At 37.4% G+C, this 72,089-nt stretch overlaps 3 protein-coding genes across 3 annotated transcripts; 2 read left to right on the top strand and 1 right to left on the bottom strand.

The window, feature by feature from the left end:
* The first annotated feature begins 5,365 nt into the window (after positions 1-5,365).
* LOC142168181 (uncharacterized) lies at positions 5,366-8,108 on the top strand. The gene is made up of 4 exons (XM_075228840.1): positions 5,366-5,661; positions 5,761-6,104; positions 6,704-7,629; positions 7,728-8,108. Exons 1-4 carry the CDS (start codon positions 5,366-5,368, stop codon positions 8,106-8,108), a joined length of 1,947 nt encoding a protein of 648 aa, XP_075084941.1.
* A 16,852-nt stretch (positions 8,109-24,960) lies between these two features.
* On the bottom strand, positions 24,961-29,161 carry LOC107819421 (ABC transporter I family member 6, chloroplastic-like). The gene is made up of 6 exons (XM_016645529.2): positions 28,783-29,161; positions 27,914-27,964; positions 27,312-27,533; positions 27,060-27,182; positions 26,055-26,231; positions 24,961-25,452 (listed from the first exon to the last, which is right to left on the bottom strand). Exons 1-6 carry the CDS (start codon positions 29,083-29,085, stop codon positions 25,366-25,368), a joined length of 963 nt encoding a protein of 320 aa, XP_016501015.1. The 5' UTR covers positions 29,086-29,161; the 3' UTR covers positions 24,961-25,365.
* A 16,682-nt stretch (positions 29,162-45,843) lies between these two features.
* On the top strand, positions 45,844-47,926 carry LOC107819425 (putative inactive receptor kinase At5g58300). Its single transcript, XM_016645531.2, has 2 exons — positions 45,844-47,104; positions 47,330-47,926. Exons 1-2 carry the CDS (start codon positions 45,844-45,846, stop codon positions 47,896-47,898), a joined length of 1,830 nt encoding a protein of 609 aa, XP_016501017.1. The 3' UTR covers positions 47,899-47,926.
* The last annotated feature ends 24,163 nt before the right edge of the window (positions 47,927-72,089 follow it).

The following is a 72,089-nucleotide window of genomic DNA, read 5'->3' as shown; positions in this document are numbered from 1 at the left end:
GCCCAATTAGGATGTGTATTCTACACCGAGTCGGATTGGTTGGCTCCACACTGCTATTGTTGAGGGATGTGTCGTTCGGTTGGTGTTGGACTAATTCATGTTCTGAATGATCTATGAGTTACTCTTCTATGCTACGAGAAGTTGTGATTCATTGGTTATGTGCACAGATGGTGTGGTTCTATTTGGGCTTTATAGCGAAATTTGAGCGTGATGAGTATTTGGGTATTGCATGATCGATTGTGTAATGGTTATGTTCTTTCAGGTTTCGTGTGGCATTTTTGTCATTTGTCTCTCCGTCGTTATTGATTTTTTAGCAAGGTGACTCAAGGTAGATAATATGGACTCGTGTTTGGATGGGGTCGCGCATTGCAGCGGAGTTATGTTAAGGTATGAACCTTGTGTTAGAATCGTGTGATGGTTCTACGGTGTGTGATGGATTTTTAGCATTTCTTATGGTGGTACTTGTTAATCTGGTGGGGCAGTTCTCTCATTTGAGTTATTTTCCACGATTGAGTACATTTTAATTGTTGCGTATTGGTGCACGGATGGCACGGGTTGTGGCTCTGAATTATATTGGTGCGGCATGTCTGTAAAATAGTTGTGTTTAGTAATATAAGGTCCTTGGACCTAGAATGGGTACTATCAGGTTTTTATTTCGATATATTCGGGAGTATAATATTGAAAGTCAGCTCAGAAGGAGATTATGGTTCTGGTTGGGGTGAGAGAGCTCCGTGACTTATTGATCTGGTAAGTGGTCATGAAATTTCGCGTGTTTCTTTTATTATCAATAGTGTACGAAGGTTTTGGGATGAGGTTTGGTTCGATATGGGTTTAATACTAGTATTTGGCTGGTTTTGGAGTAGTCACTGTGATCAGGAATGGTGCTACGAGCATGCGAGTTGTGTAATATGTTAGGTGATTATGTCTGTGGTTATGGTTATGGCTTAATACAGCTTGTTCAAACTCATACAGTGTGTAAATGTAAGATTCGTGTATTGAAAGAAATTCTAAAGGTTGGAAATTAAATTCCAAGGTTTATGGGCTAAAGTTATATCAATGATTTCAGTTGTATTGTGTTGTCAAGCTTATATGGAATAGGGTGACATGGGTTCACCCCCGGGTACGTGCGTGGTAAGATGAAATAGTGATTTGAAGGCTTGGAAACTACTCTTGGCATGTTCGAGGACGAACGTATGTTTAAGTGGGGGAGAATGTAACAACCCAGCCAGTCGTTTTGAGTATTACAACCCTGTTTCCCCATTTACTGCTCAAATTGTACTTTATAGTTGTTGTGTGAATTGCCGGGGTAAATGGTTCGGGTCCGGTGAGGTTTTGGAATGAATTGGAACACTTAGTTCCAAGGTTTAAAGCTTAAGTTAAATAGTGACCGGATGTCGACTTATATGTAAACGACCTCGGAATAGAGTTTTGATGATTCCAAAAGCTTCGCATGGTGATTTTGGACTTAGGAGCGTGTCCGGAAAATTATTTGGAGGTCCGTAGTGGAATTAGGCTTGAAATGGCGAAAGTTGAATTTTTGGAAGTTTGACCGTGGGGTTGACTTTTTGATATCGGGGTCGAAATCTAATTCTAGAAATTGGAATAGGTCTGTAATGTGAAATGTGACTTGTGTGCAAAATTTGAAGACATTCCGGATTGATTTGATGTGTTTCGGCACAAGATATAGAATTTGAAGGTTCAAAGTTCATTGATTTTGATTTGAGGTGCGATTCATCCTTTTGAAGTTGTTTGATGTGATTTGAGGCCTCGAGTAGGTCCGTATTATGTTATGGGACTTGTTGGTAAATTTGGTTGAGGTCCCGGGGGCCTCGGGTGAGTTTCGGAAGATTAACGGATCAAATTCGGACTTAAGGAAATGTTGGAACTACTGCCTACTGGTGTGAACGCACCTGCGAAGATTTTGATCGCATGTGCGAAGCCGCACGTGCGCACAACCAGTCGCAGAAGAGGCCAAGAGTGGAACTGGGCAGTGCTCACAGGTGTGAAGAAATTGCCCGCATCTGCGAGGCCGCATGTGCGAAGGGGTATGCGCATCTACGAGCCCGCAGATGCGAGAAGGGCACTGTAGATGCTAGATTTTTGAAAGCCGGCTGTTTTCGTAGTCGCACATTTTTCGTCCGCAAAAGCGGATGCGTAGGTGCGAGCCCAGGCACCGCAGGTACGGAAATGCCTGGGCAGTGTTAAAAACGAGGGTTCAGAGATTTTTTCCCATTTTTCCGATTTTGGAGCTCAGTTTGGGCGATTTTGGAGAGTAATGTTTCCACACAACTTGGGGTAAGTGTTCTTGACTCTCTTATGATTATATTTCATGAATTAATCTTCATTTTTGGTGTAAGATTATCGAATCTTCAAGAGAAATAGAAGGAAATTTCTATAATGTCACAAAACGAATTTTTCGAGTTTTGAATACCGATTCGGAGTCGAATTTGAGTGAAATTAGTATGGTTGAACTTGTAATTTGATGGTATGTCGTATTTTGTGAGTTTCGTCGGATTCCGAGATGTGGGCCCCACAGGTGATTTTTGGGGCGTAATTTCAGATTTTGTGGAAAATATTAGTATTTTGATATGGAATTAATTCCTATAATTTTTGTGGGCTAAATCAAATTAATTGTGACTACATTCGAGCCGTTTGGAAGTTGATACGCGCAGAATGGAATTTCTGGAGCATTGCTTAGCTTGCTCGACATTGGATTTGGCTTGTTCGAGGTAAGTAACTCGTCTAATTTTGGAGCTGAGGGTATGAACCCTGAATATATGTATTATGTGAATTGTTGGGAGGTGACGCACATGCTAGGTGACGGGCATGTGGGAGTGCACCATAGAAACTGTGACATAATTGTTATTGAAATTGGGTAGTTGAAAGTTGGCTTATCTAGCGGGTTGGGTTAGGTGCCATCACGACTAGTTGAATTTTGGGTCGTGATAATAAAATCCACATGATCAAGGTTAGAATAAGAAAACAAAGAAGAAAGGTCAAGTGAATATTCCTCTGGTATGTCCAAGACTATTTGTTTCTCATTCTCTTCTACCAAATGTTGCAAATGTGAAAAGGTGGATGGGGGTTTGAACTCTTCTTTCGTTTCTTCACACTCAACCACAGCCTTATTTTCAATCATCTCAATTGAATCAGAGTCATCTTGAATAGTGAAAAGCTCTCTCTGTGGATACTCATCCTCTTGGGTAGGCTCATTCTCACAGGGTATCTCCTCCATATATTCACCATCACAACGCAATGAGCTTTCTAAGTGTAATTATTATTTGACTTTCTTGCATTTTTAGGTTGTTCATGGCTTCATCATCTTGTGTAAATCTCTCTATCGACTTATTTATGAACTTATACATAAGCCCTTCCAAGCTACCATTCTCCCCTTGAGGTGGTTGTCTCACTTCGCTTCCATTCCAGTTATAATAAGGGTATTCATCCTAACCAGAGTCAAGATTGTACCCATATGAATCCTCATACCTGTACGAACTAGAAACAGAGTGAGACTGTTCAAAATACGAACCATAGGAGGAATACATACCTGTTTGACAATCAACCCATAGATGATTTCCACCACATTTAAAACACATAGCAGACCGCTGATAATATTCATCTGCTAACTCTTCAACCGTTTTCTTAGGCTGGTTGTACTCCATCTTCACAATATTTAGAGTTCAATATCTATAGTATCTTCTCCAACTTATTAGGAACTACAAAAAAATTATTGAAAAGAAGTTAACTAATAAAGAAAATAAAATTGAAAAGGAAAAAGAAAAGAAAAAAACTAAAACATAATTCTTGAATTAGCACTACAAACTATTTCAAACACTATTGATTTTCAATCCCCAGCAACAGCGCAAAAATTTGACGAGCGCAAAACATACTTAAATATGCTCGCTAGTCGAATATAGTAAAATATAATATTGTATCCACAGGTATTGGAGTTAAACAATATTATTGTAGTTTGTAGTTAGATTGCTATCCAAGATGATCAAAAGTTGAGAATTATGTGAATTAAAACTAAAATTAACTAAGAATCTAGAGTTAATTGACTAATGACAATCAAACAAAAGTAGCAAGGATGTTATCAATGGGAGAAAATAAGGGTTGATTGGATAGGTGCAAGATAATTATCTGCGATTTAACTCTAGTTAATTCACTCCTAATGTTCAAGTGAGTCTCTCGAATTCACTCAACTTGCTATAATTATAGAATTAATGGTTGCAAACATTTATTCAAGCCTATTTGACTTAGTCTCTACTTGAGAAAGAGAGACTTAGTCTAAGAAAACTTGGCTAACAAGAAATTGGGATGAACTAAAGAAATTGATAGTCCCAATTAAAGGGTTGAATCTAGAGATAGTAAAACCCGACTTGAGCATCTATCAACTGTTTTGTGCATTACCCATTTGGACTTGAGAGAGAGCCAAATTGGGTAAAACCACTATATTACCGAGAGGTATTGAGTGGGTAATTGTGTGTTGATTGCTATGATACACCCCGACCAACGAAACCCGCTCTAAAGCCCATAACCCGTTAGGCAAACACCTAGGTGGAAGTCACAGCCCTAGAGCTTTTACATACTTGAAAAAAATAAACACCAAAAATATTATTATCTATCTTTACATTTGCAAACCGTAGCATAATTTAGAAGTAGAATCAAAACACAGTTTGTGGAAGTGCATCTTAGACACTTTACGCGCTTATTCCGAATATATACCTAATCTTATATACGCTCCCCGTGGATTCGATCCCGACTCCCAGTTAGGTAATTATTATTGCAATCGACCGCTTCACAACCCCAAACTGAGGTATTATTTGGGCGAGATCAAATTTTGCCGTCGTTGCAGGGGAGCTAAAAAACAGATTTAGGTATAATTATTAAGCCTGAGGATAGTCCTGTATCGGCTATTCCATAGTCAGAGTCCGCAGCCACTGAGGAAAATAGGAGGTTGCGCGTCCGCATGTTAGAAATGTGGGACGCTTGGTCTAATGGAAAAGAACCGCCCAGTATAATCCCAGGATTTCCTGAACTGCTTCCCAAGATGAGTGGAATCTCTAATGTCCCCATCCCCGTAACAAACTCATTCATCCCGTTTGGGTACCCCACTATATCGGCCAATTTCACCGGTATGCCTTCTGAGGTTCGCCCCCAGGCACCATTTTCAGGGGTACCTTCTACATTATTCACCGCACCACCAGTCTCTACTATGGCACAACCAACAGTTCTCAGGCCATGCTTCGAGCCTTCAGCTTTCACTTTTCAAGTCCCGCAATTTCAGCTAGACAATGCTCGTGTTACCCCAAACTCTTACCCTCAACACCCGCAGTTTGAGTCTCTTATGGAATAGGAAAGAGCTATGAGAAACCCCGAGAAAGAAGAGATGGTTCGGAAGATGAAAAGCCTTGTAAAAGGTCTGAAGAACATGCAAGGCCTGAGTGTCCAAAAGAGTGTCTCCTACTCCGATCTGTGTATGTTTCCTCATGTTCATTGGCCCGTTGGTTTTAAAATGCCAAAATTTGAAAAGTACGACGGGCACGGAGACCTGATCGCTCATTTGAAAAGATATTGCAATCAGCTGAGAGGGGCAGGTGGAAAAGAAGAACTTTTGATGGCCTATTTCGGGGAGAGCTTGACGGGAATTGCGTCAGAATGGTACATAGATCAGGACATCTCCCATTAGCATATATGAGATAACTTGGCCCGAGATTTCGTCAGGCAATTTCAATACAATATTGATATAGCTCCAAATAGGAATTCTCTAACCAATTTCAAGAAGAAAATCACGGAAAGCTTCCGTGAATATGCTATCAAGTGGCGTGAGCAAGCATCCAGAGTGAAACCGCCTATGGATGAGGCAGAAATGGTCAATGTTTTCTTACAGGCCCAAGAGGCCGATTACTTTCAGAACATGATGTATGCAATGGGAAAAACTTTTGCAGAGGCCATAAAAATCGGAGAAATGGTAGAAAATGGCTTGAAAACTGGCCGAATCATAAGTCAATCTACTTTTAGAGCCACCTCCCAAGCCATCCAGAACGGCTCGAGAGTTTTAGCAAATCAAAAGAAGAGGGAAGAAGGAGCCATGATGACTTCAGGTTTGAGAGGCCCCCATCGATCCCGCGATCATTCTTACCTGCCTTCCAGAACCCCACAACACTACTACCCCTATCAAGATGCAGCATATTCTGTGGCACCGCCTCCCTATGCGGTGATGAATGCCCAACCTTATACACGGCCATAACAACACTACAACCAAAACCGATCTCCACCTCCCAGAAATAATCATCCTTACCAAGCTCCATATAACCCCCGTCCCCCACAAAACAATTACCAACATAATACATGCCCTCGTGAGCATCCTAGGAGAAACAACTTCACCCCTATTGGTGAGTCCTACTCTAGCCTATTTCCAAAATTAGTCCAGATGGGTCTATTACAACTTGTACCTCCAAACCGGCAAAATCCGGAATCTCCATCATACCGGCCCGGTACTAGGTGTGCCTATCATTCAGTGCAGAGGGTCATGATACAGAGGAATGTTGGACTCTTAAGAGAGCCGTTAAGAATTTGATAGAACAAAAATGAGTGGTGCTGAGGGACGAGGAAGTCCCCAATGTGACTAATAATCCATTACCGACTCACAACAATGGGTCAGTCATTGGAATGATTTGTGATGATAAAGAGTTTTATCCAGCTTTGAAAGCTATCATCACCATTGTCGATTCAGAGGCAAGACCTAAAGCGGCGGTGAAACAAGCCAAAAATGAGAAGAAAATCACTTTAACTCCTCAAGTTGCAGAAACAAATACTGGGGTAGCACCTGCTAAGGACGCAATTCTCTATGTTCCTAGGGCCCCAAGGAAAGAACAACTCATGTTGAACACTCCCAAAAGATTTGAGCGGAGGAAAGTCACGCTAAATGTGCCAAAGTTGTATGTGCCAAAAGGGATTTATGTGGCGCGGGGGCCGGTAATTTCACCAAGGCTGAATGAGCCTGTGGTTATTAGTCGCGCACCACAGAGCCCTGTGAGAGACCCCACTGCAGTCCCTTGGAATTATAGCAAAACAATGGTTACTTACAAGTGGAAAGAGATTATGGGAGAGGTGAACGAAATGAACCAACCTAGGAAGTACCACAACCCAGAAGAGCAAAAGATGTTAAAACTGAGCAAGGATAAACGGTTTCCGCCTAAGAAACTTGTGAGTTCTGAGGAAGCAGAAGAGTTTTTCCGAAAAATGAAAACTTCGGAATATGCAATAATTGACCAGCTCAGGAAGACTCCTTCCCATGTTTCACTTTTATCTCTTTTTATTAGCTCAAATGAACATCAGAAAGTACTCCTGAAAACATTGAACGAGGCATATGTCTCGGTTGAAACTTCAGTTGAACAACTGGAAAGAATGACTGGACAATTCTTTGAAGTTAATAGGATTTCCTTCAGCCGTGATGATTTGCCCCAAGAGGGAGCCGCCCACAAAAAAGCCCTTCACTTGACTGTCAAATGCAAAGGTTATTATATGAAGAGAGTCATGCTAGATAGTGGGTCTGGGGTTGACATTTGCCCTCTCTCAACACTCCAGAGGATGAAAATTGGAACAGAAAGAATCCGACCAAACAATGTATGTGTGTGCGCTTTTGATGGTGTCAAACGAGACACAATAGGGGAAATTGATTTGATTTTGACCATTGGCCCTGTAGATTTCGAAGAACTTTCCAGGTTCTGGACATGGATACTTCATATAATTTTCTCCTAGGAAGACCATGGACTCACGCTGCAGGAGCTGTGCCCTACACTCTTCATCAAATGGTCAAATTTGAACATGAAAACCAAGAAATTGTTGTCTACGGGGAGGATGAACAGTCCATTTACAGGGACCCTTCAGTCCCATGTCTCGAAGCTAGAGAAGGAAGTGAGCACATTGTCTACCAAGCCTTCAAAATTGTGATCATTGATCAATGCGAAGAAAGGGCCCCGTTTCCTCAACCTTGTTTATCTAATGCCTCGGTCATGGTCACCACTGAAATGATTAAACATGGGTACAAGCCTGGAAAGGGGCTCGGGGTATATCTACAAGGCATCATAGAGCCCGTTACGTGAACCGCCAATGAGAAATTCTTCGGCATAGGTTTTCGAGCTACAGAGGCCAATAGAAAATGGGCTGATGAGCGCAACAAAAATGGGTGGGTCCTGCCTCAGCCCGTTCCGCATCTCGCCAAGTCATTTATTGATCCCAAATATGATGAAGAATAAGAAGAAGAGGCCTTCACGGCTGAAAAGATTGAGGATATTTGTGAAGCCATGAAACGAATGTTGTATAAGTCCCACATGGTCCAGCCGGGGAAGGAACGAGCACTGTTGAGGTGTTATACATGGGGCCAAATGCCAAGCTTCAGAATTGGAAAGCTACCCTATTCCCTATCAGGCGGGAATCCTGGTAGTCCAGTCTTGCCATCTTTTCTACATTACGAGTTATTTCAGGGTGTAACTCGAATATTTTTATTTTATTGTCTTTTGATTTCGATGTAAACCCTCTTATCTTTAATTTAATGAAATAAAATCAATATTTCATCATCAATGGATGTTTCCTTTTTCTTTATTCTAATTTTGCTATTTTTCTTATCTTTTCCTTTTTAGTTCTAATAATGCGGACTTAAATAACATGACATGCTTGCGGACTTCTTGCCCAGATCCTAAAATGCTATCTAACTGTGAAATAATGAATCAAGATCCAAAATATGATGAAGATGAGGCTTTTAGGGAAATAAATCGAGAATTGGAACAATTTGAGAATAAGCCTAAGCCAAACTTAAATGAAACCGAGCCAGTTAATTTGGGCAGTCCAAAAGAGGTCCGAGAAACCATGATAAGCATTCACGCCGATGAAAGAACTAGGGATGCATTGATCCAACTTTTGTTTGAATTCAAGGATGTGTTTGCATGGTCCTATGATGATATGCCAGGTTTGAGCGTTGATTTGGTAGTACATAAATTGCCAACTTATCCCGGTTACCCACTCATACAACAAAAGTAAAGAAAGTTTAAAACGGAAATCGGTGATAAGATCAAAGAAGAAGTCACCAAACAATTAAAAGCTGGTGTGATTCGGGTGGTCCGATACACCACGTGGTTAGCTAATGTGGTCTCAGTGCCGAAGAAAGATGGGAAAACCCGAGTGTGTGTTGATTATCGGGATTTGAACAAAGCAAGTCCCAATGACAACTTTCCACTGCCAAACATTCATATTCTTGTTGACAACTGTTCCAAACATGAGACACAGTCTTTCGTGGATTGTTATGCTGGGTATCACCAGGTTCTGATGGATGAGGACGACGCAGAAAAGATGGCTTTCACCACGCCGTGGGGCACTTATTATTACAGAGTCATGCCATTCGGTTTGAAAAATGCTGGGGCAACTTACATGAGAGCCATGACTGCCATCTTCCATGACATAATGCACCGGGAAATTGAGGTGTATGTGGATGATGTGATCATTAAATCCAGAACACAAGAAGGCCATGTGCGAGATCTGAGAAAGTTCTTTGAGCGTCTGCGCAGGTATGATTTGAAATTAAATCCAGCCAAATGTGCATTCGGAGTTCCATCTGGGAAACTTCTGGGGTTTATAGTCAGCCAGAGGGGTATTGAGTTAGATCCGACAAAGATAAAGTCTATTCGGGATTTTCCACCTCCGAGAACCAAGAAAGAGGTCATGAGTCTACAAGGGAGATTGAATTGCATCAGCAGGTTCATTGCTCAGCTTACTACCACGTGTGAGCCCATATTTAAGTTGCTGAAAAAGATGCAGCGATCAAATGGACAGATGAATGTCAAGAGGCTTTTGATAAGATCAAAGAATATCTGTCAAATCCGCCAGTGTTGGTTCCACCCGAGCCAGGAAGACCTTTGTTCTTGTATCTGACAGTCTTGGAAAATTCCTTTGGTTGTGTCCTGGGGCAACATGATGTGACCGCGAAGAGAGAGAAGGCCATATACTACTTGAGCAAGAAGTTTACCATTTATGAAGCCAAGTATACTTTGTTGGAAAAAACTTGTTGCGCCCTAACTTGGGTAGCCCAGAAGCTCAGACATTATCTTTTGGCCTACACCACATATCTCATAACTAGAATGGATCCTCTGAAGTACATATTCCAGAAACCAATGCCTACGGGAAGGTTAGAAAAATGGCAAATCCTGCTCACTGAGTTCGACATTGTCTATGTCACCCGTACAGCGATGAAAGCTCAAGCCTTGGTGGATCATCTAGCTGAGAACCCGGTTGATGATGAATACCAACCCCTAAGTACTTACTTTACAGACGAGGAAGTAAATTCAGTTGAAGTAATTCCAGAAGACACCAATGCTTGGAAAATGTTCTTTGATGGAGCTGTAAATGCAAAAGGTGTCAGGATTGGGGAAATTTTGGTTTCGCCCACCGGTCAGCACTATCCGGCCACAGCCCAGCTTCGGTTCTTCAGTACCAACAACACCGCTGAGTATGAAGCCTGCATTATAGGCATGAATATGGCAGTTGATCTGGATGTGGAAGAATTGTTAATCATGGGAGATTCAGATTTGATCATTCGGCAAGCCCAAGGTGAATGGGAAACTCGAGATATCAAGCTTATCCCATATAGGCAACATGTGGAAGATCTTAGCAAACGATTTAAGTTCGTCGAGTTCAGGTATATTCCTCGATTCCACAACGAGTTAGTTGATGCATTAGCTACTTTGGCCTCAATGTTGCCGTATCCGGGCAATGTCCATATTGACCCGATGGAAATCCAAATTCAAGAGAGGCATGGTTATTATAATACAATTAAAATAGAACCATATGTTCAGCCATGTTATCATGATATCAAAAAGTTTATGAAAATAAAGAAATATCCCGAACAGGCTAGTGGAGACCAAAAGAGAACCATTGAAGGCTTGCCAGCAGTTTCTTCTTGAGCGGAGAAATCTTGTACAAAAGAACTCCAGATCTGAATCTCTTGAGGTGTGTAGATGCCCTAGAAGCTGAAAAGATCATGAACAAAGTGCATTCGGGAGTATGTGGACCTCACATGAACGGATATGTCCTTGCAAAGAAAATCCTTCGGGCAGGTTATTACTCGATAACCATGGAAAAGGATTACTTCAGTTTTGTCCGGAAGTGTCATCAGTGTCAGATACACGGTGATCGTATTCATGCACCACCTTCAGAGTTATATCCTATGTCAGCACCTTGGCCATTCGTTGCCTGGGGTATGGATGTCATTGGGCCAATCGAGCCAAAAGCTTCAAATGGGCACAGATTCATCTTGGTTGCCATTGATTATTTCACAAAGTGGGTTGAAGCAGTCACTTTCAAAGCCGTCACCAAGAAAGCGGTGGTGGACTTCGTGCATTCCAACATTATTTGTCGTTTTGGTATTCCTAAAACTATCATTACAGACAATGCTGCAAATCTCAACAGCCACTTGATGAGGGAGGTATGCGAACAATTTAAGATTACGCATCGTAATTCTACCCCTTATCGGCCCAAAGCTAATGGCGTTGTTGAAGCTGCAAACAAGAATATCAAGAAGATCCTCAAAAAAATGATTCAAAGTTCTAGACAGTGGCATGAAAAGCTGCTTTTCGCATTATTGGGATATCGCACAACCGTGCGCACATCAGTTGGGGCTACGCCTTACTTATTGGTTTATGGCGCTGAAGCCGTAATACCTGCAGAAGTTGAAATTTCCTCTCTTCGAATCATTGTTGATGCCGAGATCGAGGATGATGAATGGATCAAGGCCCGATTGGAAAAATTAACTATGACTGATGAAAAGCGAATGGTCGCAGTTTGCCACGGGCAGTTGTACCAACAAAGAATGGCCAGTGCCTACAACAAGAAAGTGCGACCCAGGAAATTCGAAGTGGGGCAACTCGTTCTGAGACGTATTCTCCCGCATCATGAGGAAGCAAAAGGAAAATTTGCTCCAAATTGGAAAGGTCCGTACATTATAGGAAAACTGTTGCCGAAAGGAGCGTTGTACTTGGGAGACATTGAAGGAAATGACCCCGAAACAGCTGTCAATGCAGATGCGGTCAAGAGGTATTATGTTTGACCCTTTTTTGTTTCTTTGATCACCCTCTTTGGAACCTGGAAGTTACTACGGAAAAGGAGAAAAAAAAAGTTCCTTGAACTACGTTTGACTTGATTCCGAAAGGATACGCAGGTAGCCTCTCTCTAGGGTTCAGTCACACCAAAACAAAAACCCAAATTCCCTCAAAAGTGAAACTGGGGTAGATGTTATAATGGTTTGGCGATGGTTTTGTCTGAAAGGTTCCAAAGTTGTAATTTAATCCAAATCCTTTTTACCCAAATCTTTTTCAAGTCCTTCCGATCAATTGGCAAAGAGATTCAAAATGGGAAGATACAGTTACTCGGATCTGATACAACAAAATGAGAGAAATAAAATGAGAGAGTCTAATTGGTGAAAACCTCACGGGCACCATAAGGCGATGGTAAGTAGAGAAATTCGAAAATGAGAGAGTCTTGTTAGTGAAAACTCACAAAGAGCACTATAAGGCGATGGTGAGAAGAGAAATGAGATAGGCCAGTTGGTGAAAACCCACAAAGGGCGCCGCTGATCGAAAAGAGGATCCTCACAGTCACTGGCATCGACACAGTCCTGGGCAAAGTTTCTCAGTCTCAAAGCAAGAGTTGTGATGAATTTTTGAGAGTTGAACGATTTACACAGATCAGGCATCTAGTCCAAGAGGCATGTCATGCTCATTGAAGTCTGTATACACTCCAGATAAGTCCTTCTTTCGTTTCCCCGAAAGGGATACCTCTTGTCTAAATTCATTTGTCCATTCCATTGTTTGCTTTTCTTTGAATCCTTTTCGGTTTAACTCTGTTCTGAAACTAAGACAAAGAAGGGAAGGCAGGACTGATTTACAGGGTTCTTACTTGATACAAGCCAATATGCAAAAGAAAAGGCACCCAATCTCGGCAAGGGCATCAAGTTGACTCCAACTAGCCATGTTGGCCGATGTTTCGAAATCAAAAACTGTTGAAAGAGGAAATTCAAAGTCAAATGCCCACAAGGGCAAAATAAAAGTTGAAAAGGCTAAGTCCCACGTGACTAACCATCATGGCAAAATCTGGAAAAGCCAGAGGTTCTCCGAGGTTAGAAATGCAATAGATATTCAGGAAACAACCAGTTGCAACTGAAAGGACCAAGACCAAGTGACTGAAACAATCAAGGCCACAAAACCAACCACCGTTTCAAACTAACAAATTGTTCTTTGTTTGAAAAAAAAATAGGGAAACAGGTGCAATCCAAAAGCAAACTTGCAAGAAGTAGGTGCAACCAAAATGAAATTACGCAAATGCTAGAAACAGTTTTGCAGCAACTACTGCGAAAGGAAAGTCTTCTCCAAACTCTTTCCCGCATTTTACTCATTATCTTAAAATAATATATGAAATTAAAAAGAACAAAAGAAAAAACAAATCATGGTAGTATAGGGTCTCCAATCCCTAGCTGCGTTTTCCAACATATGGTCTCCACTCCCTAGCTGATGATTTTTAGACATAGGGTCTCCACTCCCTAGTCGCATTTCCAACATAGGGTCTCCACTCCCTAGTTGATTTTATTTTAGACATAGGGTCTCCCACTCCCTAGATGCTTTTCCACCATAGGGTCTCCACTCCCTAGTTGATGATTTTTAGACATAGGGTCTCCACTCCCTATTCGCTTTTCTAACATAGGGTCTCCACTCCCTAGTTGATATTTTTAGACATAGGGTCTCCACTCCCTAGTCTGCTATTCCAATATAGGGTCTCCACTCCCTAGTTGATGATTTTCCAGCATAGGGTCTCCACTCCCTAATTGATGATTTTTAGACATAGGGTCTCCATTCCCTATTCGCTTTTCCAACATAGGGTCTCCACTCCCTAGTTGATGTTTTTAGACATAGGGTCTCCACTTCCTAGTCTGCTATTCCAATATAGGGTCTCCACTTCCTAGTTGATATTTTTCACACATAGGGTCTCCACTCCCTAGTTGATGATTTATAGACATAGGGTCTCCACTCCCTATTCGCTTTTCCAACATAGGGTCTCCACTCCCTAGTTGATTTTATTTTTAGACATAGGGTCTCCACTCCCTAGTCGCCTTTTCCAACATAGGGTCTCCACTCCCTAGTTGATTTTATTTTAGACATAGGGTCTCCACTCCCTAGTCGCTTTTCCAACATAGGGTATCCACTCCCTAGTTGATTTTAATTTTAGACATAGGGTCTCCACTCCCTAGTTGATGTTTTTCCAACATAGGGTCTCCACTCCCTAGTTGATGATTTTTAGACATAGGGTCTCCACTCCCTAGTCTGCTTTTCCAACATAGGGTCTCCACTCCCTAGTTGATGTTTTTAGACATAGGACCTTCACTCCCTATTCGTTTTTCCAATATAGAGTCCCCACTCCATAGTTGAAGTTATTTTGGACATAGGGTCTCCACTCCATAGTCGCTTTTCTAACATAGGGTCTCCACTCCCTAGTTGATGATTTTTAGACATAGGGTCTCCACTCCCTAGTCGCTTTTCCAACATAGGGTCTCCACTCCCTAGTTGATTTTATTTTTAGACATAGGGTCTCCACTCCCTAGTCGCCTTTTCCAACATAGGGTCTCCACTCCCTAGTTGATTTTATTTTAGACATAGGGTCTCCACTCTCTAGTCTTTTTTCCAACATAGGGTATCCACTCCCTAGTTGATTGATATTTTAAAAATAGGGTCTCCACTCCCTAGTTGATGATTTTTAGACATAGAGTCTTCACTCCCTAGTCGCTTTTCAAATATAGGGTCTCCACTCCCTAGTTGATGATTTTTAGACATAGGGTCTCCACTCCCTAGTCGCTTTTCCAACATAGGGTCTCCACTCCCTAGTTGATTTTATTTTTAGACATAGGGTCTCCACTCCCTAGTCGCCTTTTCCAACATAGGGTCTCCACTCCCTAGTTGATTTTATTTTAGACATAGGGTCTCCACTCTCTAGTGGCTTTTCCAACATAGGGTATCCACTCCCAAGTTGATTGATATTTTAGACAGAGGGTCTCCACTCCCTAGTCTCTTTTCCAACATAGGGTCTCCACTCCCTAGTTGATGCTTTTCCAACATTGGGTCTCCACTCCCTAGTTGATGATTTTTAGACATAGGGTCTCCACTCCCTAGTCGCTTTTCCAACATAGGGTCTCCACTCCCTAGTTGATTTTATTTTTCCAGCATAGGGTCTCCACTCCCTAGTTGCCTTTTCCAACATAGGGTCTCCACTCCCTAGTTAATTTTATTTTAGACATAGGGTCTCCACTCCCTAGTCGCTTTTCCAACATAGGGTATCCACTCCCTAGTTGATTGATATTTTTGACATAGGGTCTCCACTCCCTAGTCTCTTTTCCAACATAGGGTCTCCACTCCCTAGTTGATGATTTTCCAACATAGGGTATCCACTACCTAGTTGATGATATTTTAGACATAGGGTCTCCACTCCCTAGTTGATGATTTTCCAACATAGGGTATCCACTACCTAGTTGATGATATTTTAGACATAGGGTCTCCACTCCCTAGTCTCTTTTCAAACATAGGGTCTCCACTCCCTAGTTGATGATTTTCCAACATAGGGTCTCCACTCCCTAGTTGATATTTTTAGACATAGGATCTCTACTCCCTAGTTGATGTTATTGGAGATATAGGGTCTCCACTCCCTAGTCGTCTTTTCCAACATAGGGTCTTCACTCCCTAGTTGATTTTATTTTCGACATAGGGTCTCCACTACCTAGTCGCTTTTTCCAACATAGGGTCTCCACTCCCTAGTTGATTTGATCTTAAATGCAGGGTACACCATTCCCCGATATCTTTGCCAATATAGGGTATCCATTCCCTGGCCATATTTTCCCAACATAAGGTACACCAATCCTTAGTTGAGACATCCTTTTGACAATAAAAGAACACAATCCAAAAAAAATTACATTTTCAGGGTACACCACTCCCGACCTTTTATTGCTTTCAATAAAGAAGTAGTTTAGAATTTTGTTACAATAACTCACGAAATTTTTCTAGTGCAAACTGGGGCAGAAAAATTTCGTTCGATTGTTTATTTTGGTGTCTGAGTAGGTTTTACCTCGAGGCACAGGGTTCGAGATGACCAAAAGAAGAAGTCTCAATTCAGAATAAAAGAAAAAAAATAAGTGAATCCAAAATGCAAAAGCAATTGAAAAGATGTGGAATGCTAAGACATGACTGAAGCCACGAGCATTGGAGTCCCGTTTTGATTAGAAGAAGCTATAGAACAATGAACTAGAACCTACAGCTAGCGAGCATCAAGGTTTAGATCAGAGTCTGCATGAAGAACCAGTCAAGACTCAAGATCAAGTTTCTGAAGACTCATAGATAGGAATCTTGTAACTCATAATTGATAGGCTTGTTTAGTTTCTTTTTTATTTTGATATAATAGCAGGACCGCGGACCGGAGCCTCGACGGAACCTCACTCAACTCCTCAACTCATCATTCCACCATTCTCCATGAACTACACGCGACCTGATTCCCCTATAACCCAGGATATGTAGGTTGTCCAAAATCAGGACTCGGTTACACCCTATCATTTATTTCTTTTCCTTTTGAATAATGGTTTGATAAAAATTAGTCACGTGGCTCACCTAGTCTTTGCCTGAAAACTCTTCATGTTTCCAAGCAAGGAGGGGCAGCTGTGAGCACCTAATTTTTGACTATATTTGAATTTTTATCACCTTCTACTATGTAAATATTTTCAGAATTTAATATATATTTTTTAGCTTTGTTACACAGGTTATACATACATACATATATATATATATATATATATATAGAAACTTTTTTAATAATTTAAAAGGTCAATTATTACTATATATATATATATATATATATATATATATAGAAACTTTTTTAATAATTTAAAAGGTCAATTATAACTATTAGTATTACTTTTATTATTATTTTTATCTTTATTTTTAAATAAAATAAATTAAAAACCGAAAATAAATAAAAGTTAATTATTATTTTTTGTTTTTTAAAATAAATTTCGGATGGGAATTAAAAAATAGGAAAAGTAGAAATATAAAATTAAAAAGTAAAAGTAAAAGTAGGTAGAAACTGTTTAATTAAAAAAGTAAAAGAAAGTGGAAAATTAAAAAAATAAAAGTAAAAGAATGAGAAAATTTAAAAAATAAAAAGTAAAATAAAGTTGGAATTAAAAAATAAAAGTAAGGGTATCTGATTTTTTTTTTTAAAAGTAAAATTAAGTGGAAAATAAAAAAAGAAAAGTAAAATAAGTGGAAAATAAAAAAAAAGTAGAAAAGTGGATTTTAAATATATTAATAGTAAATAAAGTGAGAAATTAAAAAATAAATGTAAAGGAAAGTGGGGAATTATTTTTTTAAAAGAATAAGAAAAATGGGAAGTGGAAATTCTTTTTAATTAAAAATAAAAAAATAATAAAAAATAAAAATCCTGAAAATTCCGAAATTGTTTTCTATAAATAGAAGAGAATGTGATGAAAAAGAGGAGAGAGAAAAAATAGGGAGGAAGGAATTGAGAGAAATTTATTTTCTTCTTCTAGGATAAGGAAATTTCTACTCGTGTCATTCTTTCTTCGTCTTTTTTTCGAAAAATCCAGCAAAATCACCTCCCCCCCCCCCCAAAAAAAAAACATAGCCTTATAACCCAGCAAAAACAAGCCACTAAATCACCGGTCTTGCAAGTCGCAATTTGTTGTTCGAGGTTTCGTGGCCGGTGAAAGCTCCAGTCAACACTCGTCGAATTGTTTAGCGCTCTTGTAATTTCATCTCTATTAATTTATATCAAAGGTCTATTATTTTCCTTTCTTCACTGATTATAATTGTCCATTTACCTTCTTGTCTATTGGTGTGATTATTGGGTAGCATGAAGTAGTAGTTCACTCTATTGATATTTGGATCATTTGAATCTGATTGTTTCCTTGTTCATATGTTTATTGGACCATGATGTTAATTTAAGAGTTGCAAAGTTTTGTTTTGAGTTGATTTAACCGGATAAAGGGTCTATTGAATCACTGTAATTTGGCTTGTTTACTAATTTTGTTCGTGAGATTGAGGTGTCATTAGTTTTGTTTAAGAAATGTACAGAATATGGGATAATGGGTTGGATAATTTTCTTGGGCCACGATTTGTTTCTAAAAAAATTAGTTTTGGGGCTGTTGGAGAAGAAAAAATTTTGGGCCAAAAGATTTAGTCTCATCAGGCCCAAAGTAATAAATAACATAGTTGGCACATCTTTCTCTAAACTAGCCCATTTTTCTATAAATAATAAATTCAATTCTTCCACAAATAATTACATACCTCATGACCTTACAATAATCTCAAAATTAGTAATCGAATAATATTCGAACATCGTAGCTTGCTTTAGGCGCGATTAATAATAAATCATCGTGACTGTGGGTACGGTTCCCGTGGCATGGTCATGATACGTAATCTCCAATTCGAGTGTGTGTTTCACGTGACTCGACCACAACTTCAAACAATAATAAATAAAATTAAACGCATTATAGATTGCGGGTGCATTTCACGTGACGCGATTTGCGATGTGTATAAACGAGTGTACGACAATGTAACTCGTCTAATATTAATTCCATAAAAGTTTAAAATGCAGTAATGTAATAAAAGCGGTAAAAGGAATAAAAATGCACATATAGGTTTAAAATATGTATTAAATTAAATAACTAGGCCAATTATTAATAGTTGAGCGACCGTGCTAAAACCACGGAACTCGGGAGTGCCTCACACCTTCTCTCGGGTTAACAGAATTCCTTACCCGGTCTTCTGTGTTCGCAGACCATAAATAAGTGTCAATTTTTCTCGATTTGGGATTCTAAAATAAATCGGTGACTTGGGACACCATAAATTATTCCAAGTGGAGACTCTAAAAAATAAATAAATAATCTCAATTCGATTAATGTCACTTAAATTGAAAAAATTCCCCTATCCCTGCGGGAAAAAAGGAGGTGTGACAGGGCTAAGGCGATTTTTGTGAGGGATTTCTAGGGGTTTTTTGAGATTCGAGGCATTCAGAGGTCGATTCACGAGGCAAGGGCTTATTGGAGTAGGGAATTGCACGGCTTGAGGCAAGTAACACTTCTAAACTTGATCTTGAGGGTATGAAACCCCGGATTTTATATATGTGATTGGTGTTGAGGTGACGCACATGCTAGGTGACGCACATGCTAGGTGACGGGTGTGTGGGCGTGCACCGTAGAAATTGTGACTTGGTTGATTCTGTGAAACTGTATAGTTGAATAATCTTGTTGTTATTTGTATATTCTCCATGTATTAGAGAAATTGAGTTGCAAGACATGTTAGAAGTCATGCTTAGGCTAAATGTTGGTATTGTTGAGCCCACAGAGGTCGTATTACATGTTGAATTATTTGCTTAATCTGCAATTATGTACTCAGTCGTAGCTATTGTTTGCATATCATATCTCAGTCTCTGTTGCCATTTATTGATACATCATACTATCTTTGTTTGGGCTGTTTGTCATAACTCTTGTGAGCCCGAAAGATTGGAGAGATTGACGATTGAGAGGATATCTATGGGATCGGGTTGCACGTCTTATAGCGTTTAGGCTGGAATTGCCCCTCCGGAGTCTGCACACCCACAGTGAGCGCAGGTACCTACTGAGTGCGAGTGCCGAGCGATTGGAAGGATTGAGTGACTGTGAGTATGGCGTGAATGGGAGGACAGAGTAATTGATACTCTGAGAGTATGCATATAATTTCATCATTGTTTTGTACTTCAGTTGGCATACATAACTGACATGTAGACATCGAGATGTATCATTTCTTATTTATATATATATATATATATATATATGTCCTTAGAAAACGAGATGCATCATTTCTTATTTCAATTGAACTTGACATATTTTACCTGTTTGGGCCTTAATTGTTAAACTCGGAAGCATGCCTACATTTCTGTACCGAAATTTTGTAATTGAATTGTACCTGTGGAGCCTCACTGCTTTCAGCCCAATAGTTAGACTTGTTACTTACTGGAGTTGGTTGTACTCAGGCTACACCCTGCACTTTATGTGCAGATCCAGGTGTCTCCGGGCACGGTGGTTGTTGATTCTCAGAGTTGTTCAGTCTTTCAGAGATTTTCGAGGTATCTGCTCTGGCGTCCGCAGACCTTGACTCTCTTCCCCTATCCCTCAGTTATTATTTATTCAGTTTCTTAGACAGTGATTTAGACTCTGTATTTGTATAGATGCTCATGCACTCAGTGATACCCCAGTGTTGGGAAACTTATGTATTGAGTTGCGATGGTCTTATCAGTTTTATGAGACTTTTATTTACTAAAACCTATTTTAGCATATCTTAAATTTGAAAGTGTTGGAAATGTTTAAGTAGTCGGCTTGCCTAGTACCATGATAGGCGCCATCACGATAGGTTGAGTTTTGGGTCGTGACAGACAAGCCATGGGGTGAGTGGATGAGCAAGCATGTGCAGTACAATTTATGAATGGTAAAAATGCCAAGGCAGAAATCTATAGAATGAGTTTGGTTGGATATGCATACTATGTCTGGCAAGAAAGGAACGAACTGATATTTCAGGATATAAGGAGAAAAGATTCTACTCCAGTGAGACAGATTGTTCAAGACATACATGTTGGTAGTAGGAAAATAGCAAGCCAATTGAGAAGAATGAATTACTATCCTTAGTTTCTGCTAGTTATGAATGTAGTAGTTATGACTATTATAGATTTTGAAGTTTTGTAGTAGGGTAGATTATAGAGTGGCGCATTTCTGCCTACCTTGAGGGATTTTTAGAACTGGTTATAAATACTTCTTTTTCTTATATATAAAATCCCTAATTACCAACAAAAAAATTTTGACAATAATGACAAAAAAGGTGCACTCTCTGTGATGGTCAAATGAGCTTATTATTAGATATCGACATAACCAAAATTTGAATTTTCTAATAACTGGTAGACCAGAAAAAGATTTGTTACTTATTGAATTAAGAGGTCAAAAGACCTCTACAGCATTGCCAGTCTTCACAAATACATGAATTAGCACATCAGAAGATGCATAGACTAATCTATGACATATCAATCGAGCGACCAAAAAAAAAAAAAAAAAAAAAACCAAGAAGAATACTGAAGTAGAACAAAATACAATGAGCATATGATGTAACCCCATGGCCTCCAAATTACCATTATTCCCACGTCAGGGAACAAACAATTAAATAACATCTCTAAAATATTATTTGCAAGGTAGAGGGCAGGGGCGGGCCAAAATTTTAATTTTACGGATTCGAGATTCTAATTCCTTTAAGTTACTGAATTATAAGTTAATAATTTACAAATATTCAATGAATAAGGCCAGGGGTGGATTTAGGGGGACGGAAGGGTGTTCACCCGAACCCCCTTCGCCGAAATATTACACTGTATATGTAAGGCAAAATCTATTTTTTTACCTCTATATATTATTTTTGAATCCCCTTAACACAGCCCAAAAGCATAGATTAATGGTCAAGGGGTTCAAAACATTTATAAGATCATTAGTTCTATTCTCACTAGCTACCACCTTTTAAATTTTTTCCTTTTTTGAATTTTCTTGGCGGTAATCCTGCCAATGAAAGAGGAGTTGAGAGATATATGACTATTGGTTCATTAAAGTTGGACAGGATTAATTTTTAACATATAGTTTAATATTACCCGATTTAGTTATGAGAAAAGGTATACATTCTATTGTCGTCTGAAGATTCTATATGGAATCAACTAGGGAAAAGGGTCAAATTTACCTCTCTATTTTCGAATATTGTCTATATTTAATCTTTATTATATTACTCGGCCAAATTTATCCCTATCATTATATTATCCGGTCAAATTTAACTCTATTATCAGCAAACTTTTAAAAATTACCCCTCAATCCGTTAGGTAACCGAGAATCTCCCAATTCTCTTTTATTTAAGTCACTTATTCTTCTTCTTAATCTACTATTTTCAAAAATTACTGTTGATGTAAATAATAAGGGTACTAAATTATACCTAAATGTTCCTCAAAGTAAACCGTATCAAATGCACAATCTCAAGTTATGACCAAGGGTATTGGGCCTTGCATAAGTATTGCAGGTATGAGATCTTGCATTTTGTTAAGAGTATAAGTGATTTTGTAATACTTAATTGATTTCAATATTATTCTTTGCAGGTATGGTTCTAGTCTTCTAGATCTACTATAATAAGATACAATTTCAATATTTTGTCATGCTACACTACAAGTTACACTGCTTGGTGTAGTGTAAAGACTAATGTGATTGACTTGATCTTGGTGAATTGAGACATTATAAACAATACAACTACCGAAAAGTTGTTCCATGACACTGTATTTTTCTTATTCACTCGGACCTTACCACTAACTAAATAAAGAAGATATACTTTTTCCCGTGGTAGAGCACTTAATCTATCCGAAGAAGAAATAACACTCTGATATTATCTTTGTTGTATGTAAAATATTTAATAACAGTCGTAAAATAGTTGGTATTTACCTGTTTTCCTAATTGAAAAAAAAAAATTAAAAGAAAGAGAGAGAGAGAAATATTAAAATAAAAGAGCGGTTAAAAAAAATAATAAATTAAAGAATCTAAATTTGGTAGCTTGTCTAAATTCTAAAAGTATTTTCAACACCCCGGTTTTAATGAATTTATTGCACCAAACATACGGAGACTTTGCAAATATTAGTGATAGAAGTTGAAGTTCCTTGGAGACTTTGCATTGTCGAATTCAAATTTGCTTTAGTCAAATGCCTATGCACTGTGCACTCTTAATTTAGTCGACCAAACTCTATACGAACCAGACAATTACAAAATATATTTGTATATACATGTATATACATGATAAGCAGCCGCATATAATACACAACAAACATATCCACTGAATTCTGCTGTGTGTATATGGCTAAAAATTTATTAAAATTTTAAACCAATTTCATACCCTTTATCACAAGAAGAGAAGTGGATGCAATGGTAATTAAAAATATTCATGAACAATTTGTAGAGTTTAGTAACCTTAGTATTCACGTCAATAGTAATTTTTGAAAATAGTACATCAAGAAGAAGAATAAGTGACTTAAACAATGGGGTTTGGGAGATTCTAGGTTATCTAACGGACTGAGGGGTAATTTTTAAAAGTTTGCTGATGGTATGGATAAATTTGACCGAAGAGTATAACGGTAGGAGTAAATTTGACCGAATAGTATAAAGGAGGTTAAATATAGACAATATTCGAAAGTAGATGGATTGATTTGGACCTTTTTCCAATCAAGTAGTGTCCAACGTCGGGTCTCTTTTGACTATCTCGATAAATGAGAAGTTGCAACAATTCCATCCTTCAGTAATATTGTCCATTTTAATCTTAAGCTTGTACGATTATTTCAAATCTTTGATGTGTATCCTTGCTTAGATTGGTAACAACAATGTATATACAAGGTTAAATGTCTTTGGCTATGAGACTTTGGTATTTCCTGCCCAAGAAAGCATAAATTACTGCTACTGCCTCTTCTTTCAGGTTCAAGATTAGAGAAGGCTTGCAACTCGACCACGATAGTTCTTAGTATGAGAGTTGTTGTATCATTGAATAGAGCACATTCAAATACTTGATCAGATTTATCCCTTTATTAACTAAGCTTTTGTGAACTTAACAGCTGTAATAGTGAAATGGATTCCTTGATAAGGCCGAATTGCCACTTCATCCAAATAACCCCCGATCTTATAGAACTTTAGGGAGGGACACGGGTTAATGAGCCAAGGAAAGAAATGTTAATAGCTTTGCTAATTCTGATGTCACAACAAAGCATTTCAGAATTAACACATAAAGTCATAAACTATCAACATGATAGAATGGACTAAAATCTACTTTTTTTAAAAACGTTACTCATAATTGAGTGGATTTCTAGACCCGTTTGACCATAGATTTTGCAAAATTTATTTTGGATTTTTTTGCAAATACATGTTTGTTCATAAATTTTATTCATATTTTGACAAATTCCCAAAACCCAAAACCCAAATTCCAAAACCAGTTCAAGAGCTGGTTTTGGCCCAAAATATTATTATTACATTTTTTAAAAATTACCCCAAACTTTTGTATTTTATAAAAGAGCCCACCATTTATTATTTTGTAACAATGCTGCTTCGTCTTCTCAGTTATCTGATAATCTATTATGTAGTTCATTATAAAAATGATAATTTTGCACCAAATTTATTTATGTTCAGGACTATGATTTGTAATAATATAATGAATGTTATTGATAAAGGTATTATTGGGTATTTGTGATAGTTTTTAGAACTTGTGGGTATAAATCATGTTTCATGTTTTTTTTTTTTTTTTAAAAGTAAAATATATTTTGAAAACTAATGTCCAACACATTTTTATTTTCAAACCAAACTTCACCCAAATCAGATTTTTCAAAACAAATTTAAAAATCTATGGTCAAACGCTAAGAATTTGGTCCTTCAATCTTGATTGTTCTAAAATCCAACGAAGCATTTAACCTTCTAATAATATAAGATTGTTTGCTTTGTTCTGCTATCCAACTAAACACGTGTACCTCTTAGTAATAAAATAGTGTGCTTTTGGTTCCTCCATCAACAAATAAATCAACGAGCTATAATTATTAAACTACATCATTATTACATTCGTTTTGTATCGAAAAAGGTTAACCCGGTACGTTTGCTTTACGTTAAAAATTAATAAATTTAAGAATGTGGTAATAGAGACCACAAAAATATATGCGTTCTGATTATTGCTCAAATGAGCTTCTATGCATATCAATAGAACCAAATAAGAACTTTTTTAATAACTGAAGGGCCAAGAAAGCAATTGTCCCTAATTGAATTAAGAGGTAAAGAGTCCACAGCATTGATGCTTTTCTAAAAATACATAAATTAGAACATCAGGCTCATTTTAAAGAACATTTTTTTATTCCGTTTAAAGAACATGCATAGACTAATCTATGACATATCAATCGCCCCCCCATAAAAGAAAAACAAAAAGAACAACAAAGATACTGGGGTAGAAACAAAATACAAGAAGTATATAGACTCAATCCCGTCTAACTTCCCCTTCCTGACAACACCAGGGGACTTACTCTTACATCTCGAGACAAATGGGTATGGACATCTTCCGAGTCATTTGATGAGCAAAGTGGAAGATCACGCGCTGTCGCTGTCTCAAATAAGTTAATTGCCAAATCTGTCTCAAAATTTGCTATGGTTGCTGAAAAGCTGGAAAATTCATCATTGTCAATGGCCTTCCTTCATGGCAGCCCCTACGCGCCGGAAATTGCTTTGTAGCCTTCTTTCTCCAGAACTTTAGCTATTGATATGTCTCCGGTTTTCACAATTCTCCCATTCTCCTGGAAAGGGAAATGACAATTTACCTAGTGATAACTAAACTAATGAAAAGGAAGAGTAAAAAACACGTGTATAATATAACAACTTATCATTGAAGGGACTCAATATACTTGGGCACATTTACTATTTAGTAGTGACAAGGCCGAAACATAAAGCTGACAAAAGGCAAACCTCGATCAAGCAAGAAATAGAGACCCTAGACAATCCAAATATATTATTTTACCACGAGTACCATCAGAACCATACCAACACTAATTTACTGGAAAACATCTTTTGCATCTAAGCTATAATACATAACAGATTAGTACTTATCATACATGCTGCAAGGTCCTCGGTGTGGTTTTGATGCAACCTAAATGACTGAGATTAGAGAATGCAGATCACACGAAAAAAATCAAATTCTATTTGACAAAATATTATAGATCTGTTAAACAGTTTTATTTGCCTTTAGAAACACTTAAGGGGTAAGGAAAACAGTTTGTGGTTTCGTAATGATGGTATCAAATCTCTTCTACTTTTACTGATTTACATCTTATCAGAAACTAAATCTAGTGGTCAACCTGTTTCTATGACGTTTTACATAATCCAGACACCACTTGCTTACCATGATATGAATATAGGTTGGCTTGATAAATTCTAATAATCGTAAGTAATGAGTAATCATCAACACCGAATTCTTTGGCGACAGAAGTCCATTTACGGCCTTTGCTACATCTCGAAGTGCATCAACATCTAAACCAGAATCAATCTCATCCAATATTGCCAAGTCGGCCCCAAGAACCTGTATCAACCAAGAAATGTTAGAAAGCTTTAACACTTACTTTTTGCCAACTGCAGTGGTGGCTCAAGAGGAAGGCTAGTAAACCTTTGCTTTAGGCCCCCAAAGCCCAAAAAAATTTTAATACTGGATTTTATGATTTTATTTTCGCTTAGATAATATTGAAGTTGTAGGGGGAAAAAGTACTAAAACTTCATTAAAAAAAGAAAAAAGGCTACGTACTTTTCAACCATAAAAATATTTTAAAACTTTGATTTAAACTACTCAATATTACATTAGTAAATAAAGGTTTTCACAACAAAATCCAATGTAATGTATTGCAAATATATGGCTAACATCTTATTACCTTGAAGTAATTCTTACAAATATAGATAATAATATTACTATGTGAAGTTGAAGTCTTTATGTCTTGTACGAATACTACATTATAAATAAAAAGTATGAGAAAAAAGCGATAAACAACGTTTTTGCATGTGTGTGTCTTATACAACTTCTATTTAAAAAGTTGAAGGCCTTAATTAAAATTTGGCTTTAGACCACTAATTTTATTGAGTCTCCCTTGGTCAGATGCATGTAATAGTTAAGAACAGAAACGATCTCTTCCATCAATATAAATCAAATAACAAAGTTTTATAACTTCAACAATCTAATCTGAAAAGTGAAGAGAAACTTCAGAAGCATATTAAAGAACTAAGCCATAATCATACAGTTACTCAAAAATTAGCTAAATAGACTCTCGATCATATTACATACGCACTAAACAACAACCACAAAGAAAAACATGGATGCCGTGGTCATGATTGGAAAAGAAAGATAGGGAGCATGGAATACCGCTAGTTGTAGAATCTCATTGCGCTTCCTTTCTCCACCACTGAATCCTTCATTTACATTTCTATTCAAGAAGTCTATCTTCATGTTGACAAGTTCAAGCTTCGGTGCAATGTACCCATAAAACTGCATATGAGAATAATCCAAGAATAAAAGATCACTCGGTCAATCTCTTCTACTTGGGAAACAAGAATATGTAAAATTACTTATGGCGTGTGCTAATATTTATACAATATGAAGGTCGCAAGTAGATACCTCAATTGGTCCCAACTCTGGTAGTCCAAGTTTTCTCCGTTGAGCATTGTATGCCATGTTAAGAAAATCAATATTGCTAACTCCAGGAATGGCAACTGGGGACTGGAAGCTCATAAAAAGACCAGCAAGAGATCTTTCCTCAGGATCCATCTCAAGTAGATTGTCACCTTTAAATGACACACTACCTCCCGTAATTTCATAATCTGGATGCCCGACAAGAACCTGTCATAATTCAATCAATACCAAAAGCTTTGATCAAGGAACAAAACTTCATTTCTAATAGAAATTATGACTTCGGGAACTTTTGCAACGAGACATGGAGTAAAGATAAGTAATCCAATTGAACCGAACAAGATAATGCTAAGGCCAACCGAAGAGATCATTCAAAAGAATTTTTTATATTTTTTATATTTGATTATTAAATATAATGGAGAGGAAGAAATATAGAATAGCCTAGGAAAAGGTATATGATGCACCAATAATATCATCCAAGGACCAAGATCAATTAAAATACTCAATTCTTCTATTTAAAAGTATAAAGAATCAGTAAAGTCTAAAAGCATAATCATCAAATCTTGGAAAAGCAAGAGAAAATCACTCACCTTGGCAAAAGTGCTCTTCCCAGAACCATTCTTACCCATTACAGCATGTACCTATTTCAATATGATAAGCAAAATCAGAACCTAGGAAAATTTTAGTCTATCATTGTGCAAAAAGGATTGGCTAAGGCTGCATTCCGTTGGAAAATAACGAAAATGGGAACAAAATTAATAAGCAAAACCAAATTGAGTAAGAAGAAGAAAATTGATTGTTAAATCTCCTTTGTTTAACCATTTATCCGGTTACTACTAATTTCTCCAAAAACCAAAAGGGTACCAAATTGAATGAGAAAAAGAAGAAAAATCTTATTAATCTGTTCACTTAACCATTTATTCAGTAACTACCAATTTCTCAGAGTAGCTATACACAAATTTTCTCCCAACTTTCCAAGTTCCAAAAGGACCAACATCAATCACTAAATTAAATTAGCAACTAATACAGAAAACTATATTCCTACTAATCCAGAACATATAAATACTTAATAACTTCGGTAAGGCGGTAAGCTATCAAGTATATCTAAAGCCCTCAGTAGAATTATCAAGTAAAGCTAAAAACTGAGGTAAATTATCAAATAATGCTTAAAAAACCTCAATAGAATTGTCAAATAACTAACAGCTCGGTAGAATTATCAATCACATCCAAACGAACCATCAAAAATAGCGAACACAGTGATAGAACTACCAATCAAAATTCAAACATAATTAAAAGAACTTCTGTAAATTTATCAAATATAGCCAATACTTTTGTAAATTTTCAAATATAGCTAAAACCCTCAGTCGAATAATCAAGCACAGCTAAACGAACCGTGATAGCAAATAACTTAGGTAGAGTTACCAAATCTAGCTAATTTGTACACATTGAATTTGAATACCTCGCCTTGGCGGACAGTGAGGTCAACGCCTTTGAGAATTTGCTGCTTTGACTCCCTTATGACGGCAGAGAGGTTCTTCACTTCAAGCAAAATCTTCGGCGAGTCATCCCCGCGGTTGGTGGCGGAAGACGACGGAGACTCGACACTGAGAGCGGCTTTCAATCTGAGAGTGGACCGAATTCGGGAAAAACTACGGCGATTTGAAGGAAACAAAGAGACGTTGGGTAACGGCGAATTTGACGGCGAGGATTTGAAGGAGAGGAGTGGGGAAGTTGAGGAATAGCTCGGACTGAAAACGGCCATCGGAAAAAGTTTGATAAATTGGAATCGGTTTAACGACTTCTTAAGGAAATCAAGCACGCTTTATTCAGGGGAGAAAGGAAATAAAAAACAATAAAAAGAGAGCCCAGAGTACATTGGGCTGTGCCAGTGTATTTGTCTCTTTTGTAATTGGACTTTGTTCGACTGATAATTGTTTGGGCCATTTTTTCCTATATATACAATAATACAAACTTAATTACCCACTTTAATTATGTTTTGCTAATTATCAAAATTAAATATATTTTTTTATAATTTATACTCATTCCTGCTTTAAAAGCTCTAAAACTTTGATTAGTGCCTTCAATTTCTCTTTCTCTATCTCTCTCCTCTCCTCTTCCTGGTCCTCTACCGCCTCTCCTCTCACATGTGTGTTTATGATTTTATGACTTCCTGGGTCTTCATTCCGGGGAGCTTTCGGGTTGTTTCGGGCCCTTGAATCTTGACTTAGAAGTCTAAAATTAAAAATGTTCACTAAACTTTGACTTTTGTGTAAACGACCTCGGAACTGTGTTTTATGACTCCAATAGGTTCGTATCGTGATTTTGGATTTCGGCGTATGCCCGGAATTGATTTTGAAAGTCCGTAGGTTCTGAAATTTGACAATTTAAAATTGAAAAGTTTGATCGTAGGTTGACTTTTAGCTATCGAGCTGGGAATTTGATTTTGGGACTTAGAATAAGTCCGTTATGATATTTAGAACGTGTCTGCGAACTTTGGTGTCGTTTGGAGTTGATTTGATATGATTCGTACGTTTAGTTGTAATTCTAAAAGTTCTTGAAAATTTTCTTGAATTTCATGCATTTTAGAGTTCAATTCGTAGTTTTAGATGTTATTTTTGTATTTTGATCGCGCGAGCGAGTTCTTATGGTATTTTTAGACTTGTATGGATGTTTGGTTTGGAGCCCCGAGGGCTCGAATGAGTTTCGGACACGTTCTGAAATGTGTTAGACTGAATTCTGCAAACACTGGTGTCTGGTGCCCTCTGGTGTCGCAATTGCGAACACCAGGGTCGTAATTGCAACTATAGCAGGGATCCTATAGGTATCGCAAATGCGATGCCTTGGTCGCATTTGCGAAGAAAGTCTGGGTTGGGCTAGGTTCGCATTTGCGATGTTTTTGTCGCAATTGCGAGGGCAACATGGTTCGCAATTGCGAATCCATCTTCGCATTTGCGAATAGCTTCCCAGACCTTCCGTGCCGCAATTGCGAGATTTTAGTCGCAATTGCGAGGGTTCGCAATTGCGATAACTGCAACTGAACATAAGGTCTGAATATCGGGATTTTATCACTCATTCTCTCATTTTTGAACCCTAGACTCGGTAGTAGACGATTTTCAGAGGGGAGTTTTGCCTACAAATATTGGGTAAGTAATTTTAATCTATTTCTAATCATATTCCATCAACATATCTTGGGTTTTAACATCTAAATCATGTGAATCGAAGTGAAAATTTGTGAAACTTTGTCAAGTTTTTTGAAAAATAAGAAATTGAGTTTTGAGAGTTGATTTGGACTCGAATTTTGAAACTAATCACATATATGAACTCGTGGGGTCATGGGTAGACAGAATCTACCATTGGACCCGGGTTTTGACCCGGTGGACCCCGAGTTGACTTCTGTTGACCTTTTAAAAAACGTGTAAAGATTAAAGCTTTATTTATTGTAATTATTTTCTTTTGCATTGGTTGATGATATTGAGTTACTTTTGGGCAGATTTGAGGTGTGTGGAGGCGAGTTTTAAGGGAAAAGCGATTTTCGAGGGTTGAGTTGGCCTAGTCGAGATAAGTGTCTTGCCTAACTTCATATGGGGGGACTACCACTTAGGAATTGGTTTTTATTGTGTCTTTTGTGCTTTGTAAAAACTGTGTACGCAAGGTGACGAGTGGTCACACGGGTTGTACATAGTATTTGACTGGTTTATATTGCATAGACTATTTCCATGCTTTAATTGAAATGCCATATCATGTTCTAGATTCTCATAGTCAATTTATCCTTAATTGTGTTAGTCTATCCTTTTATGCCTTAATTGACTTGTTTAGTATTTGTTCTACATCCTACTTGTTAAATTGCTCACATGCTTTAGTTGAACTTGTTGCCTCTTTTATTGTTACATGCTATCTCTTCATGGTTAATTATCATTATTTGAAGTTATTGTTCGTGTTATCTCCTTCCTTACAGATTATCGTTACTTGAACTAATTGCTCATGTTATCCCTTTCCTTGTTGATTTCCATTATTTCAAGCTCATTGTTAAATGTTATCTATTTTATTGTGAGTTAGTATTATCTAATATCATGGTTATACATTATTTCTCTCATTGTTGAGTTTTTTGGTGTTGAAATTGTGAAAGTCGTTAACACGTTGAGACGAAGTTGGTTTTTGTTGAGACTTCTATTTTATTGAGCACTTTACATTCATTGTTGTTGTTGATATTCTTGTATACATCATGGTGGAGCCATGGGTTATTGTTGTAAAAATATTGATATTGTTGTTGTTGTTGGCAAGTTATGATATATGGGCACTTGTGGTACGAATTGTTATTGTGATATGTTATTGACGCGCATGCGGTGGTATAAGGTTTGGGGTTAATGTGCATGCGGCTTATAAGGTGGGACTTATCTGCGTGTTGCTTGTTCAGTCATTTGAACTTTGATTCATATTAGACATCATGTCTAGGCTATGCGTTATTTGTTTGAGACTTGATACGACTATTCTTGCCAATTCTAAGCTATTTGCCTTATTTGTACACATATTCTCAGTCATGATGCTATATCCATGTATGATATCTCTGTCTCAGTACTTCTTATTTGATTCCTCACATGTTGTGATGCCTCCTATGTGTAACACTATTAAACTGAGTACCGTGAGATGTGTTATCTGAGACTTTAATGGTAAATGACTGAGTTTGGGCCATAGAGCCGATTTGGTATTGATTTTGAGGTGATGCGTACTCCAAGACCATATTAGGCTAAGTGTTATTGTTTTGGGGTGACGTGTGTACCAGGCCTCACTATTGGGCTATATGATTATGATTAGCGCTTGGGCAGGATCTACCCCTCTGGAGTCTGGCATACCAGCAGCGGGCGCAGACTCAATATTTTATATACGTGCTTGATGATGGACAGTTATGCCAGGTACCCGTATAGTGCTAAGTGTGAATATTCTTAATGGATCCATTGTGATATTGTTGATTTGACATGTATACTTAACATGTAGGCATAGAGATGTACTTTTCTCATGCTAACTGATAAATGAAATGCTTTATCTGTGTTAGACTTAACTGTTATACTTGAAAGCATACCTAAATATCTGAAATGTGAACAAGCTGAACATAGTATCATTGAGCTACATGTTTCTATTGTTTCCCTTTATATTCTAAACTGTTACTAGTTATTGATATAGGCATCTGACTATTGTTTCTAAGCTCGTCACTGCTTTCGCCTCAAGGTTAGTGTTGTTACTTATTGAGTACATGGGGTCGGTTATACTCATACAACACTATGCACTTCGTGTGCAGATCCAGGTACAACCGGTCGAGGCGATTTCCAGAGTTGAGTTGCTATTAGCATTTGGGAGACTACGAGGTAGCTGCTATGTCGTCCGCAGTCTTTGAAATTCTCTTTCAATTATTTCTATCTTTACTGTTCTATTGTTCAGACAGTTGTATTAAAGGATTTTGCTTGTATCTTGTTATTCAGTAGTGCTCGTGTACTCTTTGACACTAGATTTTAGGATGGTCTTAGCAGTATTATGGTTATATTCTCAGATATTGCGTGATATTTTTCCGCTGTTGAGTTATTAAACCATGTTATTCGATTACATTGTTATTTTTGTGACTGTTGGCTTACCTAGGGGGTTGGTTTAGGTGCCATCATGATGAGTGGATTTGGGATCGTGACAAGTTAGTATCAGAGCCCTAGGTTGCTTAGGTCTCACAAGTCATGAGCAGGTTTAGTAGAGTCTTGCGTATTGGTACAAAGACGTCTGTACTTATCTTCGAGAGGCTACCAAACTATTAAGAAACTTTACTTTCTTACATTCTTGTTGTGTGAATTTGTTATTTCCGAAGTTTGAACCTTGACTCTTCTATTCTTTCACAGATGGTGAGAACACGTGCGACCGGATAAGGCAGATGGCCACCAATACCACTAGTTAGGGTCGTGAGTGGGAGAGGCTGAGGTGTGGCTCTCCCTACAGCCCCAACAACACCTGTGGAGCCACTAGTTGCTCCAACTGTGGATCATGTTCCAAATACAGTTGAGCCGATGGGACCAGCTCCGGCACCACCAGTGCCCATTGTTATTTGTGGCTTTCAGGAGGCCTTGGCGCAAATTTTGACTGTGTGCACGAGTCTGGCTCATGCGGTTTCGATTCCAGTTGCACCAGCTACCTCACAGGCTGGGGGAGATGCCTAGACTCCCGCCGCCCGTACTCCAGAGCAACTAGCTCCGGGCCATCAGACATAGGGGTACTACCAATTCACTCGACCGCTGCCGCTCGAATCGAGATTGGTCCACCTATGAATGATGAGGAGAAGAAGACGTTGGAGCGGTTTGAGAGGCTTAAGCCTCCAGAGTTCAGCGGAGAGGAGTTAGAGGATGCTCAGGATTTTCTAGACTAGTGTCAGCGGATTTTTCGTACATAGGGTATTTTGGAGACTAGTGGAGTTGCATTTACTACTTTTCAGCTGACTGAGGCAGCCTACAAATGGCAGCAGGATTATGAGTTGAGCAGGCTAGTTGCCGCAGCACCACTTTCATAGCATAAGTCCTTAGTTCTCTTTTTAGAGAAGTTTGTTCCACAAACTCGCAGAGAGGAGCTGCATAGAGATTTTAAGCTGCTACGCAAGAGGGATATGACTGTCACTCAGTATGAGATGAGATTCGCGGATTTGGCCATTCATGCTATATGGTTGGTTCCCAGTGAGAGAGAGGATCAGAAGGTTCATTGATGGCCTCAACTATGGTTTACGTTATAGTATGGCTCGAGAGGCCGAGACGGATGCTAGGTTTGACCAGGTGGTCGAGATTGCCAGGCGCTTAGAGAAGGTTCGTAGGCTTGAGCGCGAGGAGCGGGAGGGAAAGAGGCCCATGTTTCAGGTGGTTTCAATGGTACCTCATCTGGAGGTCAGTTACATCACAACAAAGGTCGTCTTTTCAGGCCTGCTCAGATGGCTCGTCCGGTTCATTGTGGTGCATCAATTAGTCATGATTCATACAGTACTCATCTAGTTCAGTCATCTTTTAGTGCACTTCTAGCTCAGAGATTATCTATGCTCCATCAGTTCAGGGTTCATCAGTACCGGCCTCTTCCAGTGGTTATTCTAGTTCTCGGGATCCGATGCATGCCCCACCATCATTTCTGGCTCGAGGTTGTTACGATTGTGGAGAGTTAGCGTATGTAAGGAAGTATTGTCTCTGTCATTACAGAGGTCCAGTGCAGTAGGAAGGCCAGCCTATGACCCCCTGCACCAGTTGCTATACCACCCACTCAGCCAGCTCAGGGTAGAGGTCGTAAGGGTCAAGGTCGCCCCATATGAGGAGGTCAGACTAGTGGTGATCAGGCTCGATGCTATACTTTTCCCGCCAGACTAGATGTAGTTGCTTCCGACATTATGATCACATATATTGTTTAAGTATGTCACAGAGATGCTTCAGTATTATTTGATCCTGGTTCCACTTATTCATATGTTTCATCATACTTTGCTCGTTATTTGGATATGCCCCGTGATTCCTTAGTTATACCTACTCATGTATCAATTATGGTGGGTGATTATATTATTGTGGACTGTGTATATTGGTTGTGTGTGGTGACTATTGGGGGATTTGATATGAGTGTCAATCTTTTATTGCTTAGCATGATAGATTTTGACGTGATTCTGGGCATGGACTGGTTGTCGCCATATCACGCCACCCTTGATTGTCAAGCCAAGACCGTGACGTTGGTGATGCCAGGGGTGCCAAGGTTAGAGTGGAGAGGCTCCCCGGATTATGTTCCTAGTAGAGTGATCTCACATTTGAAAGCTCAACGGATGGTTGATAAGGGATGTTTGGCATATCTGGCCTTCTCGATGGATGTTAATGCTGATATTCCTACTGTTGAGTCAGTTGTTCGTGAGTTTCCTAAGGTATTTCCTTCAAACCTGCTGGGCATGCCACCCGACAGGGATATTGACTTCTGCATTGATTTGGCTCCGGGCACTCTAGCCTATTTTTATTCCACCGTATCACATGGCACTAGCGGAATTGAAGGAGTTAAAGGAGTAGCTTCAGGAGTTGCTTGATAAGGGCTTCATTAGGCCTAGTGTGTCGCCTTAGGATGCACTGGTTCTATTTGTGAAGAAGAAAGATGGTACTATGAGGATGTTTATTGACTACCGTCAGATGAATAAAGTTACAATTAAGAACAAGTACCCACTACCGCGCATTGATGACTTGTTTGATCAACTTCAGGGTGATAGAGTGTTCTCAAAGATTGATTTGAGGTTTGGATATCATCAGTTTAAGATTCAGGATTCAAATATCCTGAAGACGACTTTTAGGAACCGCTATGGTCACTACGAGTTTCTGCTGATGTCTTTTGGGCTGACCAATGCCCCAACAACCTTTAGGCACTTGATGAACAGTGTGTTCTAGCTATATCTTGATTCTTTCGTCATAGTATTCATTGATGATATATTGGTGTACACACGTAGCTAGAAGGATCATGAGCAGCATCCGAGGATCGTACTCCACACTTTGAGGGAGAAGAAGCAATATACTAAATTCTCTAAGTGTGAGTTTTGGCTTGGTTCGGTGCCGTTCTTGGGCCACGTGGTGTCTAGTAAGGGGATCAAGGTGGATCCGAAGAAGATTGAGGCAGTACAGAGTTGGCCTAGACGTCTTCAACAATAGAGATTCAGAGCTTTTTGGGTTTAGCGGGTTATTATCACCATTTTGTGAAGGGTTTCTTGTCCATTGCTGCACCTTTGACTAGATTGACCCAGAAGGGTGCTCCTTTCTCATGGTTCAAGGAGTGTGAGGAGAGCTTTCAGAAGCTCAAGACTGCATTGACTACAACCCCAGTATTGGTGTTGTCTATAGGTTTGGGATCTTACACTGTGTATTATTATGCATTGCGTATTGTTCTTGGCGCGGGGTTGATGCAGAACATTAGGGTGATTGCTTACGCGTCTCGGCAGTTGAAGGTTCATGACCTAGAGTTGACAACTATTGTTCACGCATTAAAGATTTGGAGGCACTATCTGTACAATGTTCATTGTGAGGTCTATACCGGCAATTGGAGTCTCCCGCACCTATTCAAGAAGAAGGATCTTAATTTGCGGCAGCGGAGATGGTTCGAGTTTCTAAAAGACTATGATATCACTATATTATATATCATCCGAGGAAGGCCAATGTGGCGGCCGATGCATTGAGTGGGAAGGCTGAGAGTATGTGCAGTTTGGCATATTTACCGATAATAGAGAGGTCACTAGCCATGGATGTTTAGGCTTTGGCAATTCAGTTTGTGAGGTTGGATGTTTTGGAGCCTAGCTGGGTTCTTTCTTACGTTGTGGCTCAGTCATCGTTGTTGGAGCGTATCAAGGCTCACCAGTTTGATGATCCTCACTTATTGGTGTTGAAGGACACGGTTCAGTAGGGTGGTAAGGTTATGATTGGTGATGATGGTGTTATGCGGCTTAAATGCCGGATTTGTGTTACAAATGTTGATGGACTGAGAGATTTGATCCTTGAGGAGGCTCATAGATTGCGCTATTCCATTCACCAGGTGTCACTAAGATGTACCATTACTTGAAACAACATTATTGGTGGCGAAGAATGAAGAAAGATATTGTTGCTTATGTCTCTCGGTGTTTGAATTGTCAATAAGTGAAGTATAAGCATCAGAAACCAGGAGGATTGACTCAAATATTGGAGATACCGGAGTGGAAGTGGGAGCGCATCACTATGGATTTTGTGGTAGGCTTACCACGGACCTTGAAGAAATTTGACGTAGTCTGGGTTATTGTGGACCGGTTGACTAAGTCTGAACACTTCATTCCGGTGATGACTACCTATTCTTCACATTGGTTGGCTCAGATATACATTCGGGAGATTATCCGCTTGCATGGCCCCATTTTCATTATTTTCGACCGAGGCACGCAGTTCATATTGTAGTTTTGGAGAACAATCCAGTAAGAGTTGGGAACACGAGTCGAGTTTAGTACAACATTCTATCCTTAGACGGACGGGCAGTTCGAGCGCACTATTCAGATCTTGGAGGATATGTTACATCCATGTGTTATGGATTTCAGAGGTTCATGGGATCAGCTTCTTCCGTTAGCGGAGTTCGCCTACAACAACAACTTTCAGTCGAGTATCCAGATGGCTCCTTATGAGGCCTTATATGAGAGGAGATGTCATTCTCTAGTCAGTTGGTTTGAGCTTGGGGAGACTAGGTTGTTGGGCACTGATTTGGTCCGTGATGCCTTTGAGAAGGTGAAGTTGATCCAGGAGCGACTTCGTACAACACGGTCCAAACAGAAGAGTTATGCTCATAGGAAGGTTTGGGATGTTGCATATATGGTGGGTGAGAAGGTTTTGCTCAGCGTTTCACCCATGAAGGGTGTGGTGAGGTTCGGAAAGAAGGGCAAGTTGATCCCTCAGTATATTGGCCATCTTGAGGAGCTTGAGAGGATTGGAGATGTGGACTACAGACTTGCCTTGCCACCTAGTTTATCGGGTGTTCACCTAGTGTTTCATATTTTTATGATCCAGAAGTATTATGGTGATCCGTCACATGTTTTGGACTTCAACACGGTACAACTAGGTGGGAATTTGACTTATGATGTGGAGCCGGTGACCATTGACTGGCAGGTTCAGAAGTTGAGGTAAAACATTATAGCATAGCAAAAGTTCATTGGAGAGGTCAGCCAGTCGATGAGGCTACTTGGGAGATCGAGCAGAAGATGCGGAGCAGATATCCATACCTATTCGAGACTCCAGGTAAGATTCTAGACCCATTCGAGAACGAGCGATTGTTTAAGAGGGGGAGGATGTGACGACCTGACCAGTTATTTTGTGTATGGCCTTGTTCCTCTATTTATCGCTTCTTCTATGTTCATTTTTGGTTATGTGACTTGTCGGGGTGGTTGGATTAGTTTCAGGGAACTTTCGGAGTGAAATCGAACATTTACTCCCAAGGTTGAAGGCTTAAGTTAAAAGGGTTGACCGGAGTTTGAATTTTATATAGACGACTACAGAATGGAGTTTTGATGGTTCCGATAGTTTCGTATGGTGATTTTGGAATTTGGCGTATGTCCGAATTTGGATTTGGAGGTCTGTAGGTTGTTTTGGCTTGAATTGGCAAAAGTTAAAAATTTGAAGGTTGATAGGTTTTATCGAGAGTTAATTTTATTGATATTGGGTTCAAATTTTGGTTCCTAGAGTTGGGATAGGTTTGTTAATTCATTTGGGGCTTGCATGCAAAAATGAGGTCATTCGGAGTTGATTTGATATGGTTCGACATTAGTTTTTGAAGTTAGAAGTTCATTAGGCTTGAATTGATATGCCATTCATGGTTTTGATATTGTTTGATGTGATTTGAGACTTCGAGCAAGTTCATATTGTGTTTTAAGATTTGTTGGTGTGATTGGACGGGGTCCCGGGAGCCTCGGGCGTGTTGCAGATGAGTTTTGGACCATTTTCTTCATGTGTTGGGCAGTTGATCTGGTGTGTGCTTCTTCGCGTTCGCGACACAAGGGTCGCGATCGCGTAAGGTCTTCTTGGTTGGCCGGTGGTTTTGTTCTTCGCGTTCGCGAAAAGAGTGACGTGTTCGCAAAGCTTTAGAGGGGCTTTGCATCGTGATCGCGAGCAGGGAGCCGCATTCGCGTAAGAGTGAGGCCGGCTTGGGTCACCAGTCCTTAAGCCTTCGTGTTCGCGGAAGGAAGGACGCGTTCGCGTAGGCGTAGCACTATGGGGAATCACGTTCGCATAGAAGGTTTTGGCAGTTAAAGACTTTATTCTTCGTGATCGAAAGGATTTTACACGATCGCGAAAGGTAAACACCTGGGCGGAATAATTTTTTAAACTCTATCTCGAGGGTTTGGTTATTATATCACCTTTTGGGTTAGAGAGCTCGGTTTTGGGCAATTTTGGAGGAGATTTTCACGATTTGGATCGGGGGTAAGTATTTTTAACTCGGATTTGTTATTATTTCATCCTTCTAACTTTGTTTTAGTATTTAATTAGTGAATTAAAGTGAAGAAATGAGAGATTTTAGTAAAAACTTTATAAAGTGAAAATTGAGGATTTGAAGGTCGAATTGATGTCGGAATTAGAGAAAATTGGTATGATTGAACTCGTAATTTAATGGGTATTCGGAATTTGTGAGTTTGACCGGCTTCCGAGGTGCGAACTCGGGGTTGACCTTTTTGGCTTGACTTTTTAATTTTGATAAAGTTGAAGCTTTATTGTTTGAAGTTGTTTCCTACAACATTATTTGTTGATATTAAGTTGTTTGTGACTAGATTCGAGTAGTTCGGAGGCCGATTCGGGAAGGAAGGGCTTTTTGGAGTATTGATTTGCGCGTTTTGAGGTAAGTAACACATCTAAATTTGGATTTGAGGGTATTTAACCCTAGGAACTACATTATATGAAAGGTATTGGGGTGACGTACGCGCTAGGTGACGGGCGTGTTTACGTGTACCGGTGTGTTCTCCATTTTAGGTGGCTTTTAGACTATTACCGAAAATTGTTTTGCTATCATACCTTATTATACCCGTGTTTTCCCAACTTGTTCTGTTATTTGACTGTGATTCATGTTAGACATCATGCCTAGGCTATGTGCTATTTGTTTGAGACTTGATAAGGATATTTTTGCCATTTTTGAGATATTTGCCTTATTTGTACACATGTTCTCAGTCACGATGCTATATCCGTGTATGATATTCCTGTCTCACTACTTCTTATTTGATTCCTCACATATTGTGATGCCTCATATGTGTAACACTGTTAAACTGAGTATCGTGAGATGTGTTATCTGAAACTTAAACGATAAATGACTGAGTTTGGGCAGTAGAGCTGATTTAGTATTGATTTTGAGGTGACACATACGCCATGCCCATATTGGGATAAGTGTTATTGTTTTGGGGTGATGCGTGCACCATGCCTCACTATTGGGCTATATGATTATGATTAGCGCTTGGGCAGGATCAGCCCCCTCCGGAGTCTGACATGCCAGCAGTAGGCGTATGTACGTTATTTTATATACGTGCTTGATGATGGGCAGTTATGACAGGCATATGTACAGTGCTAAGTGTGAATATTCTTAATGGATCTACTGTGATATTGTTGATTTGATATGTATACTTGACATGTAGGCATAAAGATGTACCTTCCTCATGCTAACTGATAAATGAAACACTTTATCTGTGTTGGGCTTAACTGTTATACTTGAAAGCGTGCCTAAAATTTTGAAATATGAACAAGCTGAACATTGTATCATTGAGCTACTTGTTTCTACTGTTTCCCTTTATATTCTGAACTATTACTGGTTATTAGTATTGGCATTTGACTATTATTTTTGAGCTCATCACTGCTTTTAGCCCAAGGTTAGTGTTGTTACTTATTGAGTATATATGGTCGGTTGTACTCATAGTATACTCTGCACTTGGTCTGCAGATCCAGGTACATCCGGTCGAGGCAATTTTCAGAGTTGAGTTGCTACTAGCTTTTGGGAGACTATGATGCAACTGCTATGTTGTCTGCGGTCCTTGGAGTTCTTTTAAGTTATTTGTATCTTTACTGTTCTATTGTTGAGACATTTGTATTAGAGGATTTTGCTTGTATCTTTTTATTCAGTAGTGCTCGTGTACTCGTTGACACCAGATTTTGGGGATGGTTGTAGCAGTATTATGGTTATATTTTCAGATATTTTGTGATATTTTTTCATTGTTGAGTTATTAAACCATATTGTTCGATTTCATAGTTATTATATATATATATGTTGTCTTACCTAACAGATTGAGTTAGATGCCATCACGACTTATGAATTTGTGGCAGTGACACTCTTGAATGCCCATTGGAAAAAATGACTAACCTCTGCCAATTTATAGGAATAGATGAAATGGTCAATAAGAAGAGGCATGTAGATTATTAATTATTGACACTGTTTATTGAAGATGCAAAGACATGCTTTTGTCATGATATAATAATGGATTGCAATGCTTAAGCCTTTGTTTCTAAAATAAAAAAAAATTAGCATATCAGATGGTGTAAAAAGCTACTTTCACAAAACAAAAATGATAACTCCTAGGAAAGAGTGATTTTTGTTAGTCCCTCATAAAAATTATTACTCACAAAAACAATACTCATGCTACAAAACTAATTAAACCTAATAAAACTATAGTAGACATAGGACCAACTTTTGGGTGAATAATGGATTCCCCTTGGGGAAACCATAGAAGGGCCTTTTACTCTTGCTGATGAAACTGTCAAAGTATCCACTTTGTACACTAATGATTTGTTAAATTTCAGCTCCCTCTCCTTCAAACTTCCTTGACATGTCATGCATACTATCTAAAACGCTTTCATTCCCATATCCTCCAACAAACCTATCTCTATTATTTGGAGGCTTAATGGTAATGGGATCATTACAACTAAGTCTGCCTACTACCTAATTAACTCCTTCATATATTGGAACTCACATTTCGATCCTTGCAAGTCTCTATGAGCTTACTGAAGGAACACAAAAGAGCAGAACTTAGCAAGGGTTTCGATGAAACTAAGGAACGGGAAATTGTTAGAGTACGTGAGACTAGTCTTTAGTCTCTAATAAAGTTTAGAAGACCAACATATGTGGAACACATAAAGCCCTTGGATCACATGTTGATAGATTTACTTAGGACCGTCTGATGGAGTTAAAAAATACAGCAAGACATATGGAATAACTAGTACCTTTGAATTATGCCTTGCCGGACCATCTCAACCATTCAATCAAAATGACACATTAGCTCCAACTGATAATTTTCTTGTACATACAATAATACCTTAGTCTTGTATATTTATAATACAATAGCTGTATAGAGTACTTAGAATTTAGTGTAGGACCAATAAAATGAACATACATATAAGAAGTATTTTTCATTTATTTCTCTTCAGCTACATGTATATATACAAGGCAAAGGATCAATGAGAACACATAAAGAAATTTCAAAATCAGTCTTATTAAATTCCTACTTTCTACATGGTATCGGAGCAGCAACTATTAGATCATATTCCCTTAGTTGCTTTCTTCCTTTCTTTCTTTTTCTTCTTCTTCTTCTTCATTCTATATCTTTAAAAATGGTTTCAACTTCTGAAGTCACTTCTGGCAGCAGCAGAAATACTATGACTGCAGCCAATGGCGAAGCCAGGAAATTCAATAAGGGTGTTCAAATTTTGAACAACCTTTTCCAGTGGGTTATGCAAGTATGTTCAAAGTCTATTTTAATCAATAATAAGTAATATTTTACCTTATACGTAGTATAATATTTTGGCGAAGGGTGGTAAGGTTACCACCCTTGGGCCAACCTAGCTTCGCCCCTGACTGCAGTAGATCACTATCTCCCTTTCTTCAAATTCACTAGGAATGAACCTCGTGAACTCTTCCTTTGATGGAAGAGTTATGAAGGCTGGAGGAGATCCATCTTGATTCCCCTTTCAACAAAGAAAATGTAGGTTTCATTGATGGATCTCGCAAAGTACCAGATTCAAACTTTGCTAATTTTAAGCTTTGGAGCACGTGCAATGATATGGTGATATCATGGTTGCTAAAATCTCTCTCAGAGGAAATAGCTGACAGTGTCATCTATCCCAAAGACAGCTAGAGATCTGTGGAACTTGAGGACAAGTTTGGACAATTCCAATGGCGCCAAGCTTTATCACCTACAAAAGGAATTAAGTGACTTAGTTCAGGGGTCAAGTGATGTTGCTGGATATTTTACCAGAATCAAAGGTCTGTGGGATGACCTTGATGACCTAAACACTACTGGGAACCGCTCATGTGCATGTAAGAAATGTCTTAATTCTATAAAGTCAATTCATCCACAATACTAAGTCTCTAAAGTATTTGGATATGAACATTTGCTCTCGCATGGGTTATTGCAAAAATGAGCTGAATGGATATGAGTTTTGTTATAGTAAGTAATCTAGGTTGAAGGGTGTTATTTAGTTTGTGTTAACATATTCTGCCCGGGGAGTGTGTTCTTTTAATGCATAATGCACTATGATGATTTCACTATTAAATATGAATTCTTCGATTCTATGATCAGATTAATGATTACTAGAAATGCAAACTCAATTCCATATTCTTATGCAGGCACACGATTTAGGAGATGTCGTTCCATCACCAACTGGGCCAAAGAGGATCCTTTGACGAAAGTAACAATGAGAACAGAGCAAATGGCAAATAGTAATTATTGTTAGGATGAACTATATTTTTTTTTTTGTATTGTAATTCTTGAATAACTCTCTGCAACTTAAAGTTGAATCTTTGATGATATGGATTTTGGGCACTTATGTTTTAATATGATGAATATTTTGCTTATTTAATTTTCTATATTTTGTGTTAAGATTATTATGATGGGTGCTTGATTGCATAAGGGTGCAGTAAAAAAGATCTAAATGTGGAATTAACAAATTAACATTAAAAATATTATAATTATGGCAGCATAAACTGTCTATGTGGTAAACTTTTTACAATCACGGCGGTTTCTAACCGCCATAATAAGCAAAGTAAACAGCCATTTTAAAAAATGGATATTGCGGCGGTTTCCTCTGCATATTACGGCGATCATCTGTTTACGGCAAATTTTTAACAATTGCAGCGGTTTCTTACCGCCATAATAAGCAAAGTAAACAATCATTTTAAGCAATGGATATTGTGGCAGTTTTCTCTGCATATTACGGTGGTCAGCTGATAACCGTCGTGTTATACCTTTTGGCGGAACCGATTATGGAGGTGGTTCAAGCCGCCATTAAGGAAAATTATGGCGGTTCTGAACCGCCACTATATGCAATAAAATTCGCCGCAATTACCCCTGTTTTTTTGTAGTGGTGACAAGGAAACAACAATAGACCAAGAGAATTCAAGTAGTTATGGGATATCAAAACACCAAATAAGATCAACTTCTTCTTTTGGACTCTCCATCATGGTAGACTTCATACTAACGGATATATAGTTGAGCTCTATTGGTCTTAACATCACTAATTCATGCTGTTTCTATGGCCGAACCTTCAGAAAATGCTAGGCACATCTTTTTTGAATGCCAGAATTTCAAGTCCTTTTGGCATAATGTACTCCAAACAAGCACTAACAAGGCACTAACGGGGAGTCTACACTTTGGCAAAGATAACTAGCAGTAGGCTTGGAGCAGAATTCATGGCCAGCCATTTAACCACTTAATAAGTTGGGACAATCTTATCTCTATATATTTCATCAATTATTTATTATTTTTCACCGGCATAAATTCTTTATCATCTCTAGCCTCCTTTTAAATATGGGGATCACCGTTTCCCTGTCGCTTTATATACTAGCATTCACTTCCTTAGTTTTAGTATACTTTCTTGTAACATATATTGATAAAATGCTACGGCAATTCTTAAACTACCCGAGAAAGTACAATTGCAAGTGGATGATGTACAACGTCTTCCTGCGGCAGTGATATCTTATGTGGCCAATACTTCTTTTCCCCATTGAATAAGTCATGAACTGGACATCTATGCCTTTTTATTTTAAACAATGAAGCTTCAATTTTTGGCTAGAGCGATAACAATTATTTTAGTTACATAATCTCAACTCTTTATTTTCTAATGTGTGTGTGACGAAACTTTCATCAATTTTTAGGGGACTACACCTTGTTCATTTGATAGAAAGTCAATTCTTCTTCCCTTCCAATTTTATAAAATATATACAAAAGATGTCTCAAATCTTCATTACGAACGTGGAACCAAGTATCTCCAAGAGGAAATCTCCGTAAGGGATTTAGGCTTCCCTCTCTTTCTTTACCTCTAATTTAATTTTATTTTTTAAGTTTGAATTGTTTGTTTAGGATAATGCATCTATAAGCAAAGTACAACAGTTTTAATTGCATTTTTCAAGTAGTTTTATGCTCATGTTTTATGATAATGAATTATTAAATACAATAAGAACCTGTATCGTATTTTTTTAGTGGGCTAATGATGGAAAAGAATGACTTTTTTTTTCTTCTCAAATACAATAAGAACCTTTCCTCCGAACATATAATGATAAATCTATAACTTTTCATATAGAGTTAATTGTACTTATGTCTCATATATTTTTAAGAGTTTAAGTTGTATATACTGTCGACGCATAGATTCTTTATACCAACCAGCTAAGTTGACATATAACAATAGGTAACTCTTCATAACAACTCTGATATGATTTAGCCTGAAATATAATATAATAACATGCTATAGCCGGTTAATTTGCACCGATAAATTAAAAATCTTGTGTTTATATAATAAAATCCTATATTTAAAACTACAAATCAGAAGGTTTAGTTTCTGCGTTGCTCCTTTCTTTATAATCAATGATTTTCTTATTCTGACATTTCAAAGATGAAATGGAAGTATGTTCTCATTCTTCTTATCTCACTAAATATCTTGTGAACAACTGATTAAATTTCCTATCACAATGGCTTATGGGCTATTTTGGTAGCTGATTTTGCTTAATTAACTTGCATATCCTGAGTAGTAAAAACATAATGAAACTCCAAGCTCTACTCTCAAGTATTGCCATTTTTCTCCCCTTGCTTGCAATTCTTCCTCACATTATTGCTAATCTTGAATCTGATAGACAAGCTCTACTTCAATTTGCAGCATCTGTGCCACATCTTAGAAAACTCAACTGGAACTTTGCTGTACCAATTTGCAAATCTTGGATTGGTATCACTTGCAACAAAGATGGAACCAGAGTTATTGCAATCCATTTGCCTGGTGTTGGACTTTATGGACATATCCCAGCCAATAGTATAGGAAAACTAGATGCTCTCAAAGTCCTTAGCCTAAGAGCAAACAATCTAAATGGAAATGTTCCTTCTGATATCCTTTCAATCCCTTCTCTCCAGTCCATCTACCTTCAACACAATAATTTCTCTGGTGATATTCCTATTTTTTTATCACCTAAACTTGGTCTAATGGATCTCTCCTTTAACTCTTTTACTGGAGAAATTCCCCCTTCAATCACGAATTTGACTAGACTGTCTGTGTTAAACCTACAGTTCAATTCATTGTCTGGAACAATTCCCAATATTGATGCCTCAAGGTTAAGTCTTTTGAATTTGAGTTATAACATGCTAAATGGCTCAGTTCCATATTCCCTCAAGAAGTTTCCACTTTCTTCTTTTGTGGGAAACTCTAATTTATGTGGGACGCCTCTCAATAGCTGTTCTTCAAGTTCTGCACCACCCCCTGCAATCTATGAAAAGCATAAAGGTGCCAACTTTAAGAAACTTAGTACTGGAACTATCATTGAAATTGCAATAGGTGTTCCCTCTGTGATTTTTCTCCTGTTTTTATTGATTTCCTTCTGCTATTTGAATATGAAAGTTAGTAATAAAACAAGCATAGTTGAAGAGAAAATGGAAAATGGGGGAAGGAATGAGAAGTCAGAGGAGTTTGGGAGTGGGGTGCAAGATTCTGAAAAGAACAAATTGATGTTCTTTAAAGGGTGTACTTACAACTTTGATCTGGAGGATCTGCTAAGTGCTTCTACTGATGTTCTTGGTAAAGGGAGTTATGGAACTGCTTACAGAGTTGTCTTAGATGAGGTAACAATAGTAGTGGTGAAAAGGTTGAAGGAAGTGGGAGTTGCTAAAAAGGAGTTTGAACAGAATATGGAGATTGTGGGAAGGGTTAAAAGACACCCTAATATAGTGCCACTGCTTGCATATTATTACTCCAAAGATGAGAAACTTCTTGTTTATGAATACAAGCCTGCTGGTTACTTGTCATCAGCCTTGCACGGTATATGTTGCTTCACTCTGATTGAAATTATCATTTCATCCCAATACATTCTTCACATTTTTCCTAGAGTTTAAGTTCTGTGCACTGATAATTTAAATTTTTTTCATATTATCATTTTTCATTGTGTTGATATAGTGAAGAATATTGCTTAAATTCATAACTTGCTGCAGATTAATAATGATTCCTTTTCTGGGCTTTATTCTTAAACGATCTTGGCTATAACAGGTAATAGAGGCTTTGGAAGAATTCCATTAGATTGGGACGCTAGATTGAAGATCTCTCTAGGAGCAGCAAAAGGAATTTCACATATCCACTCTGACGGTGGATTTAAGTTTATTCATGGAAACATCAAGTCATCCAATGTACTTCTTACAAAGGAGCTCGACGGTTGCATTTCTGATTTTGGTTTAACCACTCTAACAAATTACGTATCCATCAAGTATAAGGGTGCTGGTTACTGCGCTCCAGAAGTGATTGAAACGCGAAAAGGCACACAAAAATCTGATGTTTACAGCTTTGGAGTATTGCTTCTTGAGTTGCTCACTGGAAAATCCCCTCTTCCAATGTTAGGGCACGATTACATAGTCGATTTGCCAAGGTGGGTTCGTTCTGTTGTTAGAGAGGAATGGACGGCTGAAGTTTTCGATGTAGAGCTGATGAAGTACCAGAATATTCAAGAAGAGATGGTGCAGATGCTTCAGATTGCACTTTCATGTGTAACAAAGGTGCCTGATATGAGGCCTACAATGGATGAAGTGATTAGAATGATTGAAGAAATTAGGCAACCAGAATGAACCGTAAGTATCGGAAATTTATAAGTGCCTAGTTTGTCTAGATGAAACTCCAATTCTGATTTCTGGCATTTGTAGAATTTTGGTCTCTTTGTCTTCCATAATGGAGAATGTGTTGTTTCTTCCATCTCTTTGTCTTATTCTGCCCATAGGTGAAAGTACGAGAGGGAGGTGAATTATAACCGATTTTAAAACTTAGTTGACTAAGAAAGGAATTAGTCGACTAAACTTCACTGGGATCAATTGCAACAGAAATAAATTATGCAGAATGAAAAGTAAAGGAGGCACAACAATTTTATACTGGTTCAGTACCGGTGTGGTACCTACGTCCAATTCCCTTGGGTCAGAAGGGTTCTCTTAGATCTTTAATAAATATTTACAACAGTGATGGTTTTAGTACGTTCACCACCAACGACATACAACAATAATGTTTATCTAGTGTTGACACAACTCTTATTTTTTTTCTTTCTAATTCTTCCTGTCTTTTGCGACACTTGTAGACTTAGGAATACACACTAATAGAAATTCGGCAAAAACCGACCACGGTCGACCGACCAATTTTGGTCGGTCAAACAACTGACAAAAAAACCGACCAAAGTTGGTCGGTTTTTCAAAATATTTTATTTTTTAATTTCTTTTTACGAAACCGACCAACTTTGGTCGGTTTTCTTTGGCGCAAAATGCGGGAAACTATTTTTGAGTTCCGCGAAATTTATTTTTCAAGAAACCGACCAACTTTGGTCGGTTTTTCATTTAAAATAAATTAATATTAATATTTAAAAAAATGACCAAAATCGATCGGTTAATTCGGCCGGTCATTTTAAAAAACCGACCGAATTCGGTCGGTAATTTTATTTTTTAATAAAATCGACCAACTTTGGTGGGTTATTTTCATGTGAAAATATAATTAAAGAGTATAAATGAAATAAAAGACAGTCTTAAAACAAAATGCACCAATGGTCTAGTGGTAGAATAGTATCCTGCCACAGTACAGACCCCGGTTCAATTCCCAGATGGTGTATTTTTTAATTACATAATTAAAATACCGACCAACTTTGGTCGTTGGTCGATTTTTCTAGCAATCTTTATTTTTTGAATTTAATTGACCGACCAAAGTTGGTCGGTAATTTCCGACCAACTTTGGTCGGTATGCCCTTCCGACCTTCAAAATACCGTCCATACGTATATGGTCACGTTTTGGACGGTTTTTGGCCAATACCGACCCAATTTGATCGGTTTTTTGGACGGTTTTGCCCGAATTTTTAGTAGTGACAGTGTTTGTACTAAGAACTAGAAAGGTCTAGAAACATATGTGAAGTTGCGTAATCTTCCTTGTCCTTTTACTTCTTCTTTTATAGTGGTCGATGGGTCTTTTGATTTCTCTTTTCCGGGATCGCACAGGAGCAATGATTGGAGGTCTTTCCTTTTGAGGCATAGACTTCTAAGAGTGAGACCCAAGAGTAGCCTTATGAATCTAGCATGAGAGGTGTGGCCAAATTTATTCTCAGTTTGAAGTTTTGGCTCCTCCAATTAACCTTGTTTAGAGCTTTCGCAGATTGCCCTTGATTAGCTCTCTATCCTTGATTGGCTCTCTTTCCTTTCTTGCACGCTTGAAAATCTTTAGCTCGTCTGATTGATTGTCTTTCCTTCCTTGTTCTTTGATTGATTGATTGATTCTTTTTCCAATAGAGTTTGTAAAACATAGCCGTTGGCTTCCTCTGATTTCCTTGTATGGTTTTTTTTTTCCTTTCATTCATCAGAGCTGTTGCGAATCTGCGCATAAAGTGAGATGATATTAATCAAGGCTCTTTTGATTATTGATCATTATTAAAATTCTAAACCTAACAATCTCTCCCTTTTTTATGATGACAATAATCCAAAACGAGTTCGACTAATTTAGGGGATACTTCCCTATACTAATGTACTTTTGCTCCCCCTGCCTTTGTGCTCCTTGTTTGTTTGCATGCCCCCTTATCTTTGTACTCTTTTTCTTCTCCCCCTTTGACATCAATCAAAAAGAGCAAGAAGAGATACAGAGAATAATAGCTAATAAAAATACTAGTCATATATATATATATATATACTAGTATCTATGAACGTGTGTTGCACGTTATTAATAACGCATGATAGTTTAAACATTTATTTATATGAAGGAACAATAAAACTTAATTAATGAGAAAAAATTTATGTATAATAATACAAGAATCATCTAAATGCCAGAAAATATTATTACATTAGCATAATAAGTGAACTCAAAATGAAAGGATATCATCAAAACTTACATAATGATTAATTTAGTCACGTTAGTTAGATAATTATGTATTATAGTTTAAAAGTATTTAATGTGATGATATCTTACCGAACACTTATTTGTAGACGATATTATTTTTGTGTATATTTCTTTCTAATACTTTGGTTGCTCTACCATAACCACAACTCTTGTTGTCGATATTGATATTCTTCTTGAAAGTGCAACATATAGTTGTCCATGCAAGAAAACTTATTGCGATAAATATAGTCCAATAATTGCAAAATATAAACATACTAAAAATTATTTTCACACATATTTAAAAGGATATTCTTTAGTTTCGAAAGACGAAAGTTGAATTCAGAGATAAAAATATACTTAGAAGCACATTGACCAGTATCATAATTTTTTCATGTATGATGTTATTGTCAAAACTTCTATATATCATTTGTGTGCTATTACATAAGCTATTCGGCAGATCTAAAATTTTCAATAGCATGACGGACATATTTTTCTTCAAAATCAATCTATATACAACGGAATATCAATTTAACTTAGTCTATTATATATACGATGACACTAACATACGTAAGAAATAATAAACTTTATAACAAATATGTATGGTAGAAGGTTATTTGGTATTAAAGTATTTAAGTATTCTTTTTGGTAATAATTATTAGTATCATCTTCTGCTAAGTCAAAAACTGAAAAATATTTTATTTTTACCATGAAATTTGCTATCAACCTTTTATTTAGTTGATCAACATATTCATTTGTGCTAGCTAAAATAACTTTTTAATTTCTATCATATAATTTGCAAATTGTGTTTTAATCTAATGATGAAAATATTACCCTTATTAAATGCACTACTCTTTCCACTGGGTTGATAACCAAGTATTTTGGAAGAATCAAATCATCTTTTATTGGATGTTTTTTTTCGTTTCCGACACGAAGAAAGAAGCCACTGAATACTGGATGTTGTTCTTACATTATATTTCTTATCAGTTGATTTTTTTTTTCATTTGAGGCCATAAGTATAATTTTGGCAAGTTAACTTTTACAGTTTCTGCTTTCGTCGATTTTGAAACTACTGATAGTATTTGACATAAATCACCTCCCAAACCATTAATTTTCCACCAAACGTTTCATGACATTCAATATATCTCTAGAACTCCGAGCAGTTATTTCGATCGTTTGACACTTAGCCATAAACACTTCATCCCATCTTATCAATTTTGCTTTTATTATTAACAGTATTGCGCTGCTTTGATATATTTGTGATGGTCATTACAGTTGTTTGAAGAGGTATATCAAATCTAAAGTGGGTGGCGTCATAATAAAATTATTATTGGTATACCACTTGTTATTATTGCTAACAATATCATGCATGTGGTCTAACATTTGCAAGTAATGCATGACATAAACATATTATTTCGATTTCGCCGGAGGCATCTACAAAAGAAAATCTCGCTATACCAGAGTCAGCTCTTTATAATATAGTCTTGAAAGCTTGTTCTTGTTCATTTTTTAGCTTTGATTGTGCTTCCTCAGACACTTGTATGGCGTTTTGAATCTTAATACTATACTAACCTTTTTTTACTTTGTGTTCTAATTTTTTTTTTAACTCTAACGCTCTTTTTATGGAATAAATTTATGTACCCTAAGGGTTTATTTAGTACAATGGTGGAATATCCCATGAGGTGGGATATCCCATGGGATCAGTTATCCCACCTTCTATATGAGATAACTAATCCCACCATTTTAGTGTAAAAATTATCCGGTATTAGCTTATACCCCAAACTAAACATGGGATAAAATTAATTCCAAACTTTATGCCGTGATTATTATCCTTATCCCTTGTACCAAACGACCCCTAAGATTTTTTTTTAACTTGAAAAATAATTTTACTCATATGATGATAAAAAATAATTGAATTGGATTCTCTTACTAAATAATTAATTAAAAATTTTAATTTTTTGGTCTTAAATAAAAAATAATTTATTTTATGTTGTTTCATATTTTAATATTAGTTCATCTCTTATTTTGAATATTTAATCTTAATTATAATTTTATTCACCATTAATTTTATTTTCAAGAGTAAAAAGATCGATCTAAAATTTTACTTTTAGATCTTTATATTTGCAGAATCATTAATGGTATTAACCTTACCAACCATATTTCTTTCTACCTTACCAACCATATTTCTTTCTCTTTCGCATTATATTCTTAAATATTTTCTTTGTTGTTGTTTAATAATTGGATATATTTTTTAATATTACACGATAAAATTGATTATTTTTTTTATTTGAGTAGGAAAATAATTCAAATATAATATACAAATATATTATCGTTGGGATATTATTTTCTTAATTTCAACGCTTTATGCATTCCTTTTAACATCACTTTTATTTTTCTTGGTATTGGACATTATAGGGTAGTAATGTATTGCCAATACGGAGGATCTTTATGGAATTGATTTTATTAGTTCTTAATTAGTACTAAACTTTATTGTCCGATTTGATTTCTTAGTGCTGACACCCTCGTATACCGATCAACCAGTGAAGCGACAGAAGAACCCATTTGACAGTAATCTAGAAGGAACTTCAGAAAAAGACTAGAAAGTAAGGAATGAAGTGCTCGACCGAACAAGCAACGACTGACGAGATAGGGGCGCGCTAGCGCTCAAGCCTATTCTAATAAGGGCGTTAGCGCATCCGTTTTCTTGCTGGGGCATAGCGGTTTGAAATTTGAAAAATATGGAGTGTCACAGAACGAAACTTCCTACACATTTTTAATAAGAATTTAATAGACAAAATTTTATTACTGTTAAAATCTTAAATATTAAAAAAAATCAACATAGAAGGTATTATAGCCCAAAAAATAGGTTATTACAGTTATGTCATTTCCCTGTGAGTTCTTCTGTTTAATATTTTAAGGCTATTTTAGTCTATCAATATTGTATTCGTATTTTTATAATAATATAGGCTCTCCTTTTTATAAATGGATTTGGACAATATAATACATTCTCAAATTAAATTAGTAATAAGACTTTATAATACGTTTTCAAATTAAATTAGTAATAGAAATTTTTAAGAAGTATATCCTAAAAGCAATAGGATTACATGACTAAAAATATATCTTTATCTCGAAAGTAATTATACTAAAAGGAAACCTAACGTGTTCCTAAAGGTATCAGGTTTACGTGCTAACATGTAGTATTATATGTTTATGCCTGAAAGTATTTAAAGTAAATTAGTAGACAAAATAGCCTTAATTACATCAAGTTTTCCATTAAATCAATAGGTTATATTAGTAAAAAAAGATATATTGAGATAAATATGGAGTTTTAAATAAATACGTACTCTAAATATGGTCTTATTTCATTGTTGAAACCAAATTGTAAACATCATCCAAAAAAAATAAATGAATCCGATTAATTGTAGCATTTCATTCAAAAAAGGAGACTAAAGTATTCTATACGATGTTGAATCATAATAATGTCATAACTAATGTGAAATATATAAACAACGAACAAAAGTAAACAAATAAATTAGATACACACAAACGAATTTCTAATGTGTAGTATATGTCCTAAAACTAATAGGATTACAAGGCTAATGTCTAGAATTCCGATTATGTCCTTTTATTGTGAGTTATTATGCTTAATATTAAAAGGTTATTTTTATAATCCAATATTTTATTCATACTTTTATAATAATATAGATAGATAGATATAGATAGATAGATTCTTGTTTTAGACAAAATAGAAAAAGAAAGAAAACACACGGCATTATTTTGACAAAGCCAAAAGAGAAGTTTTAACAAGCAACACAAAAAAAACAAAGAAAAAGATTGTTTAAACAGCCTAGACACTTAACTCCTTCCAAGGAAATACTTTAAAGTGTTGATCACTTTGGTGCAGACACTATCATAGGAGGCATCAATCTCCTTGGTAACTTTGGTCAGCTTCTCAATAACATCCTGCATAACCATGATCCCTTGCCTCTTTGTGGCTTGGAAGGTGATCTGTAACCTGGCCACATCTGCTCCAGTTTCCTTTGTCACTTCCCTTATATTGTCCACCTGTTCCTGCAAAGAGGTTACCAGTTCCTTGATACCCGTAGTATGTTGCTGCATTAGTAGCAACTGATCCGAGGAAGATGATTTGCTTGCTTCAGATTTAATCCCTCCAGTGCCCCGTTGAGGAGTGGATTCTGGTGCTTTGTCTTTCTTGAACCAGGTTTCCTCAACCAAAGTGTACTCTATCATGGCAAAGATAGTCTTGTCATATGTATTGGAGATGGTTTTAGGGGCATAGGGAGACAAATCTACTTTCATAACTTGCAAGATATGAGAGATTAGTAAACCATAAGGCAAACTGTTAGTAGAAGATGAGACATCCCTGATGCTTTCAAGCATGTACTAATGCACCCAAGCAAAACTAATTAATAGCCTTCCCATTCACAAGACAGTACATGACAAACATATCTCTGAGAGACAGGGTGCTAAGAGAACCAGTACGGGATAACAAGATGGTAGCAATAATGTGGGCTAGTACACGGTGCCCAAATTTCAAATTTTTGGGACCAATGTCAGAGGAATTTTCAGACAACACACTTTTTGCTTCATCGAATGACACTTCAAAACTATCAGGCCAAGAATATTGCACAAAGAAGCTATACCCAACAAACTTGGTTGCACAGATTTTTTTAGACTGATAAGAGTCAAGAATAATGCGAGTTCCCAAAACCATGGATTCTAAGTCATCTTTATCATTCACAAATAAATTTGCATAAAACATATGCACATGCTCTTCATAGACAGTGTCACCAACAATAGCAAATAGGGAGACAAGTTTTTTAATTTCAAACACAGAGATAACATCACAGTGAGAGTTTTTCATAGATTTCAAGCTTACAGTGCGACCATAAGCAATCGACTTCCCTTTGTAAGAGATAATTTTTGCTTTCTCTTCGGGACCATAAAAGTTCATTTTGTCTTCAGGCCCAAACTTTATGCTTTCTGTTTTTTCTCTCTTTTGAGATGATTGTTTGGGGATGGACTCCATTGAACGTTTTCCAGCCCTCTTTTGAGCGATGAGAATTACTTCCTGAGAATCACTAGATTCATCCTCGAGCTGTTGATGATCTGTACTCTCTGACGACTCTACATCCACAGGATCATCAGTTTGATGGTTTTCCTTGAAGCGATGGCTTCTTCTAGGTATAGAGGAGGATGTAGAGGGTTTGGTTTTGGCCATGAGTAAGAGAGAGCAGAGAGAGAGGGAGAGAGAGAAATTAAACGGGAATCAAGCAAATACAATCCGTCAGATAATAAATGCACGTACAGAGTAATCAAATACTTAGAGATTTTTGGGGCGAAAATCATGAAGATCAATTATGAAAAATGTTCTAAAATAGACAAATTTAGAGAAATTAAACAGGAATCAAGCAAATACCAATTTTGTCACGAAGGAAACAAAATCTCTCTTCAAGCAATGGTTTTGTAAAAATATCCGCTAACTGATTTTCAATATTGAGAAATTCTAACACAATGTCACCTTTTTCAACATGATCACGAATAAAATGATGCTTAATCTCAATATGCTTAGCCCTAGAATGAGGCACAAAATTTTTTGAAAGGCAAATAGCACTAGTGTTGTCACACATAATTGTAACGCAATTAAGACGCAAATCATAGTCTAACAGTTGATGCATCATCCATAGAACTTGTGTGCAGCAGTTGCCTACAGCCAGGTATTCTGCTTTAGTAGTAGATAAGGCAAAATAACTTTGTTTCTTGTTGTGCCAAGATATAAGAGATTTTTCAAGTAATTGGTACATTCCACTTGTACTTTTCTTGTCAATTATATCATCTGCAAAGTCTGTATCTGAAAAACCTTTGAGATCAAATGTATTGAAGCTTTAATACCATAATCCATAGAAGACTGTCCCTATCAGATATCTGATAATACGTTTAATAATAGTCAAGTTGGATTCTTTGGGAGCGGACTGATATCTTGCACATTTGCAAACACTAAACATAATGTCTAGTCGACTAGCTGTAAGATAGAGTAGAGATCCAAACATACCTCGATACATTGTTTCATCAATACTCTTACCATCTTTATCTTCATCCAAGGTGGTTGATGGACTCATAGGAGTCCCTATGGTCTTAGCATTAGACATGCCAAACTTCTTGATAAGCTCTTTTGTATATTTTGTTTGACTAATGAAAGTCCCTTTTTGTACTTGCTTGATTTGTAGCCCAAGGAAGAAGGTTAATTCTCCTATCATACTCATTTCAAACTCTTCTTTCATGGTGTTTGAAAAATCCTTGCATAACTCTGGGTTAGTACTTCCAAAAATAATATCATCTACATAGATTTGCACAATTAAATTTCCTTCAGCTGATCGTTTGATAAAGAGAGTAATATCAATATTACCTCTATCAAACCCATGTTTGACTAGGAATGAACTTAGCCTTTCATACCAAGCTCTAGGAGCTTGCTTTAGTCCGTACAGAGCCTTGGATAACTGGTAGACATGATTTGGAAAGGATTCACTTACAAATCCTGGGGTTGCTTAACGAACACTTCCTCATAGATGAAACCGTTTAAGAATGCGCTTTTTACGTTCATCTAAAATAGTCTAAAATATTTGTGAGCATCATAAGCTAATAAGATACGAATAGATTCTAACCTAGAAACAGGAGCGAAGGTTTCCTCATAATCAATTCCTTCTTGCTATGAATAACCTTGAGCAACCAGTCTAGCTTTATTTCGTACCACTTGTCCAAACTCGTTCAGCTTATTTCTGTATACCCATTTTGTTCCAACAATGGATATATTTGGAGGTTTAGGGATAGGTTCCCATACTTTGTTCTTCTCATATTGGTCAAGCTCCTCCTGCATTGCAGTTATCCAGCTTTCATCCCCAAGAGCCTCATCTACCTTTTTTGGTTTGAACTGAGATACAAGGGCAATATTTGATGTCTGGTTTAGCGATATTCTTGTTTTCATGCCTTCCTGAGGATTTCCATTGATGTACTTATGTGGATATCCTGGCTCACTTTTCCATTCATTTGAACCGACTGATACTGGCTCCTTTTCAATGGGACTTGATTGTTCAACTGTAGGAAGCTCTTGGTTATCTATGCGACTGTCAGTCGACTGATCCTGCTGATCAGTCACCTCATCACGAGTGTTCTCACATGTATTGACAGACTTTGGAACTATGGAGATTTCCTCATCTTCAAGAAGTTATTCATTTGTTGAGTGAGGGTTAGTGTCCACAAATACAACATGTATGGATTCTTCAATAGATAAAGTACGTTTATTAAAAACTCTATATGCTCTACTAAAGGGAGAGTAACCAAGAAAAATACCTTCATCGCTCTTTGGATCAAACTTACCAAGGTTATCTTTTCCATTGTTGTGGATAAAATATTTGCATCCAAAATGATAGAAATAACTGACATTGGATCTTTTACCTTTCCATAGTTCATATGGAGTCTTTTTGAGAATATATCAAATTTAGCATTTGTTGATGATGTGACATGCTGTGCTTATAGCTTCTACCCAGAAATGGTGTGGTAGGGAGTTTTCAACAATCATAGTTCTTGCCATATCTTGCAAGATTCTATTTTTGCGTTCTGCCACTCTATTTTGTTGAGGTGATCTAGAAGATGAAAAATTGTGGGAAATCCCTTGATCATTACAGAAGTTTTCAAATGCTTTACTTTCAAATTCTCCTCGATGGTCACTTCTTATGGCAGATATGTAGTATCCCTTTTCCCGCTGTACCTTCTTGCATAAGACTTCAAAATTCCTCAATGCTTCATCTTTATGTCTCAGAAAAATAACCCATGTAAATTGAGAAAATCGTCTACTATAACAAAAGCATATTTTCTACCACCTATACTAGCAGTTCTAGTTGGACCAAAAAGGTCCATATACAAAAGTTGAAGAGGTTTTGTAGTAGAGACTATGTTTTTAGCTTTAAAAGAGAACCTGATTTGTTTTTCTAACTGACATGCATCACATATTTGATCTTTTGAAAAATCTAGTTTTGGGAGTCCAATGACAAGATCATGTTTGGAAAGTTTTTGAATAGTATGCATGCTAGCATGACTATGTTTTCTATGCCAAACCCAAGGATCATCAATCATAGAGGCTAGTCAAATATGATTTCCAAGACTATCTATATTACTAAGAGTGTAGACATTCCTATCTCTATTTTCAGAAAGAATAACTTTACTTAATTCGTCTTCAATAAATCAACCATGCTTTTTAAAATGAACCTCCTAGTCATTGCCACATAGTTGACTGATACTGAGTAAATTGTAGCCAAGTTCATCTACCAGGTATACTTTGTCTACATCACACGATGAGCTGAGAGGGACTCTTCCAACTCCAATTACGTTTTCTTTTGATTTGTCTCCAAAAGTGAGTGATCCACCATCTAGTTTAGTGACAGTTTTGAACAGTTGTTTGTCACTTATCATGTGTCTGTAACACGAGCTATCAAGATACTATTTCCCTTTTCGATTATTCTTGCAGTGTTCCTGCAAGAACAAATTACTTGTTTTTGGGTACCCAAGCCTGCTTTGGATCCTGGATGGTTAGTATTCTGAGCATTATCTTGACTAGAGGCCTTGGGTCGCCATAACCATCTTCTATTGTTCTTAAACCTGCAATAGTTAGATGTATGGCCATGTTTTCCACAATAAAAGCAAGAGGGGTTATTGGAACTTTCAAAGACTTTTTCTCCTCTATTTATAAACCTGCAATGGTTAGAGGTGTGACCATTTTTGCCACAATGAGTGCATGCAGAGCGATTTCTTGTTCTAGATGTGAAATTTGAGGAGTTGACTGATTTGATTTGACGGAACTATGACTGATGGACTTTTTCAATCTATTCAGTTGAAGTTGAAGTTCATTAACTTCATCTTGAAGCATGTCTTTTTCAATTTCACATACTTCTAATTTCACTGCCCAGTCTTTCTTTTCTCTATGGATCTTTTGAAGCTCATTTAGAACTTTCTCAATGTCTGCAACAGAAATATCAATAAATTCTTAAAGCTCATTATAGTTAGGACATGTAGGAAGACGTACCTTACTTGTTCCTTCATCTTTCATGAGACCAAACTCGCCCGAATCTTCTTCACTATCTTCTTTGATGGCCATAAAGCACATGTTGGCAATTTTCTCATGATCAGATTCTTCTTCATCACTCCATGCTCCAAAAGATTTCTTCTTCTGGAAATTTTTGCTTAGCTTATTTTTCAGCTCAGGGCATTCAGCTTGAATGTGTCCATGTTTTTCATATTCATAGCATCTTCCATCATTTTTGTCATTCTCATTATTCATCTTCTCTTTTTCTGAAAATTTGATTTACCTCTTCTACTATTTCTGTTTTCCCTCATCATGCTTGTTACAAATTTAGAGAGTATGGCTATATTCTCATCTTGTTCTCCTCCTCCTCCTCCTCCTTCTCCTTCTTCTTCTTCTTCTTCTTCTTCTTCTTCTTCTTCTTCTTCTTCTTCTTCTTCTTCTTCTTCTTCTTCTTCTTCTTCTTCTTCTTCTTCTTCTTCTTCTTCTTCTTCTTCTTCTTCTTCTTCTTCTTCTTTTGATTCAGCCACAATTGCCTTGAAAGCAACTGTCTTCTTCTTTTCTTGTTGAACTTGCCTGTCCAAATGTGTTTTCTCAAACGCAATTAGATCACTTCTGAGTTCATCATAAAACATCTTCTCAAGATCATGACATTCCAGAGCAATAACTTTGGGTTGCCAAATCATGGGAAGACTTCTTAGAATTTTTCTGACTTGTTCTCCACTTCTGATTGGTCTACCAAAGGATTTTAAGTCTCCAAGGATTTTGCTGAACTGAGAGAACATTTCTTCCACTGATTCTCCATCTTTCAGTTGAAACAATTCATAATCACGAACTAGGAGATTAATCCTTATTTCTTTCACTTTATTTGTTCCTTCATATGTGACTTCTAACTTGTCTCACATTTCTTTTGTAGTTTCACAGCTTGATATCTTTTCATACTCTTTTCCGCTTATGGCATTATACAACAGATATTTTACCTTGGCATTCACTTGGATAACAACTACTTGTTCTTCAGTGTACTCATCTAAATCAAGAGGATCAGATGATACTATGATCTCACCGTCTTTGTCCTTCTTTAGCGGAATTGGAAGATTTCTCTTTTTGATCACACACTACACCTTAATGTCATATGATATAGTGTAGGTTTCCATACGCACTTTCCAATGTGAGAAGTGCTGGCCATTGAAGTAAGGAGGTCGTACCTGAGAAGTTCCTTCTTGAAATAGTGCTCCAACGACTGTGTTTGATTCCATGATCTTTTTCTCACTTACTGTCAGGTAATATTTGTGAGTCCTTACTCTGATACCAATTGAAAGTACAAGAGAGGGGGTGAATTGTAACCGATTTTAAGACTTAGTTGACTAAGAAATGAATTAGTCGACTAAACTTCACAGTGGGATCAATTGCAACAGGAATAAATTGTGCAGAATGAAAAGTAAAGGATGCACAACAATTTTATACTGATTCAGTACCGGTGTGGTACCTACGTCCAGTTCCCTTGGGTCACAAGGGTTCTCTTAGATATTCAATAAGTCTTTACATCAGTGATGGTTTTAGTACGTTCACCACCAATCACATACAACAACAATGTTTATCTAGTGTTGACACAACTCTTGTTTTATTTTTTAACTCTTCCTATCTTTTGTGACACTTGCAAACTCAGGAATACAATATTTGTACAAGAACTAGAAAGGTGTAGAAACAGATGTGAAGTTGTGTAATCTTCCTTGTCCCTCTACTTCTTCTTTTATAGTGCTCGATGAGTCTTTCGATTTCTCTTTTCCGGGATCGCACATGAGCAATGATTGAAGGTCTTTCCTTGTGACTTCTAAGAGTGAGACCCAAGGGTAGCCTCATGAATCTAGCTTGAGAGGTGTGGCCGGATTCATTCTCAGTTTGAAGTTTTGGCTCCTCCAATTAACCTTGTTTAGAGCTTCCGCGGATTGCCCTTGATTAGCTCTCTTTCCTTGATTGACTCTCTTTCCTTTCTTGCACGCTTGAAAATCTTTAGCTCATCTGATTGATTGTCTTTCCTTCCTTGTTCTTTGATTGATTGATTCTTTTTCCAATAGAGTTTGAAAAATATAACCGTTGGCTTCCTCTGATTTCCTTGTATAATTTTCTTTCCTTTCATTCATCAGAGTTGTTGCGAATCTGCGCATAAAGTAAGATGACATTAGTCAAGACTCTTTTGATTATTGATCATTATTAAAATTCTAAACCTAACAATAAGTCGACAAGAAGAAATACTCTAGTCCAGCCATAACCATATATTGCAAGTTACTTTGATGCTTTTGGATTTGAAATGCTACTCATTATGCCTTGTGCTATGAGTCAATGACCTCATTAGCAGTAAGGAAGTAAGTTTTTTTGTTGTAACATTTCGGATTATAAAAAAAAATCAGGTATTTAAAGGAAGAAGGGAAATTGCGGTAAAAGGAATATATATTGGTATGTTAAACTGGATGAAATAGATGATGCATACTAAATTAAAATTTCTCCATTACCTTGAGCGGATCAATTTTGTAGTCTTCCTTAGAAGTGAATCCAAGTAACCACGTAATCCGAAATAAAAGAAAGAAATTGTCGTATCCCATTAAAGTTATTTTGCACTGTGGCAATTTTGACAGAGTTGGCTCAAAAGTCAAAACCACTAAGGCACCAATACACCAAAAAGTTCTCCTTTAATTTGTATAAATTATTAACGGGATAATTAATTTAAAACAACTAGGTTTATTCAGAACATTAGTTAATTATGGCTTTGATTTTTTGTTAACAAAAGGCAACACATGTTATCATGTTAGGATTGCTAAAACTATTTTAATAAAATGTACTAATTAAATCAGGTGAAACAATTCAAACCAGTCTAAACAATTTAATTTTATTATTCTATATCAATAAATGAATGACAAAATGTGGAACATGGACATCAACTAGGGCGGAACTTCGGGATCAATATTTTCAACGTAGGTGAATAACAAAATAAGATATCGACCGTATATGTCACTTTCTTTACGAATAAAAAAATTGATAAGGATAAATGAGGTTTGAACTATTTTTGTTTTTCACCCGTGTGTGTGTCTATATATATATATATATATATATATATATATATATATATATATATATATATATATATATTGAGAGACATTAGCCGACGACCAACACACACATTTTTCTAATTTCTCAAATTTTCGACTTCTTTCATACTTTCCCCATTTATGTGCTATATTTACAAATACAAAAGGCACTTCTTCAATTCTCTTAATTGCACCTCCTCTCTTGCCTTCTATTTCTCCTACTATATTAGGCTAAATATGCCTTATTTGGGTGTGTGTTCCACTTATTTTGTGCTTTACTTGATTGAATGTCTATGTGTACACAATGAATCATGCTAGAACAATGCTTAGGTTAATGATACATTGTTTAAGTATAATGAGCTATCCTTAAGATTGTTAATATACTTGATTTAGCCGTAGTCACACTTATTATTAAGAACACATATTTGCCTAATATTCTTATGATATGCCTTAAACTGTTGTATTACTACTTGAACCTTACTATCTTGGTTAGAGATTACGTCTAGGCGTTTGATGCTTTATTTGGACTTGATGGTTATTACATGATGAATTACATGTTGAAGTTGTAGTCATACGTTATATACACGTATTTACCATCATCTCATGAGTACTTACATACATCCCCGCATATTTAATTATCATGTCCTAGTATATTTTATTAATTATCTTTGTGGCATATGCATACATCATAGGAAATGAAGATCTTAATACAGATTGATTTTATTAAGGCACACTGGAACATTATGAGCAGGTTTATATTGAGATGAATGTTGTGGCACGAGGTTTCTAGCGTGCGGATTATTATAATATTGATATTAATGTGATACAATGGGTTCCCATGATGCTAGGTTCTTGCATCTATGCTTGAATATGGTATTGTCCCTCTAGAGTTATGTGATTATCCATATTACTCTAGGCCCTATGAGCGTATGCACTAAATTAATGTTTGGTATTGGACACATAGATTGTGTTAGTCACATGGATGATGTGTTAGGTGCGTGTGTTCATGCATATCTGTATATCATATTCATGCATATCATCTACATATGTTAAGTGACGCATTTCATACATTCTTGAGATTCATTGGTAGAGTTGGTTACATGGACCTTGTACCGGATTATGATGAGATATGTTGACTTGTATTGGATAAACGGATTTTGTACGGATAAGAGTGGAAAAAAAGGATGTGAATGTAAATGTTATGTATTCATTTTACATGACATTTTAGACCCATGTAAAAGCATAAGAATAGATGCAAATTGATAATTGATATAGAATTTGGATCTTTTATCATGTATAACTACTCTACGTTCATGTAGAGAATTCGAGTTAATGCTACTTGGTGCATACATCCTTTGTATGTGGATTTGGTGCATTTGTATATGCCTTGATCCGTTTAACTAAAAAAGTATACTTATTACTTCTTTCTTTACTTGTGCACCTTTGTTATTGATGCTTGTTGTTCCTTGACTATTTCTTGGTTATCTTTCTGTTATTGTATATGCTTATTAGCTGCACAGGTTATATAAAGTGAGTATCTTTTGACTAAATCTCGTCACTAATTCGTTGAGGTTAGTCTTGATACTTACTGAGTACATGAGGTCGGTTGTACTCATACTACACTTCTGCACCTTACGTGCAGATTTTGGAGCTTAGCGGTGTGGTGTTCGGGGATGAGCATTGAAGATATTGGCCTTTCAGTCATTAGCTTCCATTTGTTCGTGGTAGCCTAGTATTTTATATTTTTGTTTATGTATATTTAAACTGATATTGTACTTCTTCATACCAACATTATAAATCTAAATCGTAGTTTCTCATGACTTGTACTGCTAGTTCTTGAGGATAATATTACTAGTTTTCACATTCTTATTTTTACTAGTTAATTGATGATTTCCGATTTAGACTGTATTTTATATTAGTTGGCTTACCGAGCGGGTTAAGTTAGGTGCCATCACGACTTGGTAGAATTTGAGTCGTGATAAATTGGTATCAGAACTCTAGGTTTATAGGTTCTACGAGTATTGAACAAATGTCTAGTAGAGTCTTGTGGATCGGTATGATGACGTCCATGCTTATCTTCGAGAGGCTGCAAGACATCTAGGAAACTTCTCTTTCTTTTTTCCTCACCATGTGACTTTTTTTCAGCTTGAAATTTAAATTTTCAGTTTCCTTCTATTTGTTCGTAAGCGGTGTTGAGAACTCAACATCAGTTGGGCACCGATGGCTTGTGATGATGCTACAAATGTGGTATGAGATCCATTTTTGTGATGTGAGGGTAGGCCAGCCTAAAGGAATTGTGGTCAGGTTTAGACCGCAACATTGGCTTGGGGATTTAGTTATGTGAGAATGTGATTTTGGACTCAACTATCTGGTAGTGTCCCTAGAAGTGAGATTAATGGCTCAGTGAGTGGTGCGGTAGCTATGTTTTCGTTGTTGGTTACTCTAAAATTTAGTGAGTGCTTCTACAACCTTAAAATAAAATAGAGAAGATGTTTCTAAAATAAAGTGGTAGGATTAATGAGGAAGCTTTGTAACACATGTTATGTGTCTAAGGACTACATTTAGAGGGTTTGAATATAATAAAAGGATTTGCTTGAGATGCAAAGCGAATGTGGACACTTGATTATCATCTCGGTATGTAGTACAGTCTTAAGGTATGGGTGTTTTGATGGACCTTTTAGTTTTACATTAGTGGAATGGCACAGATTCTTACTACTTGTTGATGAGTGTGGACTCGAGAGAACCAATTAATTATATAGAGGTTCTAACCATGGTAAGGTCATGAAAAAATGCATATTGGAAGCTAAATAGGTGGATTATCTCCTCTGGGAAGGTTTGAAGTTTTATGATTTCTTATGGATTTCTTATGAAGAGATTTCTTTCTATCTAGGGGAATGTATGTATCACAATGAGAGTTTATATTGATCGAGGAGGTTGGCACGACTATCACAGGGATGAATATGAATTTGGACTGATAATCTGGAATGTGCTATGATTAGTGCTACATGAGCTTATGAGAAATTCAACTGAGAAACAGTGTGAGATAATGTTAGTTAAGGAAGAAAAGTTATTGTGGGTTATTAAATGATGTGATTATGGCTTAAAACCAAGTAGGAGAGTCTATCATTGATGATCAGATCATATAGGTATGTGTTGTTGTAGTTTCTGGACTAACGTACGTTGTGGTTATTTATGACTTGATAAGGGTGACATTGAAGATGACTTGGGCAAAGAATTTACTGGAGGTGTGATGTACTATATTTTGTTGATGTGTGGAGATTGTTGGATGACTCAAGTTTAATATTCTTTGTGGATATATTGTGCTAGGAGAAAAGATTTACTCGATCGTCCAAGATGAGTTTGCTTCTTTTAGATAAATTATGTGCTAACAGAGCACAAGTCATTTGATATGTTTTGCTATGCATTAGGGGCTAGAGCATAGTGGGTGACTTTTGAGAATGGCTCTAGTGGGTTCAAGCTCCAAGGTGTGATACCTAAGGATTTATCAGATTCATTAAGCGACTAAGGATTTGAGGTTTCTATTGGATTATGAAGAACTTATGCATCATTATTGATTATATAATGTAGTATTGGAGAGATGAAAGGAACAATTTCAGATTCATTGAAGTCCTCTTTAAAGCAGACATTTCGGGTTGAGGTACTCTTGGGTGCATGAAAGGAAATAAAGTGGCTTACGAATCTTAAGATGACATAGTTTCATATTGAGATCGCCTGGGATGAGTTTTGGTTAACTACCACAGAGTATTAGGAAATAAAAGTGATGCCTTGAAGGCAGATCAAGAGTAATATGAAGAAGTCATAGCAATGGCTTGGACCAGCATGATAATAGAAATGAACGGTTCCTTCGGTATGATATGGCATTACTGGTACATTTGTGGTAGGACTTTTGAATTTGGCAGTCTGCATGACTTGGTTGGATTGGAGAGACTCAACTTCAATGATTGATTATTGTGTAAGTAAATTTCTAAGAGCTTGGCAACTATCCTATTTGTGACTTGGAGTAGATAATGGGATTTTTATGCGTAACGACCCGACCAGTTATTTTGAGTTCTAGCATGTCGTTTGATGGTTTGAGACCTTGAGTAGCTTCACTTCATGTATTATGACTTGCACGTGTAGCCGAATTTTAATTTCGGGAAGTTCGGAGTTGATTTGGTAGAAACATTCTCAATTCGAAAGCTTTAAGTTGGAAAAGTTGATCACGGTTTGACTTTTGAGTAATCGACCTCAGAATCGAGATTTGAATGTTCCTATAGGTTTGCAAGGTGATTTCAGACTTAGGCGTATGTTCGAGTTGAGTATCGGATGGTCCGAGAGCGTTTCGACGCTTAATATCGGAAGTTTGCATTTTGAAGGTTTTGAAACTTGCTAAGTTTGACTTGTGGCGTGCTTTGGTGTTATCGGACTCCGAGCGGTGTTCCGGGACCTTAGATAGGTTCATTTTATTAATTGGAACTTGTGCGTAAAGTTTGGTCATGATCCTGAATGTTTAAGTGTGATTCAGACACGTTCGGTAAAGTTTGAATGTTTGAAAGTTAAAAGAAGGATTTTGATTGTTGATTCATGGTTTTGATGATATTCATGACGTTTTGAGCCTTTGGAAAATTTTGGATGAGGTATTGGTATTGACCTGTATTATTGGACGGGGTCCCGGGGGCCTCGAGTGTGTTTCGGGATGGTTTCGGACCAAGATTGGGTGTTTTGCTGATGCTGGTGCTGGTTTCTAGTGTTGTTCTTTGCGAATGCGGTAGGGAGCACGCATTCGCGATGAAGGATTTTTGCTGGAGTTGGTTTGTGCTATGCGTTCACGATGGAGGACTCGCGTTCCCGAAGATGTGGGGGCAGAGGTATGTCGCATTCGCGACAAGGGCGTCGCATTCGCGTAGGTGAGGCAGGGTATGGGGAATGGCCTTCGCGTTCGCGAAGGACAGGACGCGTTCACGATGGTCAGGACTGGTAAGGCATCACATTCGCGAGCCTGGTCTCGCAATCGCGTAGAAGAAGTTAGAGCTGGAGCTGGGCTGTGCTCCGCGAAAGCGAGGCACATGCCGCGTTCGCTAAGAGTAATGTTCTGGGCAGAATATAAGTTGCAAACCGGGAATTTGCTCATTTCAACTCATTTCTCTCTTACTAAGGCCATTTTGGGCGATCTGGAGGAGCCATTTTCATCATCTATCATGAGGTAAGTGACTCCACTCGTTGTAAGTTAAATACATCGATTATGTATGGATTTAAACATGAAATTTTGTAGAAATTGTGGGATTTCAAAAGAAAACCTAGATAGTATTTTAAGTTTTGGCCACGAAATTGGACATAAAATTGGGAATAAATTATATATATGAGTTCGTGGTGCTATGTGTAATGTTTATCTTCGAACATTTTTAAAATTCGAGCACGTGAGCCCGTGGGTTGACTTTTAGAGTGGAGTTGGTAAATGTTATACATGCTTAAATTGTGAGTCTTTGAGTATATTGTGATTGGTTTCCATGTTGTTTGACTAGTTCCAGATTGTTTGACATTGGTTTGAGGAGTTAGAGGGGTGTTGGAGACAGTTATCGGATTTTGGAGCGAGGTAAGTCTCTTATCTAACCTTGTACGGGGGAATTTATCCCGTAGGCGTTAATATTTGTTATGTACTACATGTTGTGAGAGCTACGCACATATGAGGTGATGAGTGTCCGTGCGTATGATAGAATTCCTGATTAGGTCCGGGTAGACTTAGACTCACGCCATACCTTAATTGTAATATTTGAGTTATTCTTGCTTATTTAAATGCTTTAATTTACATTGTTGCCTAAGACTCGACTTGCGTAGAGTATCAAATTTGTTATTTTAGATGCCTGGCAAACTACTTGATTAGTAGTAGAAATTATACTTTCCTTGTACGAATTTATTCAGTGTTGTACAAATTTGTCCAGAAGTTTCTTAAATTTCATAACTCACACATATATATTCGCGAGTGGGGCAAGTAACCCGTCAAGTTTCATTATTCCTATGGGATTGGGTTGAACTCCCCAGCAATACTACTATGGATCGGGTGATATGACCTCGACAGTATTATGAGATTCATCTATGGTTCGCACCGGTCAACCCTCGGCAGTATACACGATTATTATTGGATCAGGGTAAACGCCTCAGCGGTACTATTATGGGACGTGGCCATATGCCACAACATGAAATCGTGCTAGATCGAGCCGCTCGCCTCGCGGAATAGTGCGTAATATTTGATAAGAAGTCAATGTAACTATGAGTGTTCCTGACTTGAGATGTGATATTTTATCTGGTGTTGACCATTATGTATTTTATTCGAGGTGGTATCCGATAATCGAGGAGTTCGTGTTTATTCTTCTGTTGAGGATCGTATTAGTCACTTATATCTGTTTTGTTGTGTTTACCTGCTATGCCTTATATTTGTTTACTTTCATTATACTTTATTTATTGGACTACTAGTAAGTGTCGATGTTGATTCCTCATCATTACTTCTTTGGGGTTAGGCTAGATACTTACTGGATTTCGCGTTGATTTACATACTCATGCTATACTTCTGCACTAATTGTACAGGTACTAAGGACAGGTTCAGTTGGTAGTCATCTTGGTGCATAGGCGCAGCTGCTGAGGAGACTTTATGGTGAGCTGTATTCTACATCACGATCCGCAGCACACGGAGTCTCCATCATATTCATTTATTCTATTCTGTCTATTTTATATTCCAGACAGATGTTGTATTAGTATTGTACTCCCTAGTATATACTCATGCACTTATGACATCGGGTTTTAAGGATTTAGAATTTGCCCTTGGTTGTATTTCGCGATGATTACCTGATTTATATTTTGTCCTTATTAGAACATTTAAAATAATAATAACATTTATATTTCCTATAAAAATGAACGATTTCCATACTTTATTTCTTTAATTATTTCGAAAAGCATTTTGGTTTAACTATTGACGTGTTGATTAATTATTGGCTTGCTTACCGGTAGCGTTGGGCACTATCATGACTTACGATGGGTTTTGGATCGTGAGATTGTACTTAGATATGGCATCATGATGGATGTGGCGAGTCGTGTGAGGTCTGAATTACTTTGCAAGGGTCACGGTTCATCATCAGGAAGATGGATTGGGATTAGAGATAGCATAGATGATTCGAGTTGCTTAAGAAGTATAGTAGTACTAATTTTCGTATCACCAAGAAGGGGAATATGTTGTAGAGGATACTCGATGATAGGGTCTATGGACAATTCGACTAAGCGCTACGGCAATTATATGACAGTCAGTCATTAAAGTTCAGATTTTAGTTGCCTAACATGGAAAGATTGATAGAAATGCAAATTGCTAGATGCTTGCAGGTGTAACTTCATGGCTGTGTCTAAGTAGGAAGGTATGAGTCACTCGGATGAGGACTCTTGCACTTTAAAGGTATAAATATTAGTTTTGTAGGTGTGGAACTATCTCTTTGGTTGTCGGCAATGGAAATGTATTGATGGTTAGATAGCTGGTTATATGTGTCTTGGATGGATGACTTGAAAAGATTTGTGCATGATAAAGCTCGTGGTTTATGGTATTTGAGGTGTTGTGATCCACCTAGATATAGTGATATATCCTCCTTGGTGATCTTGGTTTGAAGAGTATGGCTCAAGAAGTTGTTGGCATTATTTTGCATGTCGAGTTGATAAACAAGTTAAATAAGAACTTTAGAGAGGGATTTGTATATTTGATGCATTGGGTTCCATGAGGTTATAGTAGATCAAGAGTGACTGGCACATATGGAGGGGCATAAAGGAAAAAGAGTTTTGAGATGTGGCTTTTGATAATTGGGTTGATAATAGGTTGCGTGTGTATATTCACAGTTGAGACTGTAGGTTTAGATATTACTTGTGTATCCATGAGCGGAAGTTAGAATGAGTCCTTAATAGATTATAGGAGGCTTGTTACTACTTTAGAAGGATGTAGAAGTAGTTTGGGTGTTCACTAGTAGAACTATTAAGGATGTGCACTCTACGACGGGTCATATTTGCTTATTTAGAGCTAGGTATCATATGGATGTGCCATCCTGAAGGTTAAAGCTATACGGGGGGTACTTTCTACTATCAGATTTGTTATAGGGAAGCTCACTATGTGATTACGGCAGTTATGACAGGTGGTATTGTGTGTACAGGTTGAGTTTTTTTGAGTTTGCTTAGTTACTGCATAATGGATAGGTGGAATAAGTTATATAGCTACTCATAGATTTGTTGAGATAGAACATAACATACTCAAGGATTCATTAGGTGATGAGTTACATTTTACAGAATTGTCATATTTGGTCTATTGCTTATATGGCGCAAACCAAGTCGTTTGAGGTCCCATATGGAATTTGATGCGACTTTGTTGGTCGAGCAATTTGTACTGCATGAGACGAAGATTATGGACCTAGAATTAGCGCAGTCATATTTGGATAAGGCATATCTAGAAGAAGAATGCTTGTAGGCAGTCTAGAACAGGCGTAATGGTTCTTTCCAGACGAGAGGAATCTATGATTTGTTGATATGCTGAGTGGTTATGAGTTTCTACAGGATTCTTTCATCATTAGCAGTGTTATGAAAGCTTGGAACAAGGATTTATTTGAGATGGAATATTTTATTAGTATTAAATTTGGTAATGAGCAGTTATTGCAGTCTTAATATACTGCCATGGGTAAATGAGTTTTGTGATTATATCTTGGAAGTAAATTTATGACCTGATACAACTTGTTGAGATTGATACAGTGAACATATATACAAGCGCTTGGAGGAAGTTTCGGGTATTGAAATTGGGGTTAAAAGATTAGAAGCTAAGGTTGAAGGAGGAACCTACAGTCAGGAGATGTTAATGGATTTTATGGGTACAGATGACATAAGATTCCCTATAAGAATGTGTATGATGAGTTTATGCAGCTGTCTGACGGGTTTAGGATAATTTTTGGCACGTTTGAGGATGAACATATGTTTAAGTGGGGGAGAATATAACGACCCAATCACTTATTTTGAGTACTAGCATTACGTCCTGTGATTTGAGACCTTCACTAGTTTCATATGATGTATTATGACTTGCAAGTATAGTTGGTTTCAATTTTCGAGAGGTTCGGGAGCGGTTTGAAAGAGTATTTCTTTATTTGGAAGCTTTAAGTTGGAAGATTTTACCAAGGTTTGAATTTTTAGTAAACGAGCTTAGATTGGTGATTTGAAGGTTCTAATGAGTTGTATGAGACTAGTACGTATGGTTGGTTCGGCCCTCGAGTGGCTCGGGGTTGATTATGTGCTTCTAGTCGAAAGTTGGAATTTGAACTTACAAAAGTTTGAAGATTTTGGTTTGATGCACAATTCTTAGTTTTGATATTTTTTGTGGTATTTTAGCCTTTGGTTAAGTTTTTATATAGTATACAGACTAGTTAGTATGATTGGATGGGGTCCTGGGGTAGCTCATGTGAGTTTCGGGGTGGTTTTGATTTATTTTGGGCCATTTTGAGATTGCTGGTTTTTGGTGATCAGGTGTGCATCGTGATTGTGATGCTTGTTGCTATGATCGCAAAGAGTAATAGTGCTGGAGGGAATTTTTGTGAAGCACGATCGCGATGGGAGGTCCGCGATCGCGAAGAATAAAGGAGGTTGGGCAGCTTGATCTTCGTGTTTGTGATGGGTTGCTCGCATTCGTGAAGGAGGTTGGCCCGTTGGCCTTCTTGTTAGTGAGGGTCATGTCGCGTTCGTAAAGAAG

This window comes from Nicotiana tabacum, chromosome 13 (assembly GCF_000715075.1).
Source record: "Nicotiana tabacum cultivar K326 chromosome 13, ASM71507v2, whole genome shotgun sequence".
NCBI lineage: Eukaryota > Viridiplantae > Streptophyta > Magnoliopsida > Solanales > Solanaceae > Nicotiana > Nicotiana tabacum.
Note: the sequence above shows the minus strand (reverse complement) of the source record. Positions and strands in the feature narration are given on the sequence as shown.

Coding starts and splice junctions, on each gene's coding strand:
- LOC142168181 (XM_075228840.1), top strand. CDS start 5,366: ATGAGAAACCCCGAGAAAGAAGAGATGGTTCGGAAGATGAAAAGCCTT. Junction 6,105..6,703: donor AGGAGCCATGATGACTTCAG/GTTTGAGAGGCC, acceptor AGTTTTATCCAG/CTTTGAAAGCTATCATCACC. Junction 7,630..7,727: donor AAAGAATCCGACCAAACAAT/GTATGTGTGTGC, acceptor AGAACTTTCCAG/GTTCTGGACATGGATACTTC.
- LOC107819421 (XM_016645529.2), bottom strand. CDS start 29,085: ATGGCCGTTTTCAGTCCGAGCTATTCCTCAACTTCCCCACTCCTCTCC. Junction 27,183..27,311: donor CAGAGTTGGGACCAATTGAG/GTATCTACTTGC, acceptor TCTCATATGCAG/TTTTATGGGTACATTGCACC. Junction 25,453..26,054: donor CAACCTATATTCATATCATG/GTAAGCAAGTGG, acceptor TTCCCTTTCCAG/GAGAATGGGAGAATTGTGAA.
- LOC107819425 (XM_016645531.2), top strand. CDS start 45,844: ATGAAACTCCAAGCTCTACTCTCAAGTATTGCCATTTTTCTCCCCTTG. Junction 47,105..47,329: donor CTTGTCATCAGCCTTGCACG/GTATATGTTGCT, acceptor TGGCTATAACAG/GTAATAGAGGCTTTGGAAGA.